We start from the raw sequence: 62,124 nt of genomic DNA on the forward strand, positions 1-62,124 counted from the left end.
ATCACCGGCGTTGTTACAATGTTTAAAAATAACATAATAGAAACTGATCGACTTTATAAAACTATAGTAGGGTAGATGTTACAGTTACTTCGGAACACAGTTTAATATCAAGTACAGCCACTTATATATTGTTGTTTCATATTATAAGCAATGGAAGTTATAATACGTTTTCAAATAATAGATCGTACACTACTGAATTCTTTTTGTGATTTAAAATGATTCTCAAACCATTCAGACATCTATTCTGTTCATTTGATACTGTATTCTTCTCTTTCTTAATTGTTTCAAATTCTATAAAAATAATTGCAAGTTATAATACAATTTACAAATAATATGAATTGTACAATATTGAATTGTTTTGTTGTGAATTAAAATGGTTACATTCAAAACACTCTACCATTTAGGTAATACTGTTTAATTCTCCTTCTAGAATTTTTGAAATTACACAAATTGTAAATTTTAATACAATGTTCAAAGATAAACTGTTTTTTTGTGGTTTAAAATGGTTACATTAAAATCAATCAACAATCAAGACTGCATAGCTGCTTTGTATTGACCTCTTTCCAAATTCCCTTCCAAGGTGGAAGCAAATACATTTACATGAAACCATATTACAAAAAAAATGTTAGATTGTGTTGTATAAATTGATTTCAGCTGCAGTTAAATCTGATAGATGATGATCAACGTTAGTAGACAGCGTTCTGTCTACTAACTTTGGATGATGACAATTTGTTTCTAAAACAGGTTCATTCCACTATTTCACATAGAATAATACAGAATTCACATAGAATAATAGGACAACTCACAAATCTAGATATTCACCTCCATCTTTCTATAGTAAGATTTACTTCAAACTGTCAACATTAAGGTGCGTACAGACTTTCGCTCTGCTCCGCAACCGAACGTCACTCCAGCAGAGCGATTGATGATCGACCGGCGAGCAACAATGGTTCGACCGGGGAACGCGAGAAGATCTAACATCTTCCGTAACGTTCATGATGGGTGCGTGGGCGGTGCGACTGTAGTTCGATGGAGGAACGAGGGCGGTACGAGGGAGGAGCGTGCTCGGTGCTGGTTGGAAGAGCGTATATGTGTACGCAGCTTTAAAGGTAACAACCATGTATGCTTCCATAACCACCTCTAATACAAGGCCGCGGCCTACGATATTGCAACGTCGCAGTGTAGGCCTAGAATCTAATACATGATTGATGAAAAAGATTTTAAAAAAATACCAGCTGATCTTTTTCGCCAATCATGTATTAGATTGTAGGCCTACACTGCGACGTTGCAACATCGTAGGCCGCGGCTTTGTATTAGAGGTGACTATGATGCTTCGCATTCAACCTATCTAAATAGTTTGAAGAAATCCCGCAATCATATTATTATCGACTAGCCTTTATCACTATCGTACCGATAGTTTGCAAAAATTCTGTCGATGAAGTACGTTGAAATTCAACTTCGAACTGTTAGCAATTTGTCAATTTTCAAGCACTGCAACCAGTTGAAGTGAACCTCGCCGTAGTTTACAAAGTAAATAGTATCAGTGTCCCAAAAAGGTGTAACAGCCGAAGACTATAGACTCTACATGCACTTTGCAACAGAAAATGTCGAGTAAAATTTTCTATAGACTATAAACTAATTTCTATAGACTATAAGACTATAGACTATAGACTATAAACTATTTTCTATAGACTATAGACTAAATTTTGACTATAGACTCTACATGCACTTTGCATCAGAAAATGTCGAGTAAAATAACAGTGGTTCGACCGGGGAACGCGAGAAGATCTAACATCTTCCGTAACGTTCATGATGGGTGCGCGGGCGGAGCGACTGTGGTACGATGGAGGAAAGAGGGCGGTACGAAGGCGGAGCGTGCTCAGTGCGCGTTGGAAGTGCGTATATGTGTACGCAGCTTAATGGAAACAGAAAATGTCGAGTACAATTTTCTTATATCGACCTCAGTTTCCGAGATATATAGATTTTTGGTATTTTTGAAAAACGTCAATAACTTGGAAACTATCAAATCTAATGGAAACAGAGAATGTCTAGTAAAATTTTCTCATATCGACCTCAGTTTTCGAGATATATAGATTTTTAGATATTTTTGAAAAACGTCAATAACTAGGAAACTATCAAATCTAATGGAAACAGAAAATGTCGAGTAAAATTTTCTTATATCGACCTTAGTTTTCGAGATATATAGATTTTTAGATATTTTTGAAAAACGTCAATAACTGGAAAACTATCATTCAGAATCAAATTCTAAGGATATGGTTGGAAAAGGGAAGAAATTTCCTATAAGATTCATTTAATTTGTTCCTTTGTTCGACGTTCTTAAACTTTTTATGAGCGTTCAAACTGTTTGAAATTTGGTTTTGAACTCAAAGAATGTACTTTTTCAAGTTTGAGCGCTCATAAGAAGTTCAAAAACGTCAAACAAAGGAATAAGTTATATGAATCTTATTGTAAATTTCTTCCCCTTTCCAACGATATCATAAGGATTGGATTTTGACTTATAGTTTTCTAGTTATTGACAACGATGTTGCCGTGATAAAGCGGCCAGCGTTCTCTACTCTCTAGTGAGTGTTCAACTGCTCATGATACGCATACGAAGTTTCCTCTCTGAGTTGAATGAATCTAATCAATAAATTGGCAACTGCGCATCTTTCTATGACTCTATTCATCACTTTGATTGGCTGATCTCCCTCTATTTCTCTGCTCCGCATATCGGAGCCAATTTTTTATGGACTATACCATAGAGAAACAATAGCGTGAGTAGATATCCCATGGTATAGGGCGTTTATGTCGCAACTTTTACTGTTATCTCAAGCCGATAACTGTCGATTTTTACTTTTTTGACCGGGTAGTGTAAGAACGGCACAATGTGAGAGACTACCAGCGTCATAAAGCTTCACAGGAAAGAACCAAGTGGACTACCAGCTTGAGATAACAGTAGAAGTTGCGACATAAACGCCCTATACCATGGGATATCTACTTACGCTATTGTTTCTCTATGACTATACTTATTGACGTTTTTTTGAAAAAATCGATGTATCTCGAAAACTTTTACTGGACATTTTTTGTTGCAAATTTTATGTAGAATCTATGGTATTCGATTGTTACACCTTTCATGGGACACTCTGTATATTACAGAGGGATAAAAGTAAGATTATTATAATTTAGCTTGCATCTTTTGTTCAATACGACTGGCGTCCTCTCCTTGTTCGATTGAGTCGAGGAAAGATTCTAGAATATCGGTGTACTCCTGTCGGTATTTTAGAAGATGGCAGACGTGTTTCGAGTCTTCCCAGCATTTCCAGTGTGTCTGAAATGGATAAAATGGAACTAAAATTAATTAGATCATCAATAAAATGCTTTGATTTGTGTAAATTCTCTTAATAGAATACAAATCATGAAGTATATTCACGGGAAGACGAATTGTTCACGGCCTTTAATTTAGGACGGTTACAGAGCTCGACCGATCGTCAGTGCGTATGTACCATCCTGACCGTACGCATCGATGAATCAGTTTTACACATTCAGAGCTCGACCGACCGTCAGTGCGTATGCACCATCCTGACCATACATCGGTTTTTCTGACTCACAAAATGGACGCCTTTACAAATTGTTGAATTGCAGCTTATTATCTTTCGTAAACGAAAGATTAAAAGATGTAGATATCAAGTTCACCCGATGGTCGCCCAAAGAGCATTTCAAAGGGAATTTAATACCATTATATTTATCATTGCTTGGGGTGAAAATACATTTTTCAACTACCTCAGAATGTCCATCAGAAATTTTGATGAGTTATTTCGAGCTTGTATCACCATTGGGAATACTTTATTATTTATTTATTTATACGTGGATATAATAACAAATTATATAAATATGATTGGGAAGGAACAACAGGCTTGGCCCTTCATAAATACTTGCAGTCACTTTAAGCTACGGATAAAATAAATGTAGATAATATTAATAATATATGTTTTTTTCATTAAAAATTTATAAATGATTGAAGAAATGTATAAAAAACTCTGAATTCAAATAAATGACACTATTAATTGAATTCATTCATTATGCTATTCAATTCAATATCAGCTGATTGTCGGGCAGAGGTGTCAGCACATTGGTTATGTTGCGATCGGGCTACTGATCAGTACAGCTCTGAAAGCTTCTATTTGTTTCAATAGCGCGTCAGTCGACCGATGGAAGGGATGCGCACGAGCTCGACCGATGGTCTTCGTACGCTGTATAAAACGCATGGTCCTGACCGTGCGCATGCGTGCCGTCAGTCCTGCTCTGTACGGATACATGGAATATCTATGGAAAAGACAAGCGCGACTGATGTACGCACTGACGGTCGGTCGAGCTCTGTAACCGGCCTTACATTCGGCAAGACGAACGCGAGCCGCTCGTGTTAGAAATTTGGCAAGCGACTCGGCGAGAGTGAAGCGCCGGCATTACACCGATTTGGAAGCTATATCAAATAAAGTTCCAGTTGCTCAAAAGCCTGTTAAGTTTTAATCATGATAGGATGCTACAAGAACTAATCGGAGAATCCTTCTTTTCGAAAAAGTCTCCACTGATTGATTCTCGAGGCATTCAATCATGATTGAAATTCAACAGGCTTTTGTGCAACCTGACCAAAGTATAGTTGTTGTTGTTATAGTGAGGTCCACGTTTTAATGGAAGTGAAGAAAAATAGGAGAAGAGCGTTGCCGATTCTCTGCCTTGCCACTGCCTTCTATAGAGGATAGCTGATACCGGTATATCTGATTTAATTTGAACAATGAATAGAATATATTCTATTCAGAATTTAATAATATTCATCCAGTTCCGTGATAATCTTCCTATCTAATCAGTGGCGGCGTGTCCATGAGAGCACAAGAGCACGTGAACCCCCTATGAAATTGCTACAATAAATTAAAGTTCAAATCAATAGAAAATTGAAGTAATAGTAATACTCAAATTTCTTGTAATATTAAAACAATAAGGAGCGCACCAAGCAAGGTACACGCATTGAGATAATCTTTTGAATTACGCGCTACAGCAAGCAGGATCACTGCTCCAAGCGTTAGTATGGGTTCAAATGGTAGCTGGGCGAGTTCAATTCCCTCCCCGTGGGGGGTGGGAGACTATTTACATTAGCTTTACGGTGAGCTGCTTTCCAAGCAGCTCATAGCTGTGATAGTGTGCTTTGCATTGGCGCCATTGCCTTCTAGAGCCGTTTCCACTTATGAACTGTTCTAGCTGGCACTGGCTACTACTTTGTTTACTGTTTGCAGTTTCGCGTTCGCGCTACATGTGTTGTCGATTTGAGGTTAATTCTTGTTTCTTCTTTCTTGTGTTTTGAAAAGTGAGAATGGAGGGTTCAAGAAAGGTTTCAGTTAGCTATTTAAAAGAGATAGTGTTCTCTAATTTATCAATCGAGGAAAAAATATCGATTAAGGAAAGTGGTAGGCCTACACCGACAATTGATATACATCAGACTTCTACATCGAAATTCAGGACATACAAGAGAGATTTCAAAGACCAACAATATGAAAAGACATCTTGGCTGTGTGGTTGTGAAGAAACTAACAAACTTTATTGTTTTCTGTGCTTGTTGCTTGCTCGCGAAAAAGGCGATCCAGCATGGATTAAGAACGGTGTGTGTGATTTAGCTCATTTGACTCAAAAAATTAAAAAGCATGAAAACTCACATGCGCATATTAGTGCTTCATTGGATTTCAATTTACTTGGTAAAATTGATGTTCGTCAACAGCTTGATAGTGCTTATCGTTTGAGCATCAGAAAACATAATGAGCAAGTCACCAAAAATAGGTATGTGCTTTCCAAACTTAAAGACTGCATTAAATTTTGTGGTGCATTTCAGTTAGCTCTTAGGGGTCATCGAGAGGACGACAATGCTTTAAATCCGGGAATTTTCAAAGGCCTTGTGAATTTTACTGCAGAGCTTGATTCGGCTTTGAAAGAACATTTAAATAGTGCTACAGTTTTCAAAGGCACCTCCAAAGACATTCAAAATGAATTGCTGGACTGCATGCTTTCTGTGTGCCAGAAAATATCAAACAGGAGATTAAAAATGCTCATATGTTTCTCTAATAGCAGATGAGACAACTGACATTTCGTCTGCATTTCGTTAGTTTTTTTAGTTTTCGGTATATTTTATCAATGGTCAACCAGTAGAGAGATTTTGGAAGTTCGATAATCCTGAGGGTCATGATTCACAATCGATTGCAAAATGTATTTTTTCAAGTTTGATACTGTCATAACAATTCCAGAAAAACTCATTTCTCAAAGTTATGATGGTGCGAATGTGATGAGTGGACAACATGCTGGTGTGCAGACAATTGTGCAACAAACCTATAAGCATGCTTTTTTTGTGCATTGCTATGCACATCAACTCAATTTAATTGTACACAAGCAGCGAGTCAAAATCAAGATGTAAGAATTTTTTTCTCAGATTTGAGTGATATTACTAATTTTTTCAAATTCTCCTCAAAAATAGATGTTTTAGACAGAGTAGTCGGCAAACGTGTACCTAGGGCGTCAGCAACAAGGTGGAATTTTAAAAGTAGAACTGTGAATACAGTTTTTGAATATAGAGAAGAGCTAATCGAGTGTATGGAGGAGATTCAATCCACATCAAAACAACCTTCTAGTATTATAAAAGCAGGTGCTATTGCTCGTCTTCTCAAAGATAATAGATTCATTTTTTGGCTCTCGGTTTTTCACAGGCTAATGCCTGCCTCTGTTGACATTTTATATAATCAGCTGCAAACATTAAGACAGATGCTATGAAAATCAAATCAAATGTTGAACATTTTATCAAAGCTGTGAAGAGGAAAGAACTAAAATGAATGATTTGATGAGATGGTAGCAGACTGTGCAGGAAGTGTGCCCAACGTTCAAGGCGCGAAGAGGACACCTACCTCAGTAGAACAGTGGCTGCCAAGGAAACCTTGACATCATCACCACTCAAATCAAACCCTTTCTCATTCACAACATTCTATTCAGCAATCTGTTTATTGGACTCACAAAAATTTGAACATTTCAATAAGGATTTCCCAGATACCTTGCTTGAAGATCTGTTAAGGTTTACTCATTTCTTGAGAAAAATCGCCTAAAAACAGAACTTGAAATAATTTTTAGAAGAGTAGACTTCAGAAATTTGCTTGGTGCTGTCAGTTTGCTACAATTTTTCTTTGAAAATAACTTAACTTCGTCATTTTCCGAAACCTATAAACTTTTGTTGATAATTTCAACCATCCCAATGACAACAGCTGAAGCTGAGAGGTGTTTTTCTACACTAAAACGAATCAAGACGTTTTTGCACTCCACAATGAACCAGGACAGGCTATCAGCATTAGCAATGCTGACTATTGAGAAGGAAATGATAGCAAATATCATTAACTTCAATGAGAAGGTGATCGATGTTTTCGCAGCAAGGAAGGAGAGGAGGATGGATTTTATTTTCAAAAAATGCTCTGTAAATGCCAACTAGAAGGAGGGTGAGTGTTAACAAAGTCTCTAAAAGCATGTTAATCCTTATTTCTTTGATTGGAAATTATCTTACATCGAGGAAAAATTATTGCTGTTTTCTGTATAATTTATGATTTGTACATGAATTATTCAATGGGAGTATGGGAGTACTTCTTCTAGGTTGAGAATCCTGAGTATATCTAAATACTTATTATTATTAAACGAAAATCCAAATTATTATATAGGTACTTAATATAATACAACCCATTAGAATATTTTGTTACCTACGTAATAATATGATAGGCCTAGTACTCTTCTAGGAATAAAAAATTACATTCTACTACGTGAAACGAACAAAATTCACTTGAAACATGGGGTTTAACAAATTATTAAAGATCTAGATCTTGTTGCTCATGTTAAATGTGAACCCCCCATTAGTATTTGCACGAGCCGCCACTGTATCTAATGAAAATAAATTTGTTTCAATCAAAAATATTATAATTTCTTCAGCATTATTTAGTTCATTTGATTATTTTTAATCTCCTATTAAATTAGTTTTTTCGAATGTGAGAATATTGATACTGATGGACACGCATAATAATACCATGACTGCAAAACAAAATATTGAAACCTAAGACCTTAAGGCTGCGATTAGACCAAATTTATCAACAAAATGTTAATAACTCAATCCTTATAGATTATATTAGATTGAACATAACTTATCATACACATGATGAACATGTGTGTTTGTCAACTTGCGTTCAATCTAATAGAATCTATAAGGATTAAGTTATTGACATTTTGTTAATAACTTTGGTTTAAACCCAGCTTGAAGATGCATACCTCTTCAAGGTCTTTGATTGAAATTATAGACCTTATGGAAATACAGCAATAGACTGGCTTCTCCACACATCTGTGTAATCACTTGTCAGCTGATTCATGATGAATAATTCTATAGTCTGATTTTTACTCTAATATTGGCGTATGAAGGAGGCTCCTTTTTCCTTTTATATAATCCTTGAAATGCAAAATTTCCAAAACCTTGTATATACGTCGACGCGCAATTTAAGAAGGAACATACCTGTCAAATTTCATGAAAATCTATTACCGCGTTTCGCCGTAAATGCGCAACATAAAAACATATAAACATCTAAACATTAAGAGAAATGCCAAACCGTCGACTTGAATCTTAGACCTCACTTCGTTCGGTCACTGAACAGTCTAGTATAACAAACTGATATCGTCACATAGCTTCACGAAAATGAATTACATGACTCACGTAAAAGAACTATGTACTATCAGCTTTAGTTGACCGTGAAATTTGGAACATAAACTATCCATACCATGGGATATACTACCTGATATCTATGCTTGTAGCCTTTAGTATTTCATTGGCGAATTTCTTACCTGACATACCGCTCCAACAACCGCCTGAGTATGGGGTTAGTGGGGAAGACAGCCAGCGGTAGTCCCACCTGGAACTCTGTGAAATCGGCGGCCGAGTCCCACGTCTGTCCCACGATGCGGTCGATGATCGGCTGATACCTGCACAGGTCCTCCTTGAGACGAACCATGACCTCACCCCACACGTAACCGCCAACCGAGAAGCCGTGAACCACTATCGGCCAGCAGCTCTTGTTCTCATCCAGGAAGTTCACTACGTCTTCTGCTATCACCTGGCAACACAACACGAAATATAAATTCGATATAAATACAATCATAACATTGATTAAAGCCCAAGGTCAGCCACCAATATGTTTCGCCAAACAAGCAAACGCACTATCAAGGGAATTTTATCCTCTATAAGCCCTGAAGTCTCAAATTTGTGTTAATTGATTAAAAAATGCCTTTAACTCTGGAGAGAGGATGAATTTCTTGAAATCTTCGGCTTCTTTAAACATAATTAATTAATTCCAAAACTATTTGATTTAATGCACGTGAAAGAAAGAGTCCTGGTCCACAATTTGTAACCAAATTCAATTCTCTATCATCAAGGGCTTCCGAGTTGGATGGCATTGAGAACAGAAAAAACATTTTTAATAATAGTTTTCCCAAAAACACCTGTTTGTGGTACTTTTACTCAAATGAGCTAAAACGAGCTACCTCGGAAAACGTAAATTGTGCAGATTAACTGGACATCATTAAGATTAGGCTATAAGACACGAAAAAATTTTGACTTATTAAATTTTGACTCATCATTAACTTATCAATTTTGACTGAAGACCTTCATCATTTTGAAGGTCTTGAAACGAGCTTTGACTTTTATACGAAACATATTTCTCGAAAAACTGAAGCGTGAACTTTTATTAGACAATTATGAGTTGAAAATTTTCTGGCTTTGTATGGGGATAACTTCCTGAACAATAGATATACGATTAAGTGTTATATGAAATTAATTGTGGATCTATGTCTCTTTATTAAACGATTAAATCAAAGTCAGATCGATATCTTTTGGTAAACATGTGGTACTTTTCTGTGAGTTGTGTAATTCTGAATTATTAAATAAATAAATAATATCTTGATTTGGAGCTGAGATGTACTTGATTCACGAAACCATTGTAGTTTTGAACTTCAGGGGTCCTGGGGAGGGGGTGCTAGCAAGCGGTGTGACGATGGAGACTCTTCGGGTCCAGGCTATGTACTTTGTTTACTAAAACCCTGTACAAATATTCAGCTTTCCCTAATTTGTTGCGCAAATCCCTATTTTCTGTCTACATTAACTGGGCTATTAAAACGAGCTGCTAGTCACTAGATTCTACTTTTTATTCAATCGACCTCATACCTGACTACCCTTGACAGGCCACAACAGCTGCCAAGGTGTGCAGTTGACAGTCAAAACATCGTAGCCGCGCTTCAGGTAGATGTCGGTGTACTTGGCCAGGTGCTTTGGCGACGCCATCATCCAGGCGAGCACCACGGCAAGTGGTCGCGGTGTGTCGGTCACCAGCTGCGGGCCCACTTTGCCGCGACCCAACTTGACGCAGTCCGCGCTGATCAGGTCCACGCTCTTCGAGATTGGGTGCCGAGAGTAGCTGCGTCGGTCCATTGCGGTTGTCACCAACAGCTGTTGGATCTGAAACAAATTTATTAATAAACAATATTAATACTCTGATAGATAAAAATATAACAAGACATATAGTTAAAGAGAATAAAGTTTCTATAGTGAGGTCCTCGGACTTCGGGGTGATTTACAGCATTTAATTGGGATTTTCGTTTAATAATAATTATCAATAATTGTATTGGTATAGTCGAACTGAAGATGGCAACATCGGCGTTGAAACATGTATGTCACTTTTCTATAAATTCGTGATATTTTCAGACAAAATTCTAGCCTTTCATTATGGATGAATATCACTACATCTTACCAAAAACAATATCAGAGTAAAAATATAAATCTCAGTACCCTTTTAGATTATTTTGTCATATGTTTCGGACATTAATGCCATTTTCAAGTGATTTATTTATATTAAAAGTAGTCCTAAAGAGAAAAAGACAGTATCAGATCTATCTGTTTTGTATAATGACAGACAAGGATAGCAGAACAATGTTAATCAGGTGCTGATATAATAAAGCACATCTCATTATTTCGAGGTTTCTATAAATACCACAGAATAATCCTGCAATGTTATAAATGATCAGAATAATATTATAAATAAGCAGGTGTTTTGATGAAGATTTCACCTCATCTACACTAGTAGTTCTGTGAACAGTAGACCTCACGCAGTATTCTCATCCACAAGTACCTGATTGAAACTATAGACCTTATGGAAATGCTGCAATAGACTGGCTTCTCCACAAATCTGTGTAATCACTGGTCAGCTGATTTATGATGAATAATTCTAAAGTCTGATTTTTACTCTAATATTAGCGTATGAAGGAGGCTCCTTTTTCCTTTTATATTATCCTTGAAATGCAAAATTTCCAAAAACCGTGTATATACGTCGACGCGCAATTAGAAAAGGAACATACCTGTCAAATTTCATGAAAATCTATTACCGCGTTTCGCCGTAAATGCGTAACATATAAACGTTGAGAAATGCCAAACCATCGACTTGAATCTTAGACCTCACTTCGCTCGGTCAATAAATCACTATATTAAGGAATGTGCTATTGAGTATTGAAAATGATAATGCCAGATCATGTTAGTTCAAAACAATTCATGTTAGTAGATAAGAATATGATTCAATAGGAAATAGTTCATGTAATAATGAAAATTATTAGCTATATTAACTCATATTACTTGGATAATTAATAGCGAAAACAATTTTTTTGTAAAATACTAACACTAACGAACCTTGTTTCAACAACACAACGATTTTGTGATTTTGGTTTTGGATTTTCTATCCAAAAAATAAATCCACTTCACTTCAATACGTCTAAGCACACTATGAATCAAGTACAGTTCAGTTCAAACATTTTATACACACTTCCCTACGGAACCACTGATAATCAATGATAGAATTGAAATTAATTGCAAATCACAGAGAATTTAATTGCAAAGCGCGTATTGCAAAAATCCAATGAATTGAACTAAATTTGCCACTACTTAATGAACTTTAAAACTGAAGCAATAACTATTGAGGAGTGGATAGAACATGAGTTGTAGAACAATACGAAACGCTATTGGTGGAATGAGGGGTCGAACTATTCAATTAGATACCTAATAATTAACATTCACTTTCACTCGCAAATTGACGTTACTGCTCACTCTGGTGAGAAATTTCGGTACTAGGTTTAAGGAAACGTCATTCTTGAATTTATTAACAAGTTGCACAAAAGTCTGTTAACTTCTAATCCCGATTAAATGCGACGAGAACCAATCAGAGAATCCATCTATACAGAAAAACTTTCTCTGATTGGTTCTCGTAGAATTTAATCATGATTAAAATTGAAGAGGCTTTTGTGCAACCGGGCCTTAGTGGAGTTTTATATGTCATTAATTCCACTAACATAATTCAATAGATTTAAGATTACATATTTAATACCACAGATTTGAGATTTGATTTGTTTATTTAGTCTATGCTATTTCTCACTTTTCCCAAGTAACAGAATGCAATGCTCTTTATTAAGAAAGAACCTTCTAGACAAAGACTAAATGTGTTTTTGCTGAGGATGATGCCCTCATGAGCTACAGGCTTGTGCGTGAGTAATGAAACTGATTATGAAAGGTGTGTGGACCTACAGCTCTATAGTGAGGTCCTCGATATAATGGCAGTATTTTATTAACGTTGGTGTTGCTATCCTTGTCTATCATTCGACAAAGAAGATAGCGCTATCATTCTCTAGCTCCGCAAAGTTTCCATATCTTATTTCAAAAATGTAGAAATATAATTGATTAACAGAATATTCAATCGCAATATGGAAATATATTATTGAAAAATATATATATTCTTGGCGAAAAAAATATAATTGATTATTTTGAACAAGTATGAACAGTTAGTATTACATCAAATATAATATTAACATGAGTATAATTTCTGGATTTAAGTGAAATTTTTAATATTTTTTGTGATTTTGAAGGAAGAATTTTGTTTGGATTTGTATTTTAAAATAAATTAATCAGATAAATTCAAAATTGTAGTAGATATATTTTTTGGACTCAAAATAGTGTGTGAATTGAGTTATCATTTACCTAACCTGACTGTGTATTCCAAATTAAGGTTTAGAACAGTTTTGCGCGAATGCCTGTTGTTTTTACCTCAATTGTATTTATTTATTTATCTATTTATTCGTTGATATAATTACAAATCATATGAATATGATCGGGATAGAACAACAGGCATAGCCCAAAACTATTCTATTCCCAAATTTTGATAAATCATGAAATGTCCGAAAAAATACGTTATGTTCTTACTGAGGAAATTTAAAGTTCAAAGTTCTGTCCAAGAATATATATTAGCTAGAAATTTTGAATTTAGAATTATTAAAATACCAAATTATAGTCAAATTTTGCACTTAATATCACCGCACTTTGAATAAATTAAGTTATTTCAGAAAATTTTGAAGCCAAAAATATACACACAACTTTCAACTGAATAAATAAATAAAAAAATAATTATATAAATATTTCTATATGAATGAATAAATACTAAATAAAATGCCGGTATCAGCTATCCTCTACAGAAGGCAGTAGCGAGGCAGAGAATCGGCAACGCTGTTCCTTTTATCTTTCTCCACGTGGACCTAACTATACTCTCCAATTAAAAATATTTGTGCTGAGTTTCGAGGTCACTTTCTTAAGTGAATAGACTATTAAGCATATAGATTAAATAAGTTTCATTGACAATAGGCCTTAACCTTCAATAAATGTATTCAGATTCAATATTTTGGGACCGTTCTAACAAGGAATCATTGTTGATTCAATCAACAAAAAACCTCTATTAAAAATGAAAGTGGATTTCGTTTTCATACTAATCAAAATGCGTCTACCACAGTGCGTAATAGTATTGACACATTTCTGTTCAATTGACAAATCAAATCCAATAATGATTGTCGGTAAAATACAACTCAATGAATATGTATGAATCGATATTATGCAAATACTCGATCGAACGGTCCCTTAGTATTGTCTAGTAGCAGCTATAACTAAACTTTGCCATTTTCTTCTTCAAACTGGTTATTGTCGTCTGTATACTTGCACACAGATTGAAAAATTAAGCACTTTTTATTTAGTCAGATGTATTGTACTTGGGGGAAAAAATTAACATGGTTTTTGTATTGTAAGACTTTGAATAAAGTGTGTTAGCTTGGTGATACAGTTATACGTTGCATTAGCACTGTCTTTGTCTTTGAATGAATTTTCATTCAGTTTTGAAGTGAATGTAAGTGTGTGATCACATTGGATGAAAGAAATTTGAAATTTGAAATTTGAAATTTATTGCCAAAACAAAATTACAATATTACAATATATTAAGTTACAAAGTGTTAAACAAATAAGCAAAACTTAAACTTAATTATTAGATCAAAACTTGTCAAGACTTCGTAAAGACTTTTTATTTCTTTCAATATTTGTAAAAAATATTGCATTCTCAATTGTTTACTTGCAGTTATGGGATATTATCCTTGTGCTCTCATAAGTATCTCGAAATAAACAAATAAATATACAGAGTGGGTGAAAAGTCCGAGAACAGCTCAATATCTCATACACAAAGGTTATTTGACGGTGGGAGTGATTGGGGATCCTACTCAAATTGAAAATACTACTTTACTATGACTTCAAAAATATGTTCCGCCATCTTGGATCCACCAGATTTTTGAAGTCATAGTAAAGTAGTATTTTTATTTTAAGTAGGATCCCCAATCACTCCCACCGTCAAATAACCTTTGTGTATGAGATATTGAGCCGTTCTCGTACTTTTCACCCACCCTGTATGTGCAAGTGCACGCTTGGTCATGCATGACCAAGATGAATTGAGATGAAGTTTATAAAAGAATGAAAATATGAAATACACTCCCAACTCACATTAGAGAAATTGAGTGCTTGAAAGAGGTCAAAAGAACACTTAGAGAATTCTCCATTGAATTATGTCTAATACTCAATGCACTCCCAACTGACATTGGAGAAATTGAGTGCTTGAAGGAGATCAAAAGAACACTTTATTGGGAATTCTTTATTGAATTATGTCTAATATTCAATGCTGAGGCGGTGGGGGTGGTTTAAAGGTACCATTTTCTGGTTTCTTGCATGAAACTAGGAAACTATATATCCTAAGGACTTGACTGTCATATAACAAATACACTCCCAACTCACATTAGAGAAATTTAGGGCTCAAAGGAGTTCAAAAGAACACTTGGAGAATTCCTTAATGAATATGTTGCAATAACAGTGAATTGAAATTAACAAAGAAGAAGATAAGATGATGCAAAGAATGTGAACATGAAAAACAACTCTAATTCCATAGAATTACTGGTACCCTTTTAGTTGTATTTTCATATACAACTCTAAAGTACAACTGAGAGGGCAATAGCCTAGAGAAAGGATAGCATAAGAAGATAACATATAATCTACTCTTTATAAAAACACTTCACTCACATGGTCTACTTTTAAACAAATAAATAAAACAATATAAAATCTTGTAGCACCCTTTATTAAAACCTTTTAAAAAACTTTAAAATAGTTCAACGTTTCGACCCTAACTTAGGTCATAAAATAAAGGGTACAAGATAAAATAAGGTCACAAAAATTAAAGGGTAAAGATGTTATATTGTTTTTATTTATTCAATCAACTCTTTTTATTCAGTATGGATAACAACCACAATACCACATTCGTAACTACTCAGATTACATACTTATTTCATTGTACCATAGGAAAAATATAGCATAAGAAGATATGCCATGGTATAGGGCGTTTATGTTCCAAATTTCACTGTAAGTAAACTCAAGCCGATAGTCCTAGTAGTTCTTTATCGTAAAGCTATGTGATGCTGGTAGTCTCTCATACTACGGTCAAGTGCTGAAGGGGAGGGTATCCTCGATACCCTCCCTCTCTGAGAATGGACTTCTTAAGGTCCAAACTTCACCGTTTCATGTGAAAACATTACAGTGGTACTTCAACTTTCGTATATTTCATTATTTTTCTAGCTCAATATTATAGTAGAACTCTTTAGTTTAATATGATTCACCATGTCATTTACTGCTACTGGTATTTATTTATAACGCTAGAACGTAAGTTGAATTTTGTTTTGTTGAACACATGAATAAAGGAGTCTGAATCTGAATACTGAACCGTTCTTACATTTCTTACTCCCCTGCCAATAATAGGCAGTAGTCGATTTGAGTTTACAAAAAATCGGCTTGAAATTTAGAACATAGACGAACTATACCATGGTATATCTTCTTATGCTATCTTTTCTCTATGGTATCACCACACATTATACAGTATCAACACAAGAGTTCGATACAGTATCATCTCAACTTGATACACAACACAAAAGTTTGATACAACACTTCCAAACTTTGAATGAATTCTACAAACCATGGGATATCTTCTTATGCTATCTTTTCTCTATGTTATCCATAAATGATACAGTTTTCTCATCACCATCAACATAATATGATACAGTATCATCTCAAATTGAGACAGAGCACCATAATTTGATACAAAACTTCCAAACTGAATGAATTCTACAAACCATGGGATATCTTTCTTATGCTATATTTTCTCTATGGTATCACCACACATGATACAGTATCAACACAAGAGTTTGATACTGTATCATCTCAACTTGATACACAACATAAGAATTTGATACAAAACTTCCAAACTTTGAATGAATTCTACAAACCATGGTATATCTTCTTATGCTATCTTTTCTCTATGTTATCCATAAATGATACAGTTTTCTCATCACCATCAACATAATATGATACAGTATCATCTCAAATTGAGACAGAGCACCATAATCTGATACAAAACTTCCAAACTGAATGAATTCTACAAACCATGGGATATCTTTCTTATGCTATATTTTCTCTATGGTATCACCACACATGATACAGTATCAACACAAGAGTTTGATACAGTATCATCTCAACTTGATACACAACATAAGAATTTGATACAAAACTTCCAAACTTTGAATGAATTCTACAAACCATGGGGTATTTTCTGATGCTATCTTTTGTCTATGGTACAAGTAATTCTATGCAATTAAACTTTTAGAAGCACTATTGAAATGAATGAAAAACAGCATTCAGGAAGAACAAAATTACAAAGACCAATTTCAAAAAGGACACAATTAAATCTACAAGAAATAGACAAAGTGTAAATACCAGTACAGGTTGGTAGACTTGTCGAGAGGATGTGTTCAACCTAGGAACCAGCAAGGAGATTCTACGAAATATAGACATTCTGAAGTGAAGATGCTCTGAGAATAGACAGTCTGCAGGATGTGATATTTACCCGAGAACACGATACTAGCTGAACCTGTCAAAAAATACAATAAAATTGATTAAAAATATGCAAGAATAAAACTAAAAGAAAGAGGTATACAAAAGTGAGTACACAGATCTATTTGGTTGGTAATATACTTGGATTTTTATTCATCTCATTAAATTATCACTCTTTTAATAGTTCAATTCTGTTTCTAGACAGTTTTAAAATGTATTGATAGTTCCTTCTTATGTCAATGGACCTATTTTCCTAAGGAATAATTTAATACAGTAAACTAACTCTGAAGTAGTATGGAAGGAAATAAGTGAACAATCAAAGAGTTATCAAGTGAAATGAAATAGATGTTGTCAGATCCACATAATGTATCTTTCATTTCACCTTAATATGGAGGAATTCCACAAGATCTCTGTTCATAGTGTAGAGATATCAAGTGGTTGGATATGACCGGTGGTTTATTGGTTGATAATGCAATAATTAACGCCAAAAACTATTGTAATTTAATGATTATTTTGTTTGTAAAAATATTTCTTGTATTTGGCAATAAATTCATTATTCATTCATAAATTAATCTAATAAATCTATAAAGAATAAATAAATGAGAGTCAAACAAAACTGGACGAACCGACTGAAGTGCCGCTTAAATGTTGATTCACTTGTGAAAAATAATGCGACTTCTTCAAAAATCTCACAAATTTTTCAATGATCTCATAGTTTTGAAAGATGAGAACAGCGCTTAATAAGTTTTGTAACAATGGATTTACTATAACGTCATAATCTCTCAATGATTTCATAGTTTTAAACGATGAGAACAACATTATTTAATCAGGCTTTAGTAATTAAAAACATCATTAAATGTTTCAACTGTCTTGGAACTGTAAATTGATTTATTTTGAGACAGATTCAATTTTCGTGCTTTTAAATTATTTTAGTCTACGATATTTTGTTTTTAAGCTATTTTTGTGCTTTCAAATGAGACGCAGAGCTAAAACTAAGATAGTGCTATTGCTATTCATGAGAAAGTATCAATCAATTCATGATATATTATACTGTAATTCATAAAATTCTGTAAATCATTTTAGGATGCAAGTTTTAAGGAGAATAATCTCTTGTCTCTTTTCTGTATAGGGCTACTTGTAATATAAATAGAAATAAAAATCTCAGTACCCTTTTTTGAATTATTTTATCACAACATTCATGCCATTTTCAAGTGATTTCACTTGAAAATGATTGAATCACTTTGCAAATAATTTCACTTGAAAATGACATGAATGTTGAAACATGTTGTGATAAAATAATTCAAAAAAGGTACTGAGATTTTTATTTCTATTTATAGAATAATCTCTATTTCTATAGTGGAACAAACTTTAACCTGTGTCATGATTGGTTGACTGGGAAACATAAAAATAGATCAGTTTTCTATAAAAATACTGATGTCAGTATTATACTGTGCAGTATAAAGTAAGGCCTAACCTCTATAATAGAGTATCAGGATTATAGCAGGAAAGCAAAATACTTTCTCAAAGTATTCAGTTTTTTCTCTCTCAAAGTAGCTCTGTCATACGAGTGAAACTGGTTTGAGAATATCTGTATCAAGTTTCCCCAAACTGACATCCAACAATTGAGGCATAGAATTACCTGACTAGTTACTCCACAGGATGGAAAGTGTAGAGGTAGATTATCTTCAATGACTGGCTCAAAAATATTACCGAGAAGATTTGTGCAAAATTACGAATAATTACAATTACCTTGCAATTTTGAAATTACAATTTTCCAATTCAAACTGTCAGTATTCCTTATATTATAACATCAATGCTTCCCATTCAAACAATACTGACAGTTTGAAGTGAATTACACTATAGATAGATTTTATCCTACAAATTTATCCTCACAGGGAATCTAATAATAATAATAATAATATCGAGTGACCTGGCTGGCTCAGGTCTAGTGTCAGAGTTTTCAGGTCGCAACTGATCAATTTCAGGGCCTCTGACATGACCTAACGATTCCTAAGGGAATCTAATTATGATCAAATACTCAACTAACGAGGTATCTTCAAAATGAATTATTGTCACTGTGAAATAAAATAGTTTGAATTGAAATGTATTATCATCAAACGACAGTAGATAAAATTATAAAAATGTACCGGTAGGCATGATACTCATGTGAATGAACATAAAAAACGAAATAATATACTTTAATCTTGAAAATAATTCTGATTAAGAGTGAATTAAAATTACAGTTCAATAGCATAATTTATATCTTATCAGCTTTTGCAGTTATTCACCACATATTTTCATCCTTATAAATTTTATTATATTATTGTGTATTCTGTTGGATGGAATAATGAAAATTCACATTCCGATCACGACTTCCAGATAGGAAATCGAATGCACGCTTCATGCATTTTTATGATTACAGATAAAATTAAAATAATTTAACGTCTTGTTGAAACACAAATACTATCAGAGTTTCAAAGAACTATGTTCATCTAAATACAGAGTGTTATTATCTCAATTCATTAAAATGTAAAATGGAAGTTTTTTATTATCTTATTAATGCAATATTGGGTATGTTTATCAGTGATATCTGCATGAATAAAACATAGATTTGAATTGAAATTTTATATTCAAAATCCTGTCAAGCACTGATAAATATAAATTCTTTGGAAGAGAAAATACAACTTTAGAATCTACTTCAGTAATATATTATTATTCTTATATAATAATGTAAGAATAAAAAATTGGACAAACAAAACTGGACGAACCGACTGAAGTGCCGCTTAAATGTTGATTCACTTGTGAAAAATAATGCGACTTCTTCAAAAATCTGAGTGCCCACACGGGGGGGGGGGAACAGCGTCCTTTAAAATTTGCATTGTAAAATGTAAGTAAATGTTTCCTTGATTAGCTTACATAGCCGTAACTTGCTATGTTAGTCACCTCCAATTCTATTGTAGAATAAATAAATAGAATTTACCTTGAGATTGAGAGCTCTTCAATATTCTCCATGGAATGTAGAATTAAATTAGGTTGTTTGCAGATCAATTGAGTACAAGTGATAAATCTCTAGATTCAAGTGGACAGACCACTTGAAAGTAGAGTGCTTTTAGAAGAGCTTCTTTCAAATTGAGTGCCATTCGCTTTTGAAAAAATCCCACATTCCTTACTTTACTTACATATTACCTTAGCAAAATTTTCACAAGTAAATTTATCAACTACATTCTTATAATACCGTATTGTAAGATGATTTTTTCCATCCGGATTATAAACCTCCATGTAACTTACAAATTCAGCTCCACATTTGTTTACAATCATAGACTAATTATCAAAACGCACACCTTAGTGCCGTTATGAAATGTAAACAGAAATGATTTTCAAGGACAGCGTCCTTGAGATTCTAGGGGGGACCAAAACTTAGGGGTCCCGAAAAGGATTAAAATAAGTACTGGATTATTTTTCTATATAGCGAGGGGAGGCGTTGAAAACTGATTTTTTCGGATTAGGCAGGGGTATACGTGCATGGGCTTGGGGGGTTGGATAACCCCGAGTAGGCCTACGATTAATAAGATATCAACATTATCATTTAAATGTTATTGTGTAACTATGGACAATTCTACTGAATATTTCTAAAAACAAAGTTGAATTTATTTGTGTACAATCAAATATTAAAATACCGGTGTATCGGCCAGGTTTTACATTATTATAATAATTAATGTTACAGCATCAATCCTATAACTTAGTTATGAATGACAGTCAGTGTTTAATCATTTTTTTAAATAAAATTTACTTATACCAAATCAAGCATGGTTCAAAAGGTAAATACGTAATTACTTATTTGAATATCACAGTAATAACATTCTTATAGATTATTTTGACCCGCAAGAATGATCAACAAAAGCAAAAATTGTTCCAAGTGAAATTTACCTATTGTCTGAAACTTGAATGAATCGAACAAGACATTCTCTCAAGATTTTTTCTTCCTACCTCACTATATGTGTAACTGCAATATGTTAATTTAATATCAATTACGCATAAGTTAATTTGATTTGTTTGCAGATAGAAACAAACATTGTGAAAGAGTACAGTACTTACTCGAGAACAAACTTTATAGACATCACAATCACAAAACGACGGAAGCGATTGCCGGTTCAATAACTGAGCCAAATTAATTGCACAAAAGGCTCAGAAGAAATTTAAACGGCTTTTTGCCAGCCCCCACCAAAAGTAAATACCGAACAATACACACGCCTGGTTAACTCATTCATAGGGCAAAGATCGTACTATTTTTATTTGCAGCAAGAAGAAAGAGAGGTTAAGTTCTGGCTGCTCTTGGCTGACAGTTCTTGCATTGATTGGTCACCTGATTTTCAGTACTGCCAACATGACAAAAGCCAACAGCTAACTCATTTTTATTTCAATATAAATTAAATTATTTCAAAATGAATAATTCTAAATTCTTATTAAAATAGAATCAGAGAAAGAAAGGCTCCTTTTGATTAATTTTTGATACAGGAGAAGGTTTTGTTAGTTTCTTTCACTGATTGTTTTGTTTCATAAAGAGCCATGTTTTTGGCGGCAATAGCGGCTTGTTTGAATTTCATCTCAGTATCAAGTGGGGATAATTCATTTTAATTTGTTCAAGTTTAAAAGTATAACTATTGATATGAATTGTGATAATATTCTCTCTGTATTGTTCTGATTTTCTTCCAATAATGTACAGCAGAAGTTTCACTGATTCTCCTATCATTAGGTCTAAAATTCTTCAAGAAGGTGTAGTCTAATGAAAAACACTTAATTTTTAAATCATTAATAAATGAAAACAGTACATTTTTGTGCAGTGAATTTTTATTTCCCATCAATCACCCACCTTGAATACTATGATTTCCAATGAAGTCAGCTATCTGTGCACAATGAGCTTCAAATCAGGTATTATAAGTCATAATGTACACATTGTAATGTAACACTCAACTAAACACTAGAACGTTACAAATTACACTCTATTTTTATATTCTCAACTAGTTAACACAAAGAATTGATAAGAGTAAAAAAAATGGTATTCCAACAAATTCTTTCAGATGAGCCTGGCATGGAAAGCTTTCAATGAGAACTGTCACTATTTTATCTTAATCATAATAGGTAGATAATAATGAATAAGGTATACACTCACGTTAAGAGAGTTCACTTGCTTATTCATTATCTCTCACAATTCTCTGAGCATCTAGCCTGAAGTTATTTAACCAGATTTTCCAACAATTATTTGCCTGAAATTATTCCTGTAACTGTACGGGTATTCAACAGGTTTATTAGAAGCGTCATGTTCACTAGAAATTATCCGTTATTTCACATGTTACCTCTTAGCAATTGAAGGATTAAACATGCTGAAGAAAAAGGAACTTATTAATCGATTGAAAATGCTTATGAAGAGGAAGGAAACTTATTAATTATTGGAAGATAATTAAAGGTAAACTGATATGATCATTAAGGTCCCATTTAAAAGCTCACACAAGCATCATGTACAATTAATTATACACTTATATACAATAGCTTACAATACAGCAAAATTATAGATGAATTTACATAATATAGACTATGAAAATAATTATTGAACTGTATATAATGTGTTCTCTACTTGTTTAGTTTTTTCTGTGTGGAAATTGACCTACTCCACTATGGCGTACCATGTTCTAGAGTAGGATATGATATAGAGATATGATATGAAAAAGCAATTTGTAATATAATAACTATAGATAATAATTATATTGTTATGCATCTACATAAATTGGCGGAGCTTTGGACATATCAATGTCCATTCTTCGGACTAAGAGAGAGAGATAAAGAGAGTTGAAGGGATTGAGAGAAGAGTGAATCATTGTGAGAGGAAGAGTAAGGGAGAAGAAGGATGAAGAGTGCACAAGGAAATGAGATAAGATGGAGAGAGTAGGGAAGGAAGTGAGTGAACAAGAAACATGGATATTCTAAAAGGATGGGAGAAAATGGAAGCAGAACAGAGAGAGAGAGAGAGAGAGAGAGAGAGGGAGAGTCCAATGGAATAGGAAATCAGAGATTGATCAAGAGCAATGCAACAGTAAAGATGAGGAAAGTATAAGGAAATTGGGAAATGTATAATAACTGAGAGAATATGATAGGGAGTGAGCAAGAGAACGAAAAAGAGAGACAGAGGGTGAAAGTGGAAGAGTGTGATAGGGAAAATGAGGGTAGAATAGAAAGAGAGAAAGAACAAAATAAGGAAATGGTCAGTCAAAGAGAAATACAGTGTGTTAGAAGTTGGAAATGAGGAAATATTCCACGATATTGAGAGCATATGAGAAGGACTGAAAGAGTGAGAGAAAGTGAAGAAGAGAGAGAGAGAGAGAGTGAGTGAGGGTTAGTGTTAGAGAGAGAAGTAGAAAAAGAAAAGTATGTTGTAATTGATACGAATGAGTTAAGGAATGTTCGAGAAGGAATAAGAGTGAGACAGTAGTGTTATTAACAAGATAAATAATTTGTGCAAGGAAACTATAGGAAAGGAGTGAACAAGTGATAGTGGTCAAGAGGGAGGAAAAGAGAGGGAGAGAGAGGGAAAATGTTTATTTTTAAGAGGGTGACAGGGTGATAGAGAGAAGAAGGAATTGAGAGGACAGTGTTTGTAATGCGATAAGAGTATATGAGAAGCAATGAGTTGAAAAACGAGAGAGAAAGGTGTTGTAAGGGAATGGGAAAGAAAGCAGGTTAGATGAAATGAGAGAGAGAGTGAGTGACAGACAGAGAGTGTGCGATTGAGAGAGAAAGAGTGATAATGAGGAAGAGAGAAGATAATAAATGTGGGAGAATATGAGATAAGGAAGTGAATGAGACTACACAAAATATAATTTGTGCTAGGGTATGAGAAGAAGGAAAGTAGTAAGCGTGAGAGAGAGCGAATGAGGGGCTGTGAGAGAGTAAAGAGAGGAAGTGTGTGAGAGAGAGATAAAGAGGAAGAGAGGAAAAGAAGAAAATGAAGGAAATAAAATATGTGAGAGAATATGAGACAAGGAATAAGTGAGGACAACACGAGATGTAATTTGTGCAAGGGAATGAGAAGAGAGGGAAAAGTAGGCGAAAGAGATTGATTGAAGAGAGAGAGAGTAAGACAGCAAGTAAGCGTGAGTGTGTGTGAGAGAGAGAGTGATAAAGAGGAACAGAGAATGAGAGAGCAGAAGAAAATTGAGGTGTGAAATAATATGAGATAAGGATAGAGTAGGACGACTTGGAAGAGAATCCGTGCGAGGGAATGATAAGACAGGGAGGAATCATAAGGTAGCGGGAGAAAGAGAGAGTGAATGAGTGAGTAAGGGATAGGGTGAGTGGTGGAGACTGAGTGAGAGAAAGAGAGGGAGAGAGATTGAAGGAGAGAGAGTGTGTGGAAGAGAGATAGTGAGAGAGTGAGACGTGAGCCTACTTTGGCATGGAGAAGAAAGAGATGAAATTAGTGAGTGAGCAGTGAGTGTATTGGAGAGTGAGAGAGATTGAGAAAGAGTGAGAGATAATCCCAGACTGTGGTAGAGAGGAAAGCCTACTTTGGCATGCGAGTCCAAGCTTGGCGAGCACGGGAAAATCAATACAGTTGGCGCCATCTTGACTGGAGCGGATTGAGGGGTAGTTTGGGGTCGGGAGGAGCGACAAGGGGGTTCCACATCCCAGGGTGGGATAGAAAGGGCTGCAATGGTTCAGGGGGTGCGGGAGACTGGAAAATGGAGACGGGGTGGTTCAGCGTCACCCCAGTGCTGCATTCGTGAACTAACTCGAAACCCAAAACGTTCCGGGGTGAATTTTGTTTTCTGGGACGTGGACGTCTTTCATTTGCGGGATTTCCCGGGTCGACAGTATTGTGAATCGAAAATTCTGTTCTGAAAACACACAAATTTTCCGAAGCTTTTCCGACATCGCTGTTCGAGAAACACACAAATTTTCCGAAGCTTTCCCGAGTGTCTAACTAGTGGATCACTCCATTCCAGTTTTCTCCACACCTGTTCTGAATCTGACGCTCTAGAGAATATCAATTACGAACGCAGGGTGAGTTATTTGTCTTTCTTGTTTGTTCAAAACTTGAAACAATATGCTGTTACATCATTTTTCATGTAACACAGATGAAGTAATCGCTTTAAATAACCATAGAGCTGACAAATTCCATCACATCTTTATCATTATCATAGCACCTAGTTAGAGAATGGTCAAGGTAAGATATTCTTTTCGACTTAATTTGATAAGAATAATACCCATTGATTTAGCCGTTTATATTGGTTGAGGACTAACTGAAGGTTTTATTTTATTTATTTTTGTTGATACAATTATTACAAATCATATAAATATGATTGGCAAGAACAACAGGCTTGTCCCAAAACTATTCTATTCCCAAATTTTGATAATGAATAACATTTTTTCCACACATTCACATGATGAAAGGATAATATATCTGAACTCAATTCAACTTTTGCAGCTCTCTATCATCACTATTCTACATTATAAAATATATTGTTTGATACAGTATTGTAGAAAATTTTATTGTCTACAAAATTTAATTACACTCAAATTCAGCTATAATGATGATCCGTTCTAAGCATTCAGTTCAGTTTTAAATTTTAAAATTTTAAAATTCAGTTTTAAAATTTTATTGTCTACAAAATTTAATTACACTCAAATTCAGCTATAATGAGATGTTCAGGAGTTCTAAGCAAAAAACGGAATCCAAAACATTTTCAGAAGAGTACGAATACACTTTTTCAGCTCTCTTTCTCTTCTAATTCTATCAGATAAACTGGATGATACACCTACATGGAGATGTTTTTGTACAGTATATGCGTCTAAGTTAGATTCCCAGTTATTATTATCAGTGAGCAAGTCCATTACAATAAATATTATATTATCTCCATGAGTTCTAATGGAAATATTTCCACTTAGCCCTGCCAAGCCAAAATTAATAGTCTACAGATGGAAATTGAGAGAAAATATTGCATTTCCATCTAGCTGTTATCATTATATTGTTACTATTATCCAACCCTGTTGTCAATATTTGCAGTACGGTAGCAGAAGTCTTCGGGGTGGTTTATAACATTTAGCGTTGGATTTTCGTTGAATAATAATGAATAGAATGGATAGTCTCTTTAGAATCATTCATGGAAATGATATTTTCACAGTGAAGAACAACACGTTTACCAATACTAATTTATAAGGGAACCCTGTTTTATTCTTTGTTGGTAGAAACACTTACTTGAAAAATGTCATCAAAATATCACTCACTTACTTGTCATCGAAATATTTGAGAGAGAAAGAAATGGCCAACCGTGATTTATTTTCCATCCCAATCTAGATAGATTCAGAATTGAGATATCATCCTCTATGCTGCTGTAATGAGAAAGAAAGAAATGGGAGAGAAAAATATGACAAACCTTGATCTATTTTCCATCCCAATCTAGATGAATTCAGAATTCAGATAACATCCTGTATGCTGCTGTTGAGGTGTGAATTACCTGGATATATCATGATGGATATGAATTTTTCATATATTTGGAGAGTATTTCACTGAATACCGGCCAACTGTTAACATTTTCAAAGAGTACATACATAAAATCTTGTCAGGTAGAGAATCATTGTGATGAATTGTGAATTTAAAAAATGTGAAGTTATAATAGGGGGAGTGTTGAATATAGAGGATTTTTAGTCTGGGAAAACATAGCTCTTCGAAATCAAAGATTCAATATAATGTATGCCTAAATTACTGGTTTCTGTAAAAAAACTTTCCTATGGTGAGATATCCTTCAATCTCCAGCAATTGGTAAAATATGCCAAGTTAGTGTAGAGTGCAAAGTGACTTGAGAGTGATGACTCCAGTGCTTACCTCTAATGCTTACTGTCTGATGACATATTGATTGATTTAAGTGTTTGGTCGGTGATTGTAATGTGGGTAATTACAGTATATCATATGAACAATAGTTTTGTAATATCTCATTCATTCCTATCCTATATTAGCCTATACTAGTAGTTCTGTGAACAGTAGACCTAACGCAGTATTCTCATCCACAAGTACCTGATTGAATCTATAGACCTTATAGAAATACAGCAATAGACTGGCTTCTCCACACATCTGTGTAATCACTTGTCAGCTGATTTATGATGAATAATTCTATAGTCTGATTTTTACTCTAATATTGGCGTATGAAGGAGGCTCCTTTTTCCTTTTATATTATCCTTGAAATGCAAAATTTCCAAAAACCTTGTATATATGTCGACGCGCAATTAAAAAAGGAACATACCTGTCAAATTTCAAGAAAATCTATTACCGCGTTTCGCCGTAAATGCACAACATATAAATAATATATAAACATATAAACATTAAGAGAAATGCCAAACCGTCGACTTGAATCTTAGACCTCACTTCGTTCGGTCAATTACCGACAATGGTTATAGGCATATTTTCAGTCCTTTGAGATTTCAGTAAAACAAGTTTTCAGTTTGTCAAGCTCTTGATTAGTCCCTTGCTGAGCACGGGTTACTTGCTAGTTCCATATACTATACCTGCTACTTCCATTTATCCTTGAAACTGCCTCAATCCAGAAAGATAATTTATTACATTACAAACTGTTACCTGAATCAAGATATAGTCAACAAGCAGCCTATACTAAAAACATGACCACTGTCCACTGATCGCTCTCTATGTGTCCAGGCACTAATATTGTTGTCTTTCTTCTCCTTCTTCTTCTTCTTCTTCTCTTCTTCTTCTTCTTCTTCTTCTTCTTCTTCTTCTTCATTTTCTTCTTTTTCTTCTTCATTTTCTTCTTTTTCTTCTTCTTTCTTCTTCTTCTTTTTCTTGTTCTTCTCCTCCTCCTACTCCTCCTCCTCTTTCTCTTCTTCTTCTTCTTCTTTTTCTCTCTGAATTGGCTCACACCTATTTCAACTACGATTCACTTTTCATAAATTATTAGTATTGGCAAAAGTAGAACCGAAAACATTCTCAGTAAATCAGAATTCACATCAACTTTTGCAGCTCTCTATCATCATTATTCTACATAATAAAATATATTGTTTGATACAGTATCGTAGAAAATTTTATTGTCTACAAAATTTATATACACTCAAATTCTGCTACAATGTGCCGTTCAGGAGTTTTAAGTAGAAAACGGAGTCCAAAAGATTTTCGGAATAGTACAAATACGCCTTTTCAGCTCTCTTTCTCGTCTATTTCTAATATGTTGGATTTTATTCTCCAAGTCTCATGGACATATCTCTTACCGAATTTGAAATGTTCTGTCCCAAAAATTCAAACTTTAGGCGCTCATATCTCAAAAAGTAATGATCAGAAAAAAATGTTTCCCTGAGAAATCGTTTTCATTTTGATAGCTTGATGATATACTTACTTACTTTATCAGTCCTGGGTAGACCTTGGCTTCCTCTACATGACGCCTCCATACATCCCGTTCTTACACCTAGCACACGGAGATCTTCTACCACATCAAAAGCTTGATGATATACAAATCGAAAAACTTCAACAGTAAAAAGTTTATTTTTAGCCTTTGCACAGCCTTAAAGCTGGAATTCACACATTCAAATAAATGCAATAATGCAATCATTTCTTCAAGTAATCGTGGTTTAGCGTTTAACGTAGATGGTGGCCCTATAGTAAGCAGGTCAAACTCAAACTAGGAAACTGTGGTTTAGATCAATATTTGAACAAGAAGGCGGAAGACGAGCCGCTAACTAGTTCACCCTCTCTAAGAAAACCGGAGCAATAATAATTTTGTTCATGTGCATGCTACTGTATTTTGAACGGGGAAGTACGTATAATGAACTGTAACTAGTAGTTCTGTGAACAGTAGACCTCACGCAGTATTCTCATCCACAAGTACCTGATTGAAACTGTAGAAATTCAGCAATAGACTGGCTTCTCCACACATCTGTGTAATCACTTGTCAGCTGATTTATGATGAATAATATTATTCTATAATCTGATTTTTACTCCAATATTGGCTTATGAAGGAGGCTCCTTTTTCCTTTTATATTATCCTTGAAATGCAAAATTTCCAAAATCTTGTATATTCTTTATTCTTTATTCTTTATTGATTGATATAATAAGTATACATCATATAAATGATAGGGAGAGGAAAAATAAGGTAACCTTGTGCTATTCCTCTCCCCAATTTAGATATGGTTACACATAGTCCGAAATAGGTTAAGTCTTGTAGCTCTTCACTTCACAAAATTTTCATATATATATGTATATATATATATATTATATATATATATATATATATATATATATATATAATATATATATATAAAATATACGTCGACGCGCAATTAAAAAAGGAACATACCTGTCAAATTTCATGAAAATCTATCACCGCGTTTCGCCGAAAATGCGCAACATATAAACATATAAACATTTAAACATTAAGAGAAATGCCAAATCGTCGACTTAAATCTTAGACCTCCCTTCGCTCGGTCAATTAGATCAACTCACAGCCCAATTCAAATTGCTCTAGTCTCAACGTATTTCATTCAGATTTTAGACTAAAGCCGAGACTGAGCTCCGGTTGCACAAAAGCCGGTTAAATTCAAATCGTGATTACTTTCACGAGAGCCAATCAGAGAAGCCTTTTCTTCTTTGATTAGTTCTCGTGAAATTAATCACGATTAAAACTTTACCGGATTTTGTGCAAACGGGCCTCAGTCTCGGCTTAGACTAAAATCCGAATGTAATGCGTTTTGAGACTTATAAAATTGGTAGCTATATATTTCTGTCTTCAACTTTGTCTATCAATTGGTCTATAATATATTATCTTATACATTTGATTTATTCTCATAGGGATACTTATAGTTGAATAAATCAGTTTATTAATTATAATAATAATATCGAGTGACCTGGCTGGCTGAGGTCTGGTGTCAGAGTTTTCAGATCGCAACTGATCGATTTCAGGGCCTCTGACATGACCTAACGACTGCTTTTTAGGCAGCCGGGACCGACAGCTTACGTGTCCATCCGAAACACGGGAGTAGTCCGAGATAAATATCTTGCCCGGGCCGAGAATAATTTCTTCTTAATAGTTAAGTTTATTAATTGAAATAAGACGTTGATGTTGACAAAACCACTATGTTTGCTAAAAATCAATTTATAGCAACACCTGCCTCATCTTCAGCTGAACTTATGTTGATTGTTATTGCTTAGGCTGTGTAATTTAATTTGATTTTGAACAAATATAGCCTAATGGTATTGACAACAGTCTTATTTTCAATTTTGAAGAACTGAACATCTCTCCCCATTTACTTACATGATTTGTATATTTTAATGTCATTTATATTTTATTATTTGTGATTATGTCATAATCAAACAATATTGATTGGTCTAGTGGATAGAGTGCTTGCATAGCAGCACAGAGATCCCGGGTTCAAACCCTCTCATTACCAAAAGTATTAACCAGATCACTCCCGTGTTATCGGGTGGGCACGTTAAACTGTCGGTCCCGGCTGAAGTATGACAGTCTTAAGGCCCATTGACGGCTTAAATTATATATTCAGGCGGTGGGACCTTCCCGCAAGGGACTCCCCACCAACAAATGCTATACTAATTTACTAACATTGATCGTGAAGATCATTTCCATTCTACTAGATTGTAAAAATTTACAATACCACAAAAAGAAGGTAGAGCAAAACCACTTGTACATTATCTCATATTCATACCAAAAAGCACCCATTACACGCCATCACAATAATGCCCCAAATTTATGTGAGTAGCTGAAGCGCAATTGAATAAAAAATGTACATCGCTCACTTCTGTAGCTTAACCGCCACTTTTCAAATGTCTTGTAACATTTTTATGAGACACTGTTCCTCTCACTCCCACCCTCTCTCACTCTCTCTCTCTCACACTCTCTCGCTCACTCTGTCTCTGTTTGTCTCATCCTCCACTTCAGATGTCTTGTAACATTTTTATGAGACACGGTTTCGCTCCCTCTCACTCTCTCTCTTTCTGCCTCTCTTACATTCACTCACACTCTCTCTCTTTCTGTCTCTTTCACACTCACTCACACTCTCTCTTTCTGTCACTCTTACACTCACTCTCTCTCTCTCTCTCTTTCTCTCTCTCTCTCTCTCTCTCTCTCTCTCTCTCTCTCTCTCTCTCTCTCTCTCAATCTCTCTCTGTAACATTGTCACCATACCCAATCACACTTTCTCTCAACACAGGTTTCCTTATAGGATTTATCCAGTGAAATTTGAAATTTTCCAATTATATTAATAAATTAAGTTCAAGATTCTCTTTTATTATATGTAATTGTATTTTGATTAAGAATTTTATTCATTCATATTAATCTTTTTACATATTATGTAATCTTATTTTTGTATTTTTACGTATTTTTTCTTATTTTGTAAAGGGTTGTGTGGCAGAGAGGACCAGGAGTCCTAACTCCGCCCTGATGAAGGCATATAATCAATCAATCAATCTCTCAATCTTTCTCACTCACACTCTCTCTCTCTCTCCACCACTGTCACTCTCTGTTCAACCGCCACTTTTCAGATGTCTTGGAACATTTTTAATGAGACACTGCTTCGTTCTCTCTCTCTTTCTCACTCTGTCTCTCTTACACTCACTTCACTCTCTTTCTCTCTCACTCTCTCTCTCTCTCTTTCTCTCTCTGTCTGTCTCAACCGACACTTTTCAGATGTCTTGTAACATTTTTATGAGACACTGTTTCTTTCTCTCTCTCTATCTCTTCTTCTCTCTTTCTCTGCTCTCAGGAGAACTAATCCACATAATGCAGCCAACAGTAGAAACCCAAACAAAAGAAGTTGCTCATCCCAGAGAGAGATGAGCAGTTCGTCTCTGTGGAGACACAGCTAGAAAAACACTTTGTACAAGTTGTTCTTGGCAAGAAACTACTGAGCAATTCAGTAGGGAAAAGGTGGTGATAAAAGTGTTACAGAGTTGGGTTGGGTAGAGGGAATTTGGGCTAGGTAGAGTAGGGAAAAAGTGATGTAGTAAGGGGAAAATAGGTTGGGAAGGGTAGGGAAAGTGAGTTTATATTAGAATTCAGGTTGGGAAAATGTGATGTAGTAGGGAAAAAAGGTTTTAAAGGAGAGGGAAAGTGAGGTTGTATTGGTGGGGATTCAGGTTGGGAAAAGTAGGGAAATTAAGGTTATGGGGAATAGATTCCACTTATGCCAGTGGCTTCATTTCCACTACTCGTGTCTTATTTGATTTGTTAGTGTTAATAGAAGTTACCAAGTAAAGGTAGGTGCGTACTGTAACAAACTTTGTAAGTTAACTGCTGGGTTTTGGAGCAAATAAATTTGAATTGAAATGAACCTGGGTGTACAGTTAGTAAGTAGTTTGTGTGCTCTTTCAGGTCAGCTGTTACAGTAGAACATTGTTTGCCTGTCAGTTGAAAATGCCCAATGAAACGTTACGTTAGTGACAGGTCTAAGGATCCCATTAAAAATTCATATAGGCCTACATTATAATATTACAAGTAGTTCTGTGAACAGTAGACCTCACGCAGTTTTCTCATCCACAAGTATCTGATGTCACCTGTTCTAGTTGATTCAGTTGAAACGCAATTCACCGTTGAATCATAATTTACTCTTAAACACTGTTATTTGTTTTCTCCAAGATCGAAAACTCACTCATGTTGATAAACTCAGTTCACGTTTGAATCACATATGATGATTTATCCAGTATCGTGATAATCTTTCCATCTGATAAAAATATTTCTCAAATATTTTAAATTTTTTTCTCAATCAAGAATATTATAATTTCTTCAGTTCATTCAATCATTTTTTATTTTATTTTCACCTATTAATTTGTTTTTCAAATGTGAGAATATTGAATATTGAAACCCTACCTTATAGAAATAGACACGGCCAGACATCTGTGTAATGCATGCAATGAATAATCCACTTGACAGCTGATTGATTATGAATAATTCTATAGTCTGATTGATCCTATCTTCAAAGTAGATGATATATATAGTGATATCAGAGTATGGAGGAATTCCTTTTCTTTTCATATTATCCTTAAAATGCAAAATTTCAGAAAACCTTGTGTATACATCGACGCGCAGTTGAAAAAGGAATATTCCTACCAAATCTCATCGAATTCTATCAACGCGTTCGGCCGTAATCGCGTTACATGCAGACAGACAAAAGCAAATCGAGTTGAAACATAGACCTCACTACATTCGATCAATAATATTATGATGCTCTTATTGAGCTATTGAGCTTTTGAACTAGTTCAACATGGCTCCAGAAATAAAACAAAAATGTTCCATGAATTTTGATCTGAAATGGTCCAAATATAATACAGTATTATGATTAGATTGTGTAAAGAAATAGGGCCATAAGGTTATATCAGGAAAGGTGTTACCAATTTTTTCATATTAGTTGAGGTGTTCTAACAGTTAGTTTGTTCTAAGGTGTGTAGGTTATAATTATACTGAGGGGGGTTCACAGGTATGAGGAAATTTCTAAAATGTTTGATGGAACTCAGGCTGAATCTCATGGTGGGGGGGCGGAAGGTTCAAAGGTATGAGGGAAGTTTCTAAGGTGACTCGGTGAGGTGGAAGGAAGTGGGGGGTGAGTTTACCGTTCTCCAAAGACTCCAGCCAGTCTGGAGCCCGGCAAGGTTGAAATCCCCTGACTAGAGCATTCACTCATACAACTCAACCCCCTGTATTTTATCGTGTCACCCCCTATTCACACCCCCAGACACCCCTTATTCTACCCCCCAGGCAACCCTATTCCACCCCCCACCAAAACCGAACGATCGAACCGGCCAGCTGCACATGAACAATCCCTCCAAGCTGAACCGCCAACGCTTACAGAGAACTGCCTTCACGTGTCAATATATACTTTTGTCATGCTCTCTTCTAATAGCGCTCTGTATTTTTTCTTTCTTTCTTGCATTTTTACACAGGCCCCATTCCACTAGTAAAATAAGTATTCCCCAACCTGTACTAACTTCCGTGTATATATATCGAGGTCCACGTTATAATGGCAGTATTTGATAAGCATCGGTGTTGCTATCCTTGTCTATCATTCCACAAAGCAGAATAGGGAATGCATCAAATCATTGCGTTGTGTATCAAGTTGAAATGATACTGTATCGTATAGATTTGATACTGTATCATGTGTGGTGATACTGTATCATTTTGTGTTGATACTGTATCCTGTTGTGGTTGTTCTTGTTCTATAGTGAGGTCCACGTTATAATGACAGTATTTGATAAGCACTGGTGTTGCTATCCTTCCTTGACTTTCATTCCACAAAGCAGATAGGGAATGCATCAAATCATTGCGTTGTGTATCAAGTTGAAATGATACTGTATCATGTGTTTTGATACTGTATCATTTTGTGTTGATACTGTATCCTGTTGTGGTTGTTCTTGTTCTATAGTGAGGTCCACGTTAGGATAGCGCTAAAAGCAGATAGCGCTATCCTTTTCTAGCTCCACAACCTTGCCAGATCGTTTTCAGCAATATATTAATTAACCAAACTTATCGGTATCCTTTTCTAGCTCCACAATATTGCCAGATCGTTTTTCAACAATATAATTAATAAACAAAACTTTCAATTTTTGGTAATTATTCATAATGAATGAAAAAGACTAAGAAATTGTAAATCAAAGAGTTGTAAGACTAAGATTTATTTAGTAAATCTGTGGTTTTTTGACAATTTCTTAGTCTTTTTCAAAACTTTCAATCCCAATTATTGGAATTCATTATTTGATTATTTGAATATCTATTACCTTGACGAATGAAACATAATAATTACTATCGTATTCCATATAACTTTAAAGTGGAAAAACCCTCACATTCTTTGGGTCACTCATTCTGACCCCCACTCTAACCAAATCTCACCCTCATAACCTTAAATAATTCAGTTTCTGTTTGGCTTGAAAATGTGCAACCAGCACGGAATGTTCGTCGCCACACCAAAGAATGTGAATGTTTTTCACTTGGGGCCGGTTTCCGAGCTCGGGATTTGGCCAAGTTCTAGACTTTAAACAGCTGGAGTAAGAAAACTGGCTTTCCGAAACGGGGCGTAGTCGCAGTCATTGTCAAAGTCACGTTTGAATTAAATTTCAAAAAAACTAGAAAATTAAACCCAAAATAGGATAAAGAGAAAATAGAGTAAAGTTTCAGCTATTTTGAATTATTTAGAAATGTTTAATTTCGTCAAGGAAAAACGTTTCCAATTATAGAAATAAGAAGATAATACTGGGACTACCTACTGTTATAAAAACTGCGACTACGCCCCGTATTGGAAAGCTAATTTTCTGACAAGCTGTTTAAAGTCTAGAGCTTAGCTAAATCCCGAGCTCGGAAACCGGCCCTTAAAGTTATATGAAATACGATAGTAATTATAATAGTGAAAACAAGATGGATAACCAACAACGGACATAATAATTGATCGTTTAACATGAATGAACAGTACTACATCATATAGGCTATACCGGTATCAGCTGTCCTCTATATAGAAGGCTGTGGCAAAGCAGAGAATGGCAACACTGTTCTCCTATCTTTCTCCAATGCCATTATAACGTGGACCTCACTATATTTGTATACTGGTTCCTGTTGCATTGTTCTTCCAATTAAATGGAATAAAATACCTTTGGTGATCTTCTCACTTCGAAAACTATTTCTGCGCTCAGATTTTCAAAATATATTGATTGATTAATTATTTGCCTTCATTAGGGCGGAGTTAGGACTTCTGGTCCTCTCTGGCTCTCTGCCACACAACCCTATTCTGCCACACAACCCTAGTAGTTTCGTCAATTTCCCAAGGAAAATTGAGAGTGAAAAGTGAAAGTAATTAGTTTTTCCGGTTACTTTCCACCCTGATAAACACACATAAGGTCACTAGGTGTTTGCCGGGGTTTTAATAGGAGGTTCAGTAACTGCTAAATGTTAGTGGGTCATTCAATAGACAAGGACACTCATCTCAACCAAGGTCTTTCCTTAATACCCATATACGAGGGGAGTTATCCAGACTTTATACTTGGTGACGTCATACTATTATTGACATGGGTGAGGATTTTTACGGGCAATATACTCCATACTTCACATATGATGAGGCGACTTGGTATCATGAACCGATTTTGTTGATAATAAAAGGTAGGGTACTATAAACATTGTGAAGGCAGTAACTACTTATAACATCAGGCCCCAAACTGAAATAATCATGTCATAGATGCCCACCAATTTTACATCATTGTTATGGAGTACTGTATGTGAAATTCTTTCTTCTTTCTATTCATGAGCCTGTCCGCTTCCAGACGTTGGTTACCATGGTGGCTAGTTTCACCCTATCCACAGCTGCACCAAACAATTCCGCGGTGTTCATGGAAAACCAGGCTCTCAAATTTTTCAGCCATGAAATTATTCTTCTTCTGCCGACTCCTCTCCTTCCCATTACTCTTCCTCGCAATATGCCCTGTGGGAGATCATAACGGTGTGGGTTTCTCATAATATGCCCCAAGTATTGCAACTTTCTCGCTTTTATAGTATTTAGGAGCTCTCTTTCTTTACCCATTCTTCTAAGAATTTCGGCATTAGTCACACTATCCATCCATGAAACCCTTCAGAATCTTCCTATACAGCCACATCTCATATACCTCCTATCTTTTTGCTGCAGCTTCTGTCAGTGTCCATGACTCGACCCCATACAACAACACCGAAAAAACATAGCTGCGCAACATTCTAACTTTGGTATTCAACCCCAGATCTCTGCTTTTGAAGACTGAGGCCAGCATCCTTATGAACACACTCCTGTTCCTTTCAATACGGTATTTTATCTCTTGTGAATGGCCCCATTGGTCATGTGAAATTAGTGAGTGTTTATGACCTGTTTATTCTAGTGGTGGAGCCTGATATTCTAAAGTAGGTAGGCCTACTGGTGAATGGGTGAAAAGATTTCAACATACTACTTGCAATTCATTCATTATTTTTATCATAATTTATTGGTCGATTGATTGATTGACTGATTTTCATACATTATTTCTATCATTATTTATTGATTGATTGATTGATGATTGATTGCAGGTGATGGGATGTTGTGTGGTGAGCTGGTAAGAGGCCCCCAGCTGGGCCTGTTGGGTGGGGGAAGTGGGTCTCTCTCCCTCGACCCTCGCAGTCGCAGTCCGTACATCTCTGTCTTGGCGTTAGTTCAAGGAATGGCCGCCCTCACGCAGCCAGTGCCACCTGTCGATGATGAAGATATCTTTCTAGGTAAGTTCAAACACAGAATACAGCCACAGAATACAAATACAGCATATTTGTATTCTGTGATACAGCATTGTATTGTTGTATTCTGTGGTACAAATCAGTCATTATAATCCTAAGGTTTCAGAATTTCGACTTGAAGCGACTTTGGTGAAATCGTCACTAAGAGTGCAATTCCTTAGCGGTGACTGGAGTCGCGCGGATATAAGCAGGCGCCTCGAAACGCGTGGTTAAAGTCGCCGAAGCTAGAGCATAATGAATTCATTGGATATGAATCGTGAAAGCATTATAGTAGCCAAATCTTCTAATTCATCTGCCGTCATAACGTTCATACAACATGAGAATCAATGATTCATCGAATCCAATGAATGTGCTCTAGCCGTGGCGGCTCTTGTAGCCGCACGTCTCGAGACGCCTCTAAAGGTGCGTACAGACTTTCGCTCTGCTCCGCAACCGAACGTCACTCCAGCAGAGCGATTGATGATCGACCGGCGAGCAACAGTGGTTCGACCGGGGAACGCGAGAAGATCTAACATCTTCCGTAACGTTCATGATGGGTGCGTGGGCGGAGCGACTGTGGTTCGATGGTGGCACGAGGGCGGTACGAGGGAGGAGCGTGCTCGGTGCGGGTTGGAAGCGCGAATATGTGTACGCAGCTTAAGGAATTGCACCTTTAGATTGAACCATTATGGAGTAGGTAGCCTACAGAGCTGCCAGATTTTACAGAATCCAGAAAGCTTGTGAGCTATAGTTAGGCTTACGTTATAATGACAGTATTTGATTAACAAATTATCATTGGTGTTGCTATCCTTGTCTAACATCTTTGTATCATCTTCCTGTAGTGAGGTCCACGTTATAATATCAGTATTTGATTAACACTGTCGATCCCAGAGAAGAGTGGTTCCAGGAGATGCTGGAAAAGAAGGAAAAAGAAGAGAGGAGAACAGCCAGAGAGCAACGTAAACAACTCCGAGAAGAAAAGTATCTAGAAGAACTCATGTCAAAAAGTGATAAAAAAGATGCTAAAAAATAATTATTTTGAATTTTTGAACTGTTTTGAACAGACTTTCATTTTTGTAAAAAATGTGTTTTCAGTAGATCTATTTAGATAGAAATCCTTTAATACTAGCAAAGAAGAGTGAGCCATTGTTAAAGACCTTATCTAGTGTGTTAAATACCGTACTAGAAACATCTCAATGCTGAGAATTCATGGTTGTAGGTAGGAAAATACCATTCAATAAAGCATATTCTGTTGTCAGTAAAGTTCAGATTAGTATCAATTCTTCTTCAACTATTGGTGTTGCTATCCTTGTCTATCATTCAACTAAGCAAAAATCGATACCTTTTTCAAGCTCCGAGTAAAGAGAATCGGTAACGATGCTCTTCTATCTTTCTCCCTGCACTGCCGTTATAACGTGGACCTCACTATAGATCCAGTTCAGTTATTTCTACAAAATTATTCACCAAGTTGGACAAAATATCTAAAAAGTCCAATATTTTCACGGTTTCTCTTGTTGTCACCCCTGCTAATGACATTGAATTCACTCAATCTCTGTTTTATAGCTCATAATTTATCCCCTCACATAGTAAGTTACATAGGAAACTTATCAAATCTAATGGACAATTCGATCTACATTGAATCTATGAGTAAAATGATCCATTAGATCCAATTAGTGTTCTAAAAACTGGGCTCTAATTGTTTCCTCTCTTATTTCATTGTTATAATCTTAGAATCCATCCACAAGAAAGATTCAAGACATGGACAAAGAAAAAGTAGGAATAGATAGGAAAAAGAAAAGAAATGATTGAAAACGAGAAAGGGACCTTACAATATAGCCAACAATAATCAAAAACTAAGGAAAATTTCAACCCTCCCCGAACAAGATATCCTAATAACAGAACTGAGCCAGGAATGTAATTTTCCCAGCCAGTCTCCTATAGTGAGATTCACTTCATTCTGTCAGCATTAGTTGAATGTAAAACATCATTATTATCCATAAGGAACGCTGACAGCGAGTCTCACTGTACCACTTTTCCCAGCTTTTCACTGAGGAAAATATGAGATGATAGCCGGAAAATGAAGCCGTTCCCCTGGCGCTCATTTCGGGGAGTTTTAAAAATGGCCACCCTCTCCATCCGGGAAACTGCCCGCAGTTTTTCCAATTACCTGCTAGTAGATTTGCAAGATTGTAATCATCCCTAACAAGCCTCTCAGGTATAACAGATTAAATTTCCCTCAGAAAAAAAACCGCTCAACACATTGTTCAGGTGAATCTCGTTCTTTATTCAAATTTCAAACAATAAGTAACCCACTCCTGATTGTCAGAATGTTACAATTCTACTTATTGACCGAACGAAGTGAGGTCTAAGATTCAAGTCGACGGTTTGGCATTTCTCTTAATGTTTATATGTTTATATACCGGTATATTTATATGTTGCGCATTTACGGCGAAACGCGGTAATAGATTTTCATGAAATTTGACAGGTATGTTCCTTTTTAATTGCGCGACGACGTATATACAAGGTTTTTGGGAATTTTGCATTTCAAGGATAATATAAAAGGAAAAAGGAGCCTTCTTCATACGCCAATATTAGAGTAAAAATCAGACTATAGAATTATTCATCATAAATCAGCTGACAAGTGATTACACAGATGTGTGGAGAAGCCAGTCTATTACTGTATTTGTATAAGGTCTATAGTTTCAATCAAAGATTAAAGAGGCATGCATCTTTGAGCTGGGTTTACACCAAAGTTATTATTAACAAAATGGTTATAACTTAATCCTTATAGATTCTATAACGGAAGTTGACAAACACATACCGTATGTTCATCATGTGTATGATAAGTTATGTTCAATCTAATATAATCTAAAAGGATTGAGTTATTAACATTTTTTTAATAAATTTGGTCTAATCGCAGCTTTATGGTCTTTGGTTTTAATATTTTGTTTAGCAGTCATGGTATTATTATGCGTGCCCATCAGTATCAATATTCTCACATTCGAAAAACTAATTTAATAGGTGAATAAAAATAAACAAATGAACTAAATAATGCTGGAGAAATTATAATATTTTTGATTCTAAAAAATTAATTTTCATCAGATAGAAAGATCATCACGGAACTGGATGAATTATTATATCATATGGAATACAAAATTCAAACGTGAACTGAGTTTGTTAACATTTAAAACAGTTGACATCTGGTACTTGTGGATGAGAATACTGCGTGAGGCCAACTGTTCACAGAACTACTAGTAAGAATTTTGCAATAAACAGGAGTCTACAGTAGTCACATAATATTTGAATAAATTTCTTTCATCTATTGTCATCATAGAAAATGAACTAGAATGCATAAATCATAGAGAATAAACAGCACAAGAAGATGTCTCATTTCTTCCCATGTCTCTTTTCTGTTTAGGGCCACTTGTAATATGAATATAAATACAAATTTCAATACCCTTTTTGGTGATAAAATAATACAAAAAGGGTACTGAGATTTGTATTTCTATCTAGATATCCCATGGTATAGGGCGTTTATGTACCAATTTTCAATGTTAACTCAAGCCGATAATCCCAGTAGATATTTTTACTTTCCTTGCCCTATTAACATAGGTAAGGAAAGTATTGCTTTCCGAAAAAAATTAAGGTACCCCAATTTCTAAATTTCTATACGTTTGAAGGTCCCTGAGTCCAAAAAACTGGTTTTTGGGTATTGGTCTGTATGTGTGTGTGTGTGTGTGTGTGTGTGGTGTGTGTGTGTGTGTGTGTGGTGTGTGTGTGTGTGTGTGTGTGTGTGTGTGTGTGTTGTGTGTGTGTGTGTTGTGTGTGTGTGTGTGTGTGTGTGTGTGTGTGTGTGTATGAGTGTATGTGCGTCTGTGTACACGATATCTCATCTCCCAATTAACGGAATGACTTGAAATTTGGAACTTAAGGTCCTTACACTATAAGGATCCGACACGAACAATTTCGATCAAATGCAACTCAAGATGGCGGCTAAAATGACGAAAATGTTATCAAAAACCTGGTGTGGCACACTCACACAACTTTCCTTGCCGTTATGAAAATTGATCACCTGACGCTAGTGTGCACGCGCATCTCAAGTCTACTATTCAAAGATCTAAGCCAGCTGGTGACAGGACAATAATTATAACGCTCCAGACACATGAAGTCTGCTATCTCTTCATAGTGAATGATTCAATACAATCAACATTTGCCAACAGTTTGCAATTGAAAAATCACATTTTTTCGAATTCCAAGCTTATTTTCAATTTTAGGTGGAAATGTTCCAAGACATTAATTGTAGAGATTTTCATGCTCAATCTTTTCCACTTTTGTATCTGAAGCCTGTTAATTGGAAATCAAACTTTGCATAAATGGGGCGGAGCTCCTGAAATTTTTACAGATATGTGACTTGTGGCAGTTGATAGAGCTTATCAATGACTTTTTCAGGTGTAAATTTGATCAAAATCGTTGGAGCCGTTTTCGTGAAAATCGCAAAAAAACCCTGTTTCTGACAAAATTTTTGCCATTTTAGCCGCCATCTTGAATCGCATTTGATCGAAATTGTTCGTGTCGGATCCTTATAGTGTAAGGACCTTAAGTTCCAAATTTCAAGTCATTCCGTTTATTGGGAGATGAGATATCATGTACACAGACGCACATACACTCATACACACACACACACACACATACAGACCAATACCCAAAAACCACTTTTTTGGACTCAGGGGACCTTGAAACGTATAGAAATTTGGAAATTTGGATACCTTAATTTTTTTCGGAAAGCAATACTTTCCTTACCTATGGTAATAGGGCAAGGAAAGTAAAAATGAACTAGAATGCATGAATCATAGAGAAAAGATAGCAGAAGAAGATATCCCATGGTATAGGGCGTTTATGTTTCAATTTTCAATGTTAACTCAAGCCGGTAATCCCAGTAGATAATATTTTCGTCAAGCTATGTGACGCTGATAGTCTCACATACTATGCCGTTCTTACACTCTCACCTGGCCAAAACTGTAATAATAGCCAGTAGTCGACAGTAATCGGCTTGAGTTAACAGAAAATTGGCTTGAAATTTGGAACATAAATTACCTATACCATGGGATATCTTCTCATACTAGCTTTTCTCTATGATGTATATTGATTTATGTTACATTTATTTAATGAAAGTGTGTATAATAATCATCATGATTATCCATATAATATAAATGATCGATTATCCGGAAATCAATTTTCATTTTTACTGAGGATGATGCTCACATAAGATATAGGCTTGTGCGTGGGTAATGAGACGGATGATGATGATGATTAGAGATGAATGAACAGCTTTAGGTGGGTTACGAACCACTGGTAAGTGATTTTTGAAATCATGAATGGTATTTAGAGGAGTGGCTCTTAAAGCGGCCACCCTTACAACGGGAGTATCAGGCGCATGGTGCTTAACTTATCTTATCGATAGCTTATCAGCGAGATCACGAAACCAAATTGCTTCCCAAAGGGGTAGGCTCTGTGGTCGATAAGATACATGCGTCTGATACCGTACTTCCAGACAGTATAGAATGTAATATCATATAGAGAAAAGATAGCATAAGAAAATATCCCATGGTTTGTAGAATTCATTCCAAGTTTGGAAGTTTTGTATCAAATTTTGGTGTTATGTATCAAGTTGAGATGATACTGTATCATTTTGGGTTGATACTGATACCATAGAGGAAATATTATAATATCATAAGAAATATCTGTACCGTTGTAATTTACTTAATCTATTAATTACGGTAGTTATGAGTAATTACGGGAGCAGTAATTGGATGTAATTGTTTATGATGAATCGGATAATTAATTGGATAGTAAATTAAAGCTATAATTATTATAAGAAGCCAACGAATGAATTATTAACTAAATCCAGTACACGTGTGAGTTTCTTGTTTCATTGTATCAGAGAGAGAAAAATACAATATTGTTTTCCCTCTTTTATTGTATCATTGTCAGGAAAGCTTGATTGAGTGATTTCTTATGATTACTGTATAATAAAAAGTGCGTTTCAAGTGGTTTTGATGGTAGTTTCAGAATTAGAACTGTATAATAATATGAACTAATAATAATATGAATATCAAATATTAATAACTAATCTAATGAAATTGAAGTTGCTTTCCATGACGAAACACTATATAATAACTTTGTTGAAGTTAGTAACACAGTGTCAGAACTTCAACAAAGTAACTAATCTAATAAGGCATCCTCGAGGCAAACTACTAATTACCAAAATTACTAGTTTGGTGGCACTGAAACCGAATCTGAAACCAAGATTTCCCCATCTCCTATTCCATGAGATTTAGGATTTGGGTGAGGGGATCTTCATACCTAGACAATTAAAATTCTGTAGGACTATCGTACAGAAGCTAATTTAACTACAGTGTAAAATGTTTTATAGTAGGACTTATGCCAAATATACGCTCCAAATCAGCGGTTATTCCGCGTCTCCCATCATTTCTCTGCGTTTTCTCAGAGAAAAATAAATAGAAGATGTTCCAGGAGAAGCTCTTCAATTCTCATTGAGGGAGCTTAATATTATTAATGTTTCTTTTGAAAGAATATGAAATAGTAAGAGGGTGGTAGAAGCATTACAAGAATATGAAGTAGTAGGAGGGTAAGGGTAGTAGATGTAGAAGGGTTCAACGGTTTCATTCACGATATTTTTATAGGAACATCTACATTTTTATGCTTGGACTAAGGGAAGAAGTCTGAAAGAAGTGTAGTACTGTAACGATTTGTGGAAGCTTTTAACTTGTGCGGGGACTCTGACGTCACTTGATTATTGGAAGGGGATTTCTCAGCTCTTCAGCGCTCTCTCGTGTAGAGTTTGAGTTTTATTTTCAGTTGGTAGATGTTCGTTCTTCGGAAGTGACTATTTTAGGTTATGTGACAACTCAGTGACCGAATTATTCTTTCATAGTGTATAATAGTTTGAGAATTTCTTAGTATACTTTGTAAGTTATATTAATACGGATATATTGTGTTTGATTCACATGAGTTTCATTATTTTGTAAATAGATACAACTTGCAAAGTCCCACAGAATAGGAGAGCCCCAGTTTTAAATCAGTAAACAAACTGTTTTTGAAGGCTTGTTTTGAACAGTGGGTGGATACGTTTCAGATTTACAAAGATTTCGCCCCCAAGATAGGTACTTTTCCACTGATATCTACAATCTTGAGCAGCTTTGTTTTAAACTAGAATTGTCAACAATTTTTTGCCAATTTCTTGAAAAGCACAGCAACATTTTGTCGTCAACTTGTTGAAATCCTTGTTGTCAACAAAATTTGTGTTTTCCATCAAGTGTGGGAAACACTGAGTGGTCAATAAAATGTTCTCCGGGTTACCCCTCTACAAGAAACCTAGAAATCACTTTGGAAAGTTCATTTTTCAACCTAAACTTTGTGATACATAGAGCTCTAAGAAATAGTTTATTTCTAAACTATGAACTATACGTCAGCTCACAACACCTATCCAATTTATTAAAAAAAAACAACAAAATGTATTTTATGATCTTGAAACAGATAAATGAATAAGGCTTCATTAGTTCATTCAATGTTTCTAGATCTAATCCTGATCTTTTTCAATAGTTGATTCAAGTAATTAACTTACGATAAAATTGTGTGAGAAATGACATCCATTTTTACCCTCTTCTTATTTTTATATAGGCCTTGATATTGGTGGTCCTCTGCCTATAAGGTATATTTTATAAAAGCTTACATTTTTGGATCTTCAAATTCTAACAACTAATATCATCATTCATAATACTGTAGGTCTAATTATGCCAAATCTTCAAAGTTAAGGCTTTATTCTTGCTTTATATTATTTTCATAGATAATTCAGAATTTATGGAGTGATATTGTCAAAATAAATACATTTTTGAAGTGGTGATAAGAGGAAAAGTGACGGTGACAAAAATGGTTCGAGAGGAGTCTGAGCGTAAGTAAATTATTAAAAAAATATTTTTTCAAGTATTATAATTAAAAATAACTTAATCCTATAAAAAATCTTTAAATAAATAAGATCCATATTAATTTCAACTGTTACCACTAATAATTATTATTAACTTATACGAACATTCAAATTACATTCATTAGCATTTGAATAAATTCAATATCTCAGTAATAATCCCATCTGTTACTACTAAGCTTTTCTATCATGTATTTTACTCGATTGAGATTGCGATAAAATAATACATTGATGACGTGAACGTTTTTAAATTCATGTCGGATAGTTGAAAAAAAACAAGAAATTTGTGTTAAACAATAGTGTTGTTTTAATTTATGAGAGAAATATTAACAATAGAAGTCATCTACTTTGATTGAATCCTTTAGTAGGCTAGAATCCTACTCTACTGTAATTTCCACTCACTTTAAATCCTTCGAAAGGAATTTTAAAAATTCGTTGGAATCTTCATGATAATTATCACGACATGATGATAGTTTATATTTACAGCATGTCACATTATTGTAAAAACTACAATGATGTTAAGGTGAGGAATTCCTAATTCTTGTCCTTCACTATCACTAAATTTTTACATATTGATGAAAAGAGTATGGTCTATGCATCAGTATCAATCGGAGAAAAGAAATAGACTAGCCTACTCATATTCAATATGATTGAAATTTATATTCATTAGAATTCATGAAATTCCAAAAGTTGAAAAGTGTTTTATGCTGTATCATGTCTCACATTATTATTTTTAGAAAGATACTTATAAGAAATAATAATGATAATAATAATAAAATATCTTATTTCTTTGAGATACTTATTTGAAAACATTGAGAAATTCAATTGGAGAAACTTTGAAACCAATGTTATGAGAAATACAATTTCGAGTAACTTAGTGCAAGCTCATAAAGCTAATGTCAACTTCTAAAGCTAGTGTTACTTAAACTTTAATAAGTTCAGGACGTTGTGAACGCTGATAGAATAATTAATCTAGGATAGTATCAACTTTCATTTGAAAGTTTGCTACCATAAAGTTCTTTGACATCTGACAGTTACCTATGGTTTGTGGGACAAATTCCATTCAGTTCATGTGTTAGGTTAGATATAGTGATTTGCACGTTATAATGTCAGTATTCGATTAACATTCGTGTTGCTATCCTTGTCTATCATATTTGTATCATCTTCATATAATCTTTGTATCATCTTCGTATCGTCTTCGTATCATCTTTGTATCATCTTTGTATTATCTTCCTATCGTGAGGTCCACGTTATAATGGCAGTATTCGATTAACATTGGTGTTGCTATCCTTCTCTATCATCTTTGTATCATCCTTGTTTCATCTTTGTATCATCTTCGTATCGTCTTCGTATCATCTTTGTATCATCTTTGTATCATCTTTGTATTATCTTCCTATCGTGAGGTCCACGTTATAATGGCAGTATTCGATTAACATTCGTGTTGCTATCCTTGTCTATCATCTTTGTATCATCCTTGTTTCATCTTCGTATCGTCTTCATATCATCTTTGTATCATCTTCGTATCATCTTCCTATCGTGAGCTTCACGTTATAATGGCATTATTCTATTAAAATTGGTGTTGTTATACTTGTCTATCATTCGACAAAGCAGATAGCGCTATCCTTCTCTAGCTCCGCAAGTTGCCAAATCGTATTTAAACAATCTAGAAATATAATTGAGTAACAAAATATCTTATCTCAATCAATAATACTTATTATTCAATCATTGAAAGATATATTCTCTTGACGAATAAAATATTATTGAATATTCTAAACAAGAATGAACGGTTGATATTACATCTGATATACCAGTATCAGCTATCCTCTATAGAAGGAAGAGAATCGGAAACGCTGTTCCCCTATCTTTCTCAACTGCCAATATAACGTGGACCCCACTATAGTACATCTTCAAGGTCAGTAGATCACTTTAAACTATTACCAGAGAGGATATCATACTCTTTGTAGTGTCAATTTTTCTATGCCGTTATCAAACTCAGAATTATTAAAATGTGTCAATCAACACATGTGTTACTTCCTTGAGCATTGTTTCTGTTCCGTCATCGATAACAGTAGAAAATAAAATTGAACAGTTATTAAACAGTTTAAGGAAGTAAATGGGGAATACATGCTTCTCTTCAATATTTCTCTTTGTATTCCAAAGTTCCCAATAGCTAAAACATTATAATTGTATTTAATCTTTATAATTGATTGAGCGAAGTGAGGTATAAGATTCAAGTCGACGGTTTGGCATTTCTCTTAATGTTTGAATGTTTAAATGTTTATATGTTGCGCATTTACGGCGAAACGCGGTAATAGATTTTAATGAAATTTGACAGGTATGTTCCTTTTTTAATTGCGCGTCGACGTATATACAAGGTTTTTGGAAATTTTGCATTTCAAGGATAATATAAAAGAAAAAATCTGGTGTGGCGCACTCACACAACTTTCCTTGCCGTTATGAAAATTGATCACCTGACGCTAGTGTTCCCGCGCATTTCAAGTCTACTATTCAAAGATTTGAGCCAGCTGGTGACAGGGCAATAACGCTGGAGAAACACGAGGTCTGCTATCTCTTCATAGTGAATCATTTAATAGAATCAACAATAATTTGCAATTGAATAATCACATTTTCTCGAATGTAGAGCTTATTTTCAATTTAGGTGAAAATGTTACTGAACATTAATTGTAGAGATTTTCATGCTCAATCTTTTCCATTTGAATTTTTTTGTTTAAATTGTATCTGAAGCCTGATAATTGGAAATTTGAAACCAAACTTTGCATAGATGGGGTGGCGCTCCTGGAATTTTTACAGATATGAGACTTGCGGCAGTTGATAGAGCTTATCAATGACTATTCTAGGTATAAATTTGATCAAAATCGTTAGAGCCGTTTTCGAGAAAATCACGAAAAACCCTGTTTTTGACAACATTTTTGCCATTTTAGCCGCCATCTTGAATTGCATTTGATCGAAATTGTTCGTGTCGGATCCTTATAGTGTAAGGACCTTAAGTTCCAAATTTCAAGTCATTCCGTTAATTGGGAGATGAGATATCGTGTACACAGACGCACATACACTCATACACACACACACACATACAGAACAATACCCAAAAACCACTTTTTTGGACTCAGGGGACCTTGACACGTATAGAAATATAGAAATTGGGGTACCTTAATTTTTTCGGAAAGCAATACTTTCCTTACCTATGGTAATAGGGCAAGGAAAGTAAAAAGGAGCCTCCTTCATACGCCAATATTAGAGTAAAAATCTGACTATAGAATTATTCATCATAAATCAGCTGACAAGTGATTACACAGATATGTGGAGAAGCCAGTCTATTGCTGTATTTCCATAAGGTCTATAGTTTCAATCAGGTACTTATGGATGAGAATACTGCGTGAGGTCTACTGTTCACAGAACTACTAGTATAATAAAAGAAAGAATTGGCTTATACACGTACAGGATAGGAAACTCACGAATGACGCATCATCACGTCTGAACTACTGGACTGATTAACTTGAAATGTTGCTTATAGATTCTTCATTTACCGAGGATGGTTATAGGCCTATTTTAAATTCTTCAAGATTTCAGTCGGTCATGTTTTTATTTTGTCAGGTTTTTTAATTGGACCCTTGCGGAGCACGGGCTACCTGCTAGTCAATAATAATTATTGGAGTTTGAGATAAGTTCTCGAGATCGACAATTTGGAATTCACAAGAACTGAGTTGAGAAATTCAATAATTAAAATAAAAATTAATTGATTAGCGAAAAGAAAAATGGAGCTTCAACTATTCTCAGTGGATTCAGAAATTTTATGGAAAATTTCAAATTAATTGTTTGGTAGTTCAGATGTGATGATATCTCTATATTTCCTGTACTAAATACAAAGTCTTTTTCATGTATATTATTGATTTCCATCTACTTTATCAAAAAATAACAACTTTTAAAGATAATTCAATTCAATTATTAATGTTTATGTATTTTCAACAATAATGCACACACACTAATAATATCAAAGCTGCGATATTATACATCACGGTACCTCTACTGAATTATTACAATTTGTGCTGATCTAATTTCCAATGTGGAGACCATTGTCCAATAGCCTTGAACTTTGGGATATCGATTCTGTCCCTCTCACACTATCTTTCTCTCACTCTCTCACCCTCTCTCACTCCCTCTCCCTCTCACGCGCGCTCTCTCTCTTTCTGTCTCACTCTCTGTCACACACACACACTCTCTCTCTCTCTCTCTCTTCAGAGAGTCGACAATTTGTTGAAACACTGCCGATTCATATAGTTACACTATAACGATATTATATTATAGATGTTCAAAACGCTTTCAATATCCATTATGATTGAGCCTAATAATTTTTAATACTTTGTAAAATTTGTTTAATAAGCTACCTATTTGATTAACTTCATGAATAAAGAACTCTATTTCAATCAAATCTCACTCTCTCCTCTCTCTCTCTCTCTCTATCACACACTCTCTCTCACTCTCTTTTTACCCAGTTGTTGATGGGGAGGACATTATTTTATATCCTTCTTAGAGAATCGACAATTATTTGTTGAAACACCGCCGATTTATGAAGTTACATTACAATTTTATATTATTGTTATTCTAATTGCATTTAATCTTTATTCTCATTGATTAATTTTTTGTAATTTGTATAATTCGTTGAATAATTTGGATTACCCTCATTTAATGTAAATTAGTGTATAAGCCAGTAAATATTGTAGCATACATAAATAAAGAAATCTAAACTAATCTAATCTTTCACACTTAGGGTTGTGTGGCAGAGAGGACCAGGGGTCCTAACTCCGCCCTAATCAAGGCAATTAATCACTCTATCTCTCTCTCTCTCCAAAGCTCCGCCAATTTATGTAGATGCATAACAATATTATATCTATAGTTATTCCAAATTGCTTTTTTCATATCATATACAGTTCAATAATTATTTTTTTAGTCTATATTATTTAAATTCATCTATCATTTTGCTGTATCGTAAGCTATTATATATACTAGTAGTTCTGTGAACAGTAGACCTCGCGCTCAGTGAGTTACATTGACCTGTTGTTATGTTTTCTCAAAAATTAATAAATAATTTATCAATTAAAAATGTCTAGAAAAAATCCTAAATAAACATAGAGCTTTTTCTGTCCTATATCGTAACGTGACGTGCCGTCCCGGAATGTGAGTGTGAGCGCTGTTATCAGGTCTGGCTGCAACTGTCTACAACGTTGATGGAAAGATACATTTTCATGATGTTCGATGTTTTTGAACGGGTAGTATTATGGTCAACTGTCTACAACTAACGTTGATGGAAAGATACATTTTCAAGATGTTCGATGTTTTTGAAAGGGTAGTATTATAGTCCACTAAACAGCTGATTTATGATGAATAATTCTATAGTCTGATTTTTACTCCAATATTGGCGTATGAAGAAGGCTCCTTTTTCCTTTTATATTATCCTTGAAATGCAAAATTTCAAAAAATCTTGTATATACGTCGATGCGCAATTTAAAAAGGAACATACCTGTCAAATTCCATGAAAATCTATTACCGCGTTTCGCCGTAAATGCGCAACATAAAAACATATAAACATTTAAACATTAAGAGAAATGCCAAACCGTCGACTTGAATCTTAGACCTCACTTCGCTCGGTCAATAAAGTACTCAATCAATCAATCTTAGGGTTGTGTGGCAGAGAGGACCAGGAGTCCTAACTTCGCCCTATTCAAGGCAATTAATCAATCAATGTCTCTCACTCTCTCTCTCTCTCCGGTCAATTATCATTTGCGAGAGATAAATACAATTCGCACTTGCGTAAATATAACGTGCGAACATAGCCTACCAAATAAGGGTTTACCTAGAAGTGATACAATATATTCTGCAATTAACAAAAGGATTAGTCATTAGTAATTAATTCAAAACAATTATTGTAAAGGTCAATTATTTTCATGTGGTATTATTAAAATAAAAAAATAATTATTGTAAAACAAAATTATTACCACAATTATTTTTATTGTGGTATTTTATAAATTATTTTTTGTGGTATTTTCCTGGTATTCGTCATTGGTTTGCCATACCATTGACGATGATGCCAACATCATCTAGAATTGTGCGTGGGTAATTGGAGGAATGATGATTGATTAGATTAGATTCCTCTATCAGTATGAGATCAGATTAGTATTTAGATCAGTATGAGGGATTGTAACTTATAATGGTGAGAAATATTATCATTAGTTAATGAGGTTTATAATCAGAGTCATTCCATTGATCTACTATTCCAATAAAGACTCTACTGTTGATTGTTTCTTCCAGATGGCGATGTGGTTTCTTTGTTATTTATTTCAATAAATGAAGGATTTTGTGGCTCAATTCACCATTCATTAGAGATTCTACATTATCTCCCAAAATGAAATGTGGAAACGGGGATGTCATGACGTCACTACTCTTATTACAACTTAAGGCCCGCCGCAAAGTAGACCCACGCTAATCCACGAAAAGCAACCCACGCCGTGGGATGTTTTGTAAACCATTGCTAGGCTTCTCCAGACATCTGTGTAATACATGCAATGAATAATCCACTTGTCAGCTGATTGATTATGAATAATTCTATAGCAATGGTTTACAAAACATCCAACGGCGTGGGTTCGCGTGGATTAGCGTGGGTCTACTTTGCGGCGGGCCTAAAACCCAACGTTAGTAGACAGAAGGTTGATCACTCACAGGTGTAAGATTCGAAGTGGTGGGGGGAACGCCGGCGTGACGTCACGAGTAGTAAAAATATGATAAGAGTAACTACACTGAGCATACAGTTTATTTATTGTATCTTCAAAAACATCGTCATTTAATCCCTCAAGATTGATCTAAAACTGTGAAATTATCCATATTTATAGCGAATGAATCACCGATTCTAATGATGTTGTTCAATATTTCAAGTTCATTCAACTTGTATGAATAAAAGTCTTTCAAGAATCTAAAAACGTGACACGAAAAAGTTGATAAGGTGGAAAAGCGTTAGTGGACAATGTTATACTATTATAATTTCAGATTAAGCCATAAAAAATCCTACATAAAAATTTAAACCGATCCCGAAAATCCGATAAATTTCATTCATATTTAAATGCACTGAACACATGCTGGTATCGAGCACATGTTCTACGAGAATCAAAAATCTCATCCCCGAAATTCACAAGCTGATGTATAGCCAAACTACAAAAATAAACACGACCGAGAAGATGAAAAAACCTTAAGGGTTTGAAAGGGAAGGTTAGGAGGTAGGGTTTTTGCTTCTATATGGCAAAATGCTTGTATTATTTAAATGTTTTGATAATTATTGTAAAGAAAGCTTGCATGTCAGAAAATGTTTGTGTTATTTAATTTGACTATACGTCACCGTATGATATTTCAAGAATGCGATATTTTGCCTACTCTGTACTACAGCCTACGTCACGACTACAGTTCCCCCACTCCAATTGCATTTTAACTAAAATACTATAGATGAGTGACCAACCATCTGTCTACTAACTTTGCTAAAACCATGGTCATTATATTAGAATAATCGGGGTTTGGGAGCAGGAGAGAGTATACAGTAGAATTTAAAATTCTCATTTTGTAACTCAGAGTAACTTTTCCGGGCGATTTTAGATAATAAACTCAAATTACAAGAAGTCAAAATACTTGCACATTTGAGATATTGCACATATGAATGACACACTACAGAAGTTGAACATCTTATTTCTAACTAACAGTAGGTATCCTGAGAATCTTGTTCTATAGTGAGGTCCACGTTATAATGGCAGTGGAGAAAGATAGGGAAAATCATTGCCGAACCTCTGTCTTGTCAATGCCTTCTATAGACGGCAGCTGATACAGGTTTATTGATGTAATATTAACTGTTCATTCTCGTTTAAAATAATCAATTATATTTTATTAAACAAGATATTATATTTTTTAATAATTTCGTAATGAATTTTGTTCTAAACAAAGCTCAGGCTAGAGCTACCAGAGGACTGTAGTTTACTATTCAAATAATCAAATACAAACAGGAGCAAATTTAATCTTCAATTTGAGCCAGGTTATTTGTACAGTTAAACTCTGCATTAATGAACAAAAAAAGAGCAAAAACTCACCAGATTTAATCCAATCTTGACTACTTGCCCTTTTAAGCCTTTATTAGGTGTTTTGATCAGGTTCAGGGTGGGATGAAAATCTGGGAATAAGACAGGTTCTGGCTTCCGGGCAGCCTTTTCACGTTCAACTTGCAGGCTCTGCACTGTGTTTCGAACAAAGCTCAAACTGGATTCTTTATAAATTCAAATCCGATTCAAATTAATTCAATTCAATACTATTACGCTGTTATATTCATAATTCACACACACTACACTCAAACAATTATTTACAAGAAATTTCCGATCGAAATTACATGACAAAAATACAAATTGGATCTTGCACAACAACGGGGTGACAAGACAAGAACGACTCTTGAAACAAAAAACTGAAAACTAGGATGACAAGGCAAAACAGCTGGACGATCTGCGCTGGCGCAAACAAGCCTGCTATTGGCAGAACTGCAGTCTGGGATTTTGGCGCTACAGTTCGAATTCTCTGGCCAGACCAAATTTAGATAATTAAGATAAAATATTTTGTTAATGTATTATTAATTCTTTATTGTTAAAAGACGATCTGGCTACAGAGCAAAGTGATAACGAGATAGTGCTATCCGCTTTGTTGAATGATAGACAAGGATAGCAAAACCATTGCTAATCAAACACTGCCATTATAACGTGGACCTCATTATAGTGAAGAAACCCCTCACCCTCCCAGTAACACACAGGCAGTTAGCAAATAAAATCAATACATTCCCCTATCAAGACGTATACGTATCTGTGAGAGACTGCAGTGAATTCACTTTCAACTGTCAGCTCTCCTAATAGATAAAACATCATCACTTCCATTTAACTAATGCTGCAGCTAGAAGTCGGCAATAATTTCTGGTCTAGAAGGCGCCCGACTCGTATTAATTTACTAGCAGGTAACCCGTGCTCCGCAAGGGTCTACCTATATATAGCGTATGGCATTTCTTAATCGTAAGTCCTTGTAATTTCGCACTGTTTAAGTGCACGTCCAAATTTAAAATGTATTGGATCGCCTGAAAGCTTGCCACAGTAAAGTCATTACTGTCACCCAGGTAGGCACGTCTGTCACATTCATAGACAATGTGTTTCATTGTCTGCAATGGAGCTCCACAATCGCATCCTGGAGAGTCTATAAAGCCCCATTTGAAAAGAGATGCTTTGCATCTACAGGTGCGTACAGACTTTCGCTCTGCTCCGCAACCGAACGTCACTCCAGCAGAGCGATTGATGATCGACCGGGGAGCAACAGTGGTTCGACCGGGGAACGCGAGAAGATCTAACATCTTCCGTAACGTTCATGATGGGTGCGCGGGCGGAGCGACTGTGGTACGATGGAGGAACGAGGGCGGTACGAGGGCGGTACGAAGGCGGAGCGTGCTCGGTGCGGGTTGGAAGTGCGTATATGTGTACGCAGCTTACCGTGCAATGTTCGGATTCGGTTTAATGTGACCCATGTGTGTCGAAGAAGGTCAAATCCTGGTAGCCTGGTGCACTGTCTGAGAGCATCTGGAATTAAACCAGAGTAGTTCAGATGTGGTGATATGTCATTCGTGAATTTCCCATTTCGTACTTGTATGAGACAATTATTTCGTTCATTATAATCATATAGATTATGAGATTCACTGTTCACTATATCATCTGATGCTCAAATCGCTGCAAACAAATTTTGTTTGGCAAAAAGTTGTAAGCTGTAGTGTGAGATTTACTCCAAACTGACAGAATTGTTTAGAATTGGAAGCAATGGAGTTATTCTCTGATGCTGACATTTTAAAGTGAATCTCTAACTAGTATATCAGCTAGCAGTAACATGGAAAACTTGTGCTAACTGGAAAAGTTTCAGCCCGGAAGAAAAAGTTTGGTCGAGAGAAGGAGCTTTCGGGAAAATCGACGATTTGAACGAAACACGAATTGCTCTGAAGGGAAATTTGTTGCTAGTGAGGTTAATGTGGATTGAAGACTGTTGTTTCTTGAGGAGTAATGTTGTTGGAAACTGTTGGAAGAAAGGTAGAGGGTAAAGAAGAAGAAAAAGAAAGGAAAGAGGGAGAAAAATAGGAGCGAGGAAGTGGAAGAAGTAGAAGAAGAAGGAGAAGACAGGAGGAGAAGAAGAAGTAGGAGGAGGAGGAGGTGAAGGAAGAAGAAGAAGGGCAACAATTTAAGCCAGGACACATAGAGAGCAAGGAGTGGGAGGGGAGAAGAAGAGAGAAAAAGAAGAAGAAGATGAGTAGGTGGAGAAGTAGAATGAGAGGATGAAGACGAAGACGAAGAAGAAGAAGAAGGAGAGAAGAAGAAGAAGAGAAGATGGAGAATGTAAAGGATTGGAGGAGGAAAACGTGGAGAAGTGACATTTAAAGAAGATAGTGAGAGAGAAGAAGATGTAGAATAATTATTGGATATGGCCAAGGAGGAATAGAAGCACAGTATCAAAAAATAGGAGTAAACAAGAGAAAAGGTGGCCTAGGAGAAGTAGAAGTATGAAAAAATAGGAGTAAATAATAGAAAATTTGGAGGAAGAAGAAAGTAAGATGAGGATCAGGAGGTGGGAAGGCGGAATGAGATGGAGATGTTTTAGAACCTTCTGTTCTTTCACGTGATGTGTGGTTTTTTTATCTATACTAGAATAATATCCAAGTTGTATAGGGTAGAAGTGGTAGGTTTGCATAATTTTGAAAACCCCTTAAAAAATACCCCTTTTTTGAAAATTCGTAGCTCCAAAAACAAAAATGGTACAATCCTGCGCGACCATTTAATTTATTGGAAATTATATTCTCTTCAATTTTGTCGAGAATGATTTTTCTTGAGAAACTCAAGGTTTACGAGATAAAATGGGAAAATTGAAAAAAGTCCGAAATTTTGGGGGTTTTGGGGGCGAAGCCTCCCTCTGGCGTGTCAGCAAATTTCAGATTCGAATTCAGCGCCCCAAAATACATATAGAACCGTCGAGAAAAATTCTTCGGGGCTGTTTCCTGAAAAACGACCATTTTACTGGGCTATTAGTAAATGTAGATGTTAGTAGAAGGATCAAAGGATGAAGGAAAATAAAACAAAGGAAGAACAAAATAATAGGAATTGTAAAGTACTTATGAATACATAAGGTTGATAGGGTGAAAATGAAATTATTGGAGCAGGTGAAGTTGAATTAGGGTATGATCGATCACATTTGATGCGTGCAGGCGTCCTCATGCATGACCAAGCGCGCATATGAGAAAGAAAACCTGGAAAGAGCATAAGGAACATTCACACTGAACGCGTGCACTTGCTGGTTGCGTTCAGTGTGAGCAGCTACATGCAAGTCACAACGTGTTTCTATGGCTCTTTCCAGATTTTGTCTCTCGACTCATGCATGATCTGACGTGCACTTGTACTATACTGTGATGCACGTGTGTGCTCGTGCACTTGTATGCAATGTGATCATACCCTCAAGATGTTTAAGAAAGATCAGAAGATGGACAGAATATTAAGGAATAGTTGAAAATAAAGAGAGTATATAGAAGAGAATGAGTACAAAAAGAGGAGAAGAGAAGGAGCAAGAGGAGAGAAAAGTGGTGCTTAGGGAAAGCAAAATGAGGTAGAAGAAGTGAAAAGAATTGATTGATTGATTGATTGATTGATTGATTGAGTACTTTATTTATGTAGATTACAATATATACTGGCTTATACACTTATAACAATAGCTTACAATACAGCAAAATTATAGATGATTTTACATAATATAGACTAAGAAAATAATTATTGAACTGTATATGATATGAAAAAGCAATTTGTAATATAATAACTATAGATAATAATCATATTGTTATGCATCTACATAAATTGGCGGAGCTTTGGACATATCAATGTCCATTCTTCGGAAAGAATATTAAAAATATATTATAAATATACAAAAGAATAAAGGAAGCGGCGAGCAAACAGGAAGGAAAAGGGATCAAAATAGAAAAAGACACACAAAGCTGAAGAAAGTGGATGAGCAGGGAAGAAAGAAAAGGAAGAAACATGAGTTTTGGTAATAGTTGTGAGAAGACGAAGCCAGTTAAAGCTGATGAGATGTCAGAAACTTTTCTAATATACCGTACTTTGAGGTGAAGTTCCAGTGACATTCTCTGCACTTGATATACCTATATTTGAAGTATATCTTATATATTTTGCTATATATTTATACACTTTTACTGGAAGCTACATTTTGAACTTCAATTTCTTGGAAGCTATTTTTGTTGTGTGACTTATAACTTTATAAACTTTTCCCAACTTATTTTCTAAGAAAATGAAAGTGTGGATATTGAAACAGCAAAATAAATAATATATGTTGAACCGTTTTTCACAGATTGTCCTGCTAAAAGTTACTTCATTACAACCGTAATCAATCTTGAAACCTTATTAAACAACGTCATAGTTCAATATTATAAAAATCTGGTGTGGCGCACTCACACAACTTTCCTTGCCGTTATGAAAATTGATCACCTGACGCTAGTGTACTTGCGCATCTCAAGTCTACTATTCAAAGATTGAGCCAGCTGGTGATAGGTCAATAACGCTGGAAACACACGAGGTCTGCTATCTTCGTAGTGAATGATTTAATAGAACCAACAGTTGCCAACAGTTTGCAATTTAATAATCACATTCTCTGGGATTTCAAGCTTATTTTCAATTTTAGGTGGAGATGTTACTGGAAATTACTTGCAGAGATTTTCATGCTCAATCTTTTTCCACTTGATTTTTTTTTGTTTAAATTGTATATGAAGGCTGATAATTGAGAATCTAAAATTAAACTTTTCATAGATGGGGCAACGCTCCTGAAATTTTTACAGATATAGGACTTGTTGCAGTTGATAGAGCTTATCAATGACTATTTCAGGTATGAATTTGATCAAAATCGTTGAAGCCGTTTTCGAGAAAATCGCGAAAAACCCTGTTTTTGACAACATTTTCGCCATTTTTGCCGCCATATTGGATTGCATTTGATCGAAATTGTTCGTGTCGGATCCTTATAGTGTAAGAACCTTACGTTCCAAATTTCAAGTCATTCCGTTAACTGGGAGATGAGATATCGTGTACACAGACGCACTTACACTCTAACACACACACACACAACACACACATACAGACCAATACCCAAAAACCACTTTTTCGGACACAGGGGACCTTGAAATGTATAGAAATTTAGAATTGGGGTACCTTATTTTTTTCGAAAATAGGGCAAGGAAAGTAAAAAACGGATAATAGTTCAATATTATAAAACTATAGTGAAATTCAGGTTATAAAGTCATCAGTACCTGATTAATATTTGTTTATTATCCACAATTCATTTGTTGACTCAATGATATACGAATATTCATTGCAATGATTGGGGAAGGACCAACAGGCACAGCCCAAAACTGCTCCTCTCCCGAATTTTGATACATATACTACTAGTAGTTCTGTGAACAGTAGACCTCACGCAGTATTCTCATCCACAAGTACCTGATTGAAACTATAGACCTTATGGAAATACAGCAATAGACTGGCTTCTCCACACATCTGTGTAATCACTTGTCAGCTGATATATGATGAATAATTCTATAGTCTGATTTCTACTCTAATATTAACGTATGAAGGAGGCTCCTTTTTCCTTTTATATTATCCTTGAAATGCAAAATTCCAAAAACCTTGTAGGCCTATATACGCGCAATTGAAAAAGGAACATACCTGTAGAATTTAATGAAATAGTTTATTTCGCACCTAGAGCAGAAAATGACATTTTTCCGGCTCAAAATCGGTTTTCAAGTCCGAGGACTAGAAAAGATTGAGAGCCAGAAAAACATTTTTGACCATGGTGCGAACGATATTTTTCGCCACACAATCTTACAAGCTGACAAACCACAAGCTGACAAAATAAATAAAGAATACTTGTTATCATACCTATCTCTTGATTTTAGTGGTAGAAAATTAGCAGTCAGGATTTCAGATTCTTTTAAAATTTCACTTGGAATATCACGGGCGTCGTCATCTTCAAGCATTTTTGAAAATTCGGAATGCATTAATCAACAATAAATAATTGAATAAAAATGGTTGCGAAGTGAATGCTGAATTAGTTTGATTCGAAATTCGAACTGAAATCATGGCGACTTCAGATGAAGTGGACACTCGCCCGATCTAGCGGATGACTTATTAACTACGGACTTCCATGAGCGGCTGGAAAGAGTACACTTTCTGGCCTAGACCGGAAAAGAAACCTGTTTCTTACGTCAGATGAGAGTCGTCTGCAAACAAGGTAGGACTGGTAAACAGCTGCTTTCTGTGCAGTGTGGCGAAAATCTATTACCGCGTTTCGCCGTAAATGCGCAACATATAAACATTTAAACATTCAAACATTCAAACATTAAGAGAAATGCCAAACCGTCGACTTAAATCTTAGACCTCACTTCGTTCGGTCAATAAGTGACTGATAGTCAGTCCAGGAAGTAGGTTTAACTTCTTCTTCTTCTTCTTTTTCTTCTTCTTCTACCTCCTCTTCCTCTTTCTCCTTCTTATTCCTCTTCTTAAATTTCTGAATAAACAGCAACATTGTTGTCGATTTGTGTTGCAGAAAACGGCCTGCTAAGCTACGAAAACCCCAACTACCATTTGGACCCGGCGCGGCTGGACGACGCTCTCAACTCCAACACGGAGGAAGATCCTCTCTACCAGGAGCTGCTGGAGGCTGTGTGCCAACTGGGGGCACTGGCCCCACCCGGGGCATGCCCCAGGGCACGGTGCCTCCCAGGGGCGTGCCCCAGCAGCAGCCACAACGCAGATCGTATGCACATCTTGACATCAACAGTATGGGGGTAGATGTCACCACGGGGCCCCTGACTAATCTCGACACTAAGAACCATATTATCAGGTGAGTGCCTGTTCAATACCAAAAATTTTAAAATGGTTCAATGTTTAAAATATAAAATATGATATATCAGTCACCATTATTTTTAGATGTATTGAAAGTATTGAAACACAATATATTTATCAATCAATCATTCAGAATTACACAACTTTCAGAAGAGTACCACAGGCTTATAAGCCCAAAACGGTTCCAATTCTAAATTATACAACAGTCCAAATGTAGCTAGGTTATTGTCACTCATTCTCCTATTACACATTTAATACAATTCAAAACACACAAAAATCATTTTAAATTGAAAATACTTCAAAATTGAATTAAATCAATCACAATTAATTAGAAAATTCCAAACTTTGAAAAACTATAAAATTTTGAGACCGAAAAGACAAAACTATTATATTTTATAATAGGCCTATATCAAGTCATCATCAATCTGTGTTTTTTTATAATTTCTGTTAGTGGTTGCACATTGCACTCACTTCGAATTGTTTCATTACTTATGTGGTCTCATCTCGAGTATCCTGAATGCTGCGCAGAAACCTCGTCTCTGATGCCGAATTCGTGAGTCATCATTATTGGTTTTTGTCCATACCTCACTACCGTATGTCATTTAAGGCCATTCCACACAGCACGTGGCGTGCGTGGCTGGACGCACGCCACGCCGGCCCGCTAGCCACATGCCAATTCAACCGCCACAACTGTTGCTGCTATACCGGCCACGTTTCCCGTCAGTATGCAGGGAGATGTCAACTCCGACGGTCCCGTGGTGTGTGAATCTGGATTTCTTGTTGCTTACCTTGGTTTGATGACTCCAACAGCAGCAGTAGTAATGATAATGTGTGGTTTTATTGTATTCGGTGACAGCACGGGATCCAATCAATAAAAAAAAGGAAGACCTATGGCGAATTCACTCATTTAATGCGCGACCTTGAGGCTGACAATGATAGTATACGTCTATACGATACTATACGTCTAGTATACGTTTGCGCATGCTCGGAGCAAAACGTGGCCGGACACCGTTTGAAAAGATCGCTCAGAGAGCGAACGGTAGCCACGCGTGGCTATAGTTAGCAAGCGTTGCCGCGTGGCCGTGGCTGCTATGTGAATTGCTTCATTTGATTAGCTGGGAAGCGATGTTGAAAAGTAGCTAGCGTGCGTCCAGCCACGCACGCCACGTGCTGTGTGGAATGGCCCTTAAAGGGATGGCTATTTTCCTATAGAACAATGTCTCTTTTCTGGCCTTACCCTTTAATGTTCGATGAATGACTCCACAAATTGAGTTAAACTTTGCTATTTTCTGAGGTATATCACATTCTCTGTCATAGGATACATCACAGCCGAGATATTTCCTATATCAAGTACCCTCTTATTTTATCGAAATAAATCTAATGAAATTTCAAGGCTCTTGAAATGAACCACTGTATCGAATTTGAAGCTAAATTTGTGTTTAGTTTTAATTGGTTATTCAAATGTGAGAATACTTGAATCTTGCGAGTTAA

The 62,124-nt window shown here is 35.4% G+C and overlaps 3 protein-coding genes across 7 annotated transcripts in view; 2 read left to right on the forward strand and 1 right to left on the reverse strand.

Moving 5' to 3' along the window:
• The window catches only part of LOC111055823 (protein YIPF1), a 4,766-nt gene extending 4,190 nt beyond the window's left edge, over positions 1 to 576 (forward strand). Inside the window, 1 exon segment of the mRNA XM_022343122.2 lies at positions 1 to 576. This exon segment is cut by the window's left edge and continues 1,319 nt beyond it. The gene's annotated coding sequence lies outside the window, so the exon portion shown is untranslated.
• Positions 577 to 8,873: 8,297 nt separating this feature from the next.
• On the reverse strand, positions 8,874 to 21,714 carry LOC111044668 (transmembrane protein 53). 2 transcript variants are annotated; one of them, XM_039438734.1, is made up of 4 exons: positions 21,473 to 21,714; positions 17,261 to 17,414; positions 10,271 to 10,561; positions 8,875 to 9,164 (listed from the first exon to the last, which is right to left on the reverse strand). In XM_039438734.1, exons 2-4 carry the CDS (start codon positions 17,336 to 17,338, stop codon positions 8,892 to 8,894), a joined length of 642 nt encoding a protein of 213 aa, XP_039294668.1. In that variant the 5' UTR covers positions 17,339 to 17,414; positions 21,473 to 21,714; the 3' UTR covers positions 8,875 to 8,891. The 2 variants fall into 2 exon arrangements, with proteins under 2 accessions (XP_039294669.1, XP_039294668.1); XM_039438735.1 differs by lacking the exons at positions 17,261 to 17,414; positions 21,473 to 21,714 and adding an exon at positions 11,783 to 11,924 and having other exon boundaries at positions 8,874 to 9,164.
• A 3,403-nt stretch (positions 21,715 to 25,117) lies between these two features.
• Positions 25,118 to 60,632, forward strand: LOC120353798. 4 transcript variants are annotated; one of them, XM_039438737.1, is made up of 3 exons: positions 25,118 to 25,432; positions 37,447 to 37,632; positions 60,335 to 60,632. In XM_039438737.1, the coding sequence occupies exons 2-3, from the start codon at positions 37,455 to 37,457 to the stop codon at positions 60,577 to 60,579; spliced, it is 423 nt and encodes a 140-aa protein (XP_039294671.1). In that variant the 5' UTR covers positions 25,118 to 25,432; positions 37,447 to 37,454; the 3' UTR covers positions 60,580 to 60,632. The 4 variants fall into 4 exon arrangements, with proteins under 4 accessions (XP_039294671.1, XP_039294672.1, XP_039294673.1 ...); XM_039438738.1 differs by lacking the exons at positions 25,118 to 25,432; positions 37,447 to 37,632 and adding exons at positions 44,483 to 44,615; positions 45,494 to 45,598; XM_039438739.1 differs by lacking the exons at positions 25,118 to 25,432; positions 37,447 to 37,632 and adding exons at positions 44,528 to 44,615; positions 45,433 to 45,598.
• The last annotated feature ends 1,492 nt before the right edge of the window (positions 60,633 to 62,124 follow it).

Source organism: Nilaparvata lugens, chromosome 12, assembly GCF_014356525.2.
Source record: "Nilaparvata lugens isolate BPH chromosome 12, ASM1435652v1, whole genome shotgun sequence".
NCBI lineage: Eukaryota > Metazoa > Arthropoda > Insecta > Hemiptera > Delphacidae > Nilaparvata > Nilaparvata lugens.

Excerpts from the sequence above, each read along its gene's own strand:
- LOC111044668 (XM_039438734.1), bottom strand. The coding sequence starts at position 17,338 with ATGTCTATATTTCGTAGAATCTCCTTGCTGGTTCCTAGGTTGAACACA. Across the intron at positions 10,562-17,260 it reads AAGTCTACCAACCTGTACTG|ATCCAACAGCTGTTGGTGAC; the intron begins GTATTTACACTT and ends AATTTGTTTCAG. Across the intron at positions 9,165-10,270 it reads GGCCTGTCAAGGGTAGTCAG|GTGATAGCAGAAGACGTAGT; the intron begins GTATGAGGTCGA and ends TTGTGTTGCCAG.
- LOC120353798 (XM_039438737.1), top strand. The coding sequence starts at position 37,455 with ATGTTGTGTGGTGAGCTGGTAAGAGGCCCCCAGCTGGGCCTGTTGGGT. Across the intron at positions 37,633-60,334 it reads TGATGAAGATATCTTTCTAG|AAAACGGCCTGCTAAGCTAC; the intron begins GTAAGTTCAAAC and ends TTTGTGTTGCAG.